The 72,089-nt window shown below is 48.6% G+C and overlaps 1 pseudogene; it reads right to left on the minus strand.

Annotated features, from left to right (window-relative positions):
• Positions 1-22,209: 22,209 nt before the first annotated feature.
• LOC123067463 (pheophorbide a oxygenase, chloroplastic-like) lies at positions 22,210-43,950 on the minus strand (annotated as a pseudogene).
• Between the last annotated feature and the right edge of the window lie 28,139 nt (positions 43,951-72,089).

Consider the following 72,089-nt stretch of genomic DNA (forward strand, 5'->3'; position numbering starts at 1 on the left):
TGTATGAAGACATTGAAGACAATGGTGGTGTGTCAAGATATTCACACTGAAGTCTATGACATGAGAAGACATTGCGTGAAGACTATGGAGCACCAAGACTAAGTTGTTTCGTTGTTTCCTTTTCTTCTTTGTTGAGTCATAGGAACCACCGTACTATTAAGTGGGGTCCAAGTGAACTAAGTCAGAGTGACTGAAGTGATGCTCAACCCAAATCCTATGTCTTCGAGCGAAGACAATGTGAGAAAATCTTATCCAGAGCTGGATGAGTCAGCTTTGCTTGTAGCCCAAGTAAAGTTGCCGTGTGTGTTTGAAATCTGACCGTTGGAACACGTGTCAGTTCCTTAGTGACCCAGGGTCATTTCGGACATATCAGGTCAGGTTGCCTTGTGGCTATAAATAGCCCACCCCCTACACCATAAATTGGTGGCTGCTCAGAGTTAGTTTACGACTTTTGTCATTTTAAGAGCAACCCACCTCGAAGCCTTTGAGAGAGAAATCCTTGCAAGGACAAAGCCCAAACACCCAGAGCCAAAGAGTGTTAGGCATCACTGAAGTCTTTCTGTCTGTGTGACCTAAAGACTTATTACACTTGAGGACTGTGTATCCTCCAGCCGGTTAGGCGTCGCGTCCTGAGCATCCAAGAGTCATTGTGGATTGCCGGGTGAACAAAGTCTGTGAAGGTTCGGAAGTCTACCTCGAAGACTTACCATAGTGATTGGGCGAGGACTAAGTGTCCTTAGCTCAAGGGGAATAAGGTGAAGACACGGTCTTCTGAGTTGAATCTCAGCTTCCCTAACCAGACGTACAGTTGTCACAGCAACTGGAACTGGTCCAACAAATCCTGTGTCTTCAACAAGTGACTGGTTCTATCTCTTCCCTCCTTTACTTTGAGTTTGTCTTCGTGAAGTCATTGCTTATCTGTCTTATCTGATTGACTTCATTGCTTGACTACTATTGTTGATTGGCTTCATACTATCTTCCATCCTGATCCTACTACCTAGCTGCTATTAGTCTTCGTACGTTAACACTATTGCATACTTGACTATGGCTTGCTTGTTGTAGTTTATCTTCAGCTGCATATCAATTAGGTCATTTCTATTATTCATCTTCGAAACTTCCACGTTTTGAAGACTTTGATAAAAATCGCCTATTCACCCCCCTCTAGTCGATAACTAGCACTTTCAAACTGCCGTAATGTGAAAGGACGGGACGACTAGGAGCGAACCGCCGTAGTATTAAAGGACGTGCGGGAAAGAGTAGGAGCGAACTGCCAGCGTGCGAACGGCAGGGTAGTGGCTTTCCATTCTCCCATGATACGGGCTTCCGAGAGCCCTTGGATCTGAGATCGAACGGTTGCATGGCGTGATTCTAGACCTATGGGTGAATATCCTATCCTGGAGGGTTATTCTTAAAATTTTCAGCAACTTAGCATGCGACCATTTGATCTCAGATCCAAGGGCTGCCAGCAGCCCATATCATGGTCACGCCTACCACGACCGTCGCGTAGCTCGCGCCCTTGGAGATTTAACACGGTGCGTTAGGCTATCTGATGTTGGCATGTCATACATAGTCATCACTTAGTCACTCATACTACAACAAGGTTGGCTATAAGGTTGGTTATAAGTGTATTTTTTTACTCCTCTCTATCTCTTTCTTCGTACGCCCTCCGTCCCATAATATAAGAACGTTTTTGACACTAGCTAGTGTAGTGTCAAAAACGTTCTTATATAATGGGACACAGGGAGTACTAGTATTTATTGCATTTGCCAAGGAGTGACCTCTTCCAATGAAATGGTGTTGCTAAGTTTGCTTCATTTAATTAGCTATAGACTCAAAATTGTCTTTTCACCTAGGTACACGCGCTTAGCACCGTTTCTTCCTTGGGTCACCAAACTAGTCTCTCTCTTCTTGATTAACTTGCCACATCAGACTTTATGCCTATGTGGCAAGCTTAAGCACCTGTAGGAGCAAGTAAGTACAATACCATCTTAGGCTGTGCACCGTGACCAAGGAGGAGGAGAAAACAGGAAACATTAACGTTTATTTGCTAATTAATAGTATTGCATGCAATGAACTAACCACTGCATGTCATGTTTGATAGTCTCAAGTCATTAAAAGCATGCACAGCCTTTATCTCTTATTGGTTGATATGTCAAGAAACAAGAAACGAGGTAGAAGTTAATGCACCGCGCCTAAGTGTCTTGGGATTATTTGATTTTCGTAAGATGACTTATACACCTAGATGGAGGGTGCGCTTTACATGTCATTTTTGCATATGTGGAGGAAAGAGAGGCAAAGAAAAAGTGGAGAAGTGGGCTCTCATGCAAGAGCTAGCCTCTACTACTACTACATGGTGGAGCATTGGGAGAGGCACCGGTATGGAGGTGGTCAGGAATCAGGAGACTCACGCCGGTCGTAGCGCCGTAGTTAAAATGATAATGGCAAGTCAAATCACAGGGCCCCACCTGTCCAACAGTAACTCGCTGTCAAATCACACAACCCTATGTTTGCAGCAGCCTACTCCCTCGTCTTCTCGCGTCTCTGTCGAACCGACTAGGCGGAACTGCCCCGCCTACCGCGCAGGAAAAGCCCCGCCCTCGACTTTTAAATACAACTACTCCCTCCGTCGGATGCGTTTGGTTGAAGGTACCATATGAATGGATTGGGACCATTCAATTTTTTTGGGATTGAACCATTCAATTCATGTGTTTGGCTGAATATAAGAGATGAGCTAATTATTTAAGACGGGACCACCAGTCATGCTCACATAGTCATGCATGCAAAGGGTGGCCATTTGATTCGACCGATTTGGTTGGGTGGAATGGTTCAGCATCTTCAAGGCGTATTCTCTTTTTTTTGACTCGAACCATTCATGTGCTTTATAACCAAACATGTCTATTTTCTGAATGATCCCAACCCATTCATGACCACCCTTGCAACCAAACGCACGTCATCTTATGAAAACCAAATAATCCCACAATACTAAGGCGCGGTGCATTAACTTCTACCCCGTTTCTTGTTTCTTCACATATCAACCAATAAGAATCCAATGATATACTTTTTGTGACATAGTAACTCATATTTAGTTAGTCAAATGGATGACCTAGAACTACGTGCAGGCCCTATAAACTGAGACGCCTACAAATAAAAAACCGAGACGGAGAGGGTAGTTCAGCACGTATCTTTTAGATCAATATAGTCGGGATTCACCAAGGAGCAAAACCAAGTGGTAGGCTGCTCCTGTCGTGTTGGCGTAGCAACTCAAGCATGGTCAGTCCGCACACGAAATGGCGACACACTTAACAGGACCCCTTTGGCAGACATGTGGCTGATCCACCGTCTTGTTCCACGTGCGATGCACCAAATTACAGTTCGGAGCAGCGGTTGGAATTGGAGGCACCCCGGTCGTAGCGCCGCAGTAGTAGAAAATGAGCGATGAGGGGTCAAATCACAAAGCCCCACCTTTCCCGCATTAAGCTGGACGGACGAAGCAACCATCATTTCACTCTAGCGCGCAAGAGCATAAAGAAAAGAGAAAACAATGATGCGTGCGGCAGCTACCTAGGGCACCCTAGGGTAGGGGTCTCCACTACAGATCCTTTTTTTGAAAGCGCCTCCACTACAAATCGGCTTCTCCCTCATCCTCTTGAAGAAAACCGATGATGAGTGTGGCGGTAGGGTTTGTAGGAGTACTACGGCGTGCGGGGCCACGTCATAGTAAACGGGTTCGAGTGATCAAGTCGACGCCTTAAATATGTGTGGGCCACTTTGTTTTACAAGAACGAGGCAGCATTTTGGGTTCGGGGACCAGTGGAGATATAGCACGTACAAAAAATTGTGGACATAGGTTCGACCGAAAGGCAATGATGCGTGGGCCCTGCATTTTGATATACCCGGGGCCGCGTGAAATTTGCTACTCTACTCAACACTAGTAAGGTACACATGTATTGAACGCATGAGATTTTGAAACCAAATTATGAATAAATACACACTATAGCATGTAATGCTTTGAGTCATATATGCATGATGTAGATGTTCGTTTAGTTCTTATAGTTCATCTCATTCAAAATCAATTAGTTTTATAAAAATGTTAGGATTCATGGGGTTGTGCATTGTAAATCATAAAGTAAAAAACAAATAATGGAAATTCATTTAGAAAAAATAATCAATTATGATACAGAAGATTCTAGAACAAAGGAGAAGTGCTTGTGTTTTGAGGTTTGTGCATTATGCTTAAGTTCAACCATGGAGTCTTCTAAATTGTACATGTGGCAGATCTGGTGGAATGTTGATGATATCCAATAGCCAGTAGTGCTCGGATTTTCCCATCTCTGCATTGTCGGGTTAGCTTCATCCAGCGACCATCTTTCAAAGTTATTGGCACACTATATAGTTCTTTTGCCATAGTTGCATGTTTTGGAAAAAAGCTACTAGTGGGTTGTACTATCTATTTAGGAATAGAAGATGCATACGTGGAAGTTGTAGGGAAAGAGATGACATGGATCATCTCAATTCCTATGAGTAGGGATTGTAAAAGAGATGTCATTTGGTTCACATCATAGGAACTTTTCTATTGAATATAGAGATGACATGTATCTCAATTCCTATGAGGATGGATTAGTAAAGAGATGTAATTTGGTTCATATCATAGGAACTTTTCTATTGAATATATGCTAATGTTTATTTTCCTTTGAAATTAAGGGAGTATAGGAATCCCTTCATATGAACCAAGTGGCTCTAAAGCTATAGAAATGATATCATGTTTATTTCCTTTGAAATGTAGAGTATATGAATCTATTCCTATGAACCAATTGGCTCTAAAGGAAAAAAATCCTATAAAAATCATATCATATAGAGTTCCTATGATATTTCTCGACACTAAAGGATGGTTGAAATTGCTGCGGGTGATACGATGGTCTTTCTTTGTAGACTCCTCACCCATCTTTATAGTTACCTATCAAAGATGAATGAAATGATATATACAGGGTATTCTACATGTGCAATTTGGTACACGAAAACTCGGTAAAAGTTTGCGAGGTTCTAATTTTCAATAAAGCTATATGCACTGCATTTCGGAACGGAGGGAGCATACGGCAGTTGCTAACACTCACGTGGAAGATTTGTGTGTAGGAGGAGTGGCTGTTCTGTTAAATGACATGGCAAAACTGACACTGTCGGATGCCGATCTAACGGTTCTTACGGCGTTCGTCAGGAAAAGGCTTGTGGCGAACGTTTGTCGGATAATGATTTACGGACACATGCATTGCATTGATACGTGCCCCCTCTCTCTCTCACGCACACGCACCCTCATGAGTCACGACTCTCTCGAGTCCTCTCGCAGACTCGCACGTCGCACCCATCCTCTATCTGCAGGTAGACGTCACGCACACATGTGCTCTTCACACCCTACCCTCAGAAATTCTAAAAAACAAAAGACGGTGCACACATTTTATTTTAGCTCACACGTCACACACTTATACTATTACTCTTGCGGCGAATGTTCTTTGGGCATAGTATATGTTGTACTCTCACAAAGAGAAGCGGTGCACGCACGCACTAGTTCTCTCACACCCACTCACGGGTACACGTAGGAGCGCATATTTTTGAAGCCGGTACAACAAAATCACTCCACTATATATAAAAGCAGGAGCCTTAGCGCTCGCTTTACTATGGTTCCTCTCGTTCACTCTCTCATGCTGTCCAGATCTAAGCAAGACATAGCTGGCCACACACTCTCTCTCAGCTCACGGCTGGTCACAAATTCGGCCGGACAACCTCGACCGGGGCAGGGGGTGTAGGTGCATTGTTCATGCTATCGTCGGCGGTGAGGGAGGAGACCAAAGGCTGCCCGCGCGTCCCGATCGGCGGCCGTGCCGTTCTCTCCGAGAGAGCGCCGGCTCGGGAGGGCCTCTGACCCCTTCTTCCTCCCTGCGGTATTGTGGCCAAGATGCGGCCTCCCGATGCCGTCTTTGCCACATGCCGACGACCCTCAGGTATATATTCCTTCGAAACCTGCCTTGCTCTACTGCCCCATCTCTTCCCCCTTCATGTGGATCCTTTTCTACTTCCGTCCGCTGTTACAAAGCCACCTAGACTTCTATTATTATTAGAAGTAAAGCTAGTTCATACAGTGAACTCAAAGCGTTGGTTCAAACAGGGAAGTAAGTGGGAAAGCTATAGCATGAATATAGGACTTGGTTCTAAGAGGAAACGGGGGAAAGTAGTAATATGTGTCATTGTTTAAATAACCGTATTTCATATTTGCGCAAACTGGGATGTCTGTCTCCATATCGTTTCGGGATGTCTGTCTCCGTATAGTTTCTATCCGTGCAATCAAAAGCACACATCTCAGTTTTAGTACAACTGTGCAAAATGAGATGGCTATCCCTCGTTGCCATCGTCTAACCTCCCGTCTTCAAGGTATCCCTACATTGGTAGTAACTAAGGTAGAATGACCAACGCAATCTAAAAGAAGCTGATTCATACGTTTTACTTCCTGATTGCAGTGCAGGGACGAGCGAAAACAACTGCATCCTAGTCCGGAATGCACTTTCTACCAGTTCATCCATGGACCGAGGACTAGCTGGCACGGCTGCATGGCGGTTTTTTGGACAGGTGCACGGACAAGAGGCATTGTGGTCTGCTTATTTCTGCAAATAGCGGTGCTTAAATTTAGTGGAATGCACAAGCATTTCAGCTGGTCAGTACACTGCATGGTTCAGTTCAGCATTCCAGCTGAGACCACAATTATAATTGGTTATTCTGGAATGAGAGAACCTAACCCTGGATGGTGGCAACAAGAAAAAACCAGAGTGAACTCCAGGAAATTTAAGCCTGTCGGGAGGCCCTTTGCTCAGAGAAGCCTTGCTTGTTTTTTCCTGATTTGTAAACCTTCTCACAACTTTGTCTTTTGCTGTGAACTAGTATATGTTTGTTATGTTCTATGAATCATTGAGATGTACAAAATTGCTTAACTATTGTTTTCAAGATTTTTATGAAGACGAGTTTAATTGTGAGTGTTCCACATGAGCGCTGGACTAGCGTGTGAACGTTTGGAATTTATTACATTGTGGCCTCAATTAACTGCATGAACTACTATAACAAGATACATAGTAGTTGCTTATATGTCAGACATAAGATTGTTGATTGTCAGCTGGTTGATAGCCTAGTGTTGAAGCGAGCTGAGCCAATGTGCCGTGTTTTGCACAACTGCTTACAAGTGGGGTAGCACCAGCAGTGTTTACAAGTACTTATGTATATGTCAGTGCACGGTTCTCGAACAAGTGCTCTATTTCATCAAAACACACACTGCTCGTATGATAAACCGTGACAACTTATGTCTTACCATGCCATATTCATGAAAAAACTAGTGAGGACGCATCTGTTTCGACAACAATTATGATGGTTCTCACATGATTCACGGGCACACAAAAGTAGCAGCAGTTCCCATAGATGGATTCAAACAGAGCACTAGCCCCAGAGGGGTCGATAACATGCAAGGTTCGGATAATTAGACACAATCCAAAGTACTATTAAACACTAGCTGGGGCAACTATTTCATGCCTCGATCTAATTTGGGCTGGACACAAGATGAACCTTGCCATGAACATCATCGAGGACGTCCCGCAGCAGCTCAATCCTGTGAACCTTCACGAAGACAACCTTGTGGCCTTGCCACTGATAAACTTGTTTGTGGAGGCATGCCATGTCATCTTCCTGCGTAAGCTTGACAAGAACAGTATGCCTCACAAACGAAGGAGTAGCTTTGAACTTCTTGTGCTTCAGTACACCCTGGACAACACGCTTGACAACAGTGAGGCTGGAATACAACTCTTCATTGGTATAACCGCAAATGGCTTCCAGGATCCAACAGCCTAAGAAATCTGTTTTCCCAATGCGTATATTCAGGTCGTCCGCCTCATAGCGAGTGACATGCACAACCACACAATCCTTGTCTGCATCAGGGCTCTAATTGAAACAGAAACAAATTCTGAATTACTTTTCAGTATAAGAACCACAAGTTATTTAAACCACTATGTATAGCATGGCATCGAAGCTAATAAAATTTTGCATTATTAATCACCACATACATCCTTTTCTAGAAAAATCACCACATACTTAGATGAAAAACCACAATCGAGATCAGCAAAGAAGGAAATCACCTTGGGCAGCTCAGCAGGGGGGACACATCCTCGAAGGGGGAAAACTGCTCCTGCAGTGCCACGGGGGCGGTAACCTCAAACGGGGCGTTGACCATCTCAGTAGTGGCCGTGAGCGTATCTGGGGTCGGCTCGGTGGTTGCCTCCATCTTCTTGGAGCTCTCTGTCTCGTGGGGATCAGCCTCCTGCGTCTGCTCCAATATCGGCAGATCTTTGCCTAGTTCTCCTTGGTCCATCATGAAACTAACGAATACTAGGAGACCACTGAAAGGAAAACACAATTGCAATGACAATGAAACAAAAAAGAGAGTGAGGATCGGTTACTGCTTTGCAAAAGTTCTTTTTTTTCTCTGAACGAAAATATACCAACATCACCGATCCGCTTACCTTCCCTTCGGTGGGAGAGAAGAACAGTGGCAGATGCGAGTGTTGCCTTTCTTGAAGACGGTGAGGGAGAAGGGGATTCAGCGAGGAGTGAAATGATGGTTGCTTCGTCCGTCAAACTTAGACTGTGGGGAGGTGGGGTTTTGTGATACGACGGCTCGTTACTGCCGCGCTACGACCGGGGTGACTCTCCACCTGCATACTGCCTGCTAATTTGGTGGATGGCATTTGGGCCCTCGCGCTGCATGGCCTGCATGTCGGTGAACAAAAGTATAACGGCATTCAGTAGAGGGAGACGTTTCAATGACCTAGGAGGAGCCAAAAGCGGTAGAGTGTCTCCACTGTACTAGTAGTAATTGTTTTTCTGGGTAGCTGTAGAGTGTCTCCACTGTACTAGTAGTAATTGTTTCTCTGGGCCCAAGACAAAATAGCCAATCCACACTAGTAAATAGTAAAATCAATTCAAAAGGCGCTACCCACACCCAGCACACCGCCCCCCTCCCCCACAAAAAAAACCTGGGTGCTCTTCTTCCTCCTCGCTCCCACCCACCTCACATCAGCTCATTCCTACAGAAAACCCCAGCTCCCCTTCTTCCTCACTCCTACAGAAAAACCCCCAGCTCCCCTTCTTCTTCGCTCGCACTACAACTAGGCTCGTCATTCGTTACTCTGCTCAAATCCGTGAGCGCGACGCGACGCCCTCGAGGAAAATGGAGTCGCTGACCCCAGCGCCAAGAAGACGAGGCTCCCGCCAGCGGCGACGCCTGTTGTAGATCTCGCACCCGTCAGCGCGGGGAGAAGCGGCGACCCCGTCCCCACCGGACCCCAGGAACCCGTAGAATCTCGGGTGGACCGCATCAGCGATCTCCCGGACGCCGTCCTTGGGGAGATCATGTTGCTTCTCCCCACCAAGGATTGCTGCCGCACCCAAGTCCTCTCAATTCGGTGGCGCCCTCTATGGCGCGCCGTGCCCCTTAATCTCGACTGTCGTCAGCTATCTCTCTTCAATGATTTTGAAATCCCCAGAGCTATCATCTCCTCCCACCAGGGCTCCATTCAAAGCCTCTGCATCCCGTCATGCTACCTGAGCAAGCATACCATGCCCTGCACGGTGGACGCCTGGCTGAAATCCCCTGAATTCACAGAACTACAGCTGCTTGAGTTCTACTATTCCCCTGGAAATCACATACCACATACAAAACGCCATGAACTTGTGCCCTCAGCACCGATGTCCATCTCGCGGTTTTCCTCCTCTCTCCACACCGCCACCTTTGCACTGTGCTACCTTCCAGACAATCTGGTACTAAACCTTGGACTCTCATTTCTCAAGAAACTTTCACTTGTGCGGGTTCGTATATCGGAGGCCTCATTGCACAACATCATCCACTCCAGTTGCCCTGCGCTGGAGTGCTTGGTGCTTGTTTTCACAGTTAGAATCGGTTGTCTCCAAATAAAGTCGCCTAACCTTGTAAGAATTGGAATTTCTTTTGACGGAAGGCAGCTCATCATCCAAGATGCCCCTTCACTTCAAAGGTTGATCCTTGATTCTAGTTATTCACCGTTGCAAATAACCATCCTCTCTGCGCCTAAACTAGAGACCTTGGGTGTAATACATGATCTCTGTGCTCATTTCAATATGGTGTTTGGCTCCATAGTTCTTCAGGTACTTTATATTATCATCTACACTTGTAACCATATGCTGCATTTTAAATTTCTGCGCATAATTTATATATCATCTTGGAGTACACATTTTGTACTAATATTATGTTCTATGCTCAATGAAGACTTTCTCCATGGATGGCCTATCAATGGTGCTGGATTCTGTCAAGATCATATATATCCAAATGAATAGTTTTGATCTGAACATGATTATTGGCTTGCTGCAATGCTTTCCATGTCTGGAGAAGTTGTATATAAAGGTGATAATTTCACGCACATTGGAAGCCCGCATACAGTGTACTAGAATTAACCGTTCAGCTGTTGCTCTTTCGACACTCTTCTTTTAGACCTTAACTGTTTTCAGTTTTCATGTCTATTTAGGCAACATGACGGGGTAAGAAAGTTATAACCAATCGGTGGATTCGTAAGCATCGAGATTTTCTCACTTCTCATGAGATTCGATTGAAGACAATAACGCTAGAACGATATGTAGCCAACCGTGCAAACACAAGATTTGTCACATTCTTCCTGCTGAATGCGAGGTTACTATTGTCCATCAGGCTTAAGTTATCAGCAGCATGGTTTTGACGGATGGGTATGTCGAAGAGCAAAAAAGGAGTTTCAGGTGGGCAAAAGAGCTTCTGAACGTGCCGGGCTTCTATTTACAACATATTGTGGTCATAATCCAGTAAATTTTACGATCCAGGATGTTCATTCTATGGACCTGACCGATCCATTTGACTGTGACTGCCGAAACAGTGCTGGAGTTAGATGTTGTTGCCCTTTTCAATCTGTTTTTTTGTAAACCTGAATGAACAATCAACCCTCGTGCTTTTGTACAGTTTGTAAGCTGGAGTTAGATGTTCCTGCCCTTTTCAACTCAGCTGTGACTGTCATATTTTCTTTGAAACAAGGCAAATGGCTTGCCATTCGTTTAATTTAGAGTGAAATATTGTAACAAATCACAACCAAGGGAAATAACATCACTCACGCCGGCTGCTTGAGCTCACTGTGCATTACAGAAGCCAAGTGACTAGCCCCCACCACCCCCAACAGTCAACCCTCGTACTCCCCTTCGCCTGTGACTGGACCGGCGCATCTTCAACGGCTCCTGTTCGTTCCGTCCGAGGCCTCGCCGTCGTCCTCTGCCTTGCGGCCTTGGTTCGCTCGCCGTGCGCGGTGCGCCACCCTCTTGCGTTGTCAACGTCGTCAACAACCGAGAGGAACAAGGAGATGACTGTACGTGGAGAGGATGACAGTAGGGACCCACCAGCGTCATGGCTGTACGCAAGCAAGTGCCTCTATAGTACAAGCCCAAAAATATGGTTCCTCCTAATGGTTGGACATCTGGGGCTCACGCCATCGTCAACGTAGTCAATAAACGAGAGAATTACACTACGAGCGGCTGACACCAGGGACAAAGCAAGTCGCGCAGTTTTTTTGAGGAACAAGCAGTTTTTTTGAGACAATGAGGAACAAGCAGTTGTTATTTATACTATTATTAGCGACGGATCAGGGTAACAACGGGGCTGTGCGGGGGCTGTGGCCCGTCTAGCTAGTTTTTTTATGTTTACCACATCATGAGCCCAGTTGTGTTTTTTCTTGCTGAAAATGGCTAGCCCAGTTCTATTTTTTAAAGAAATACCCAAACAAGGCCTACTTGCTATATCGGCCCTACTGGGCTGCAAATGTTTCAAGACAAGGAGAGTTTCATTCGGTTTGCCCAGAAATGGCCTGTACATTTTTAAAATACATCAAACCGGGAATTAGTTTCATTTTTTTTCATTACAAGATCTTAAATTCCATTGATTTTTATGCGTGGACAATTATTTTGATTTTATATTTATATAAATTATTTTTCAAAATAGTTTGAATGTGAATCGATATTTCTAGATTAAAAACAGTTGACCGCGCCGATATATGCAAAATTTCGTATACTTTTTAACCGTGGCCACAATATGGGGTGTAGTGCTAACAAAAAGAAGATGGGCTCCAAAAAAAATCTTAAGAATTAGCAAATGGGCTGTACATTATTAGAAATAATGGCAGATGGGCTGTATGCTGTTTTCCACAGATTTGAGGCTGACTTGTGCGCCTACTACAGGTTGACGCATATGCTTTCATAAAAAAAGGTTGACACACACGCAACGCCCTGTCAACTTAGTCAACACACGAGAGCAGTGACTGTTGGATATCCATCCAACGGCTGTCGTGCTTCTTCAATCTCTGTTCTTCAAGCTCCAGCCGCTCAAACAAGCGCCGGCGGGACTGCCTGCTCCCTCCTCCCGCGGTCGGCTATGCTACCGCGCAGGCCTCACGGCCCGACCGTACTCCCATCGCTAGCCTAGCCATCCCTCTACTCACCCACACATGTTGTTATTCTCCGGCGACGGCAGATGAACCAGTAAACCCTCGTACTCCTCCGCGTGGGAAACAACTGCCGAGTATTCCCTGGCTCCGTGTCGTTCCCTTCCTAGGCCTCACCGTCATCCACCGCCCTGGTGATCTCGGCGCGACTTGGTCAACATGGTCAATGAACGACATCCATCGGAAGTGGACTGTACGTGGAGAGGCTGACAGTTGGGTCCACGGCCACACGCAAGGAAATGCCTCCTTATTACGCGCAAAATAATGATTCCTCCACCTGACAGCTAGGACCCACAGGAAGGGCCTCTGTATTTTGCGAAAAAACATTCCCCCCGCTGACAGGTCGGACCCACCAGCTATATCTTCGCATGCAAGGAAGTGCCTCCTTATTACGCCCAAAAAAATGAATACCCCCTGCTAGCTGGGACCCACCATATTGTTGGGCTGACTTGTGGGCCTACTAAGTTGACAGGGACGGAGGGCTTGGTCAACTTAGTCAATACTCCAGTGACCGTATGATGTCCATCCAACGGCCATACGGCTTCTTCAACCTCTGGTCTTCTTGCTCCAGCCGCCCAAAGCAGCGCCGGTCGTGCCGCCTGCTCCTGCCTCCCGTGGCCGGCTGTGCTACCGCCTGCTCCTGCCTCCCGTGGCCCGGCTCCGCGTCGTCCCCTTCCTAGGCCTCGCCATCGTCCACCGCCGTGGTGCTCTCGGCGCGGCGTGGTCAATGTGGTCAACGACCGACTTCCATCGGAAGAGTACTGTACGTGGAGAGGCTGACAGCTGGGTCCACGGCAGCCACAAGGAAGTGCCTCCTTATTACGTGGAAAATAATTATTCCTCCACCTGACAGCGGGGACCCACCAGACGGGCCACCAGTATTTTGCGAAATAAATCGTTTCCCCCTGACTGCTGGGACCCACCGGACGGGCCACCGTATTTTGCGAAATAAACATTCCCCCGCTGTCAGCTCGGACCCACTGGAAGTGCCTCCTTATTACGCACAAAAAATGAATACTCCCCCGGCTAGCTGGGACCCACCTTGGTGGGAGGCTGTCTTGTGGGCCTACTAAGTTGACGGGGCCGAAGGGCTTTGTGAACTTAGTCAATATGAACAAATCTAGCTCCAGTGACCGTACGATGTCCATCAAACGGCTGTAGTGCTTCTTCATCCTCTGGTCTACTTGCTCTAGCCGCCCAAAGCAGCGCCGGTCGTGCCGCATGCTCCTGCCTCCCGTGGCCGTCTGTGCTGCCGCAGAGGCCTCACCGCCCCTACTATTCCCACCGCTGGCCAGGCCCTGCGGCGACGGCAGCCTCACACCGCAGCCGAACCAATGAACCCTCGTACTCCTCTCCGCGCGGGCTTCCACTGCCATGTCTTCCCCGGCTCCGCATCGTCCCCTTCCTAGGCCTCGTCATCGTCCACCGCCGTGGTGCTCTCCGCGTGGCATGGTTAACGTGGTCAAGGAACGACTTCCATCGGAAGAGTACTGTACGTGGAGAGGCTGATAGCTGGGTCCATGGCCACAACCCAGTTTTTTTGTGATTTGCCAATTAAGTCGCTTTGTCAGGCCTGTTGGGCTGCAAATCTTTCAAGACGAGGAGAGCTTTTCATTCGGCTGGCCGAGAAAATGGCCCATCAGTAGTGAGAAATGGGCTGTACATTTTTAAAACACATCAAACCGGCAATTAGTTTCAAATATTTTTTTTCATTTCAAGATTTTAAATTACATTAATTTTTACGCGTGGAGAATTTGTTGGATTTTATATTGATATACATTTATTTTTAAAATCAGTTTGAATGTGAGTCGAAATTTCGGGATTTAAAACAGTTCGGACCGCACCGAAATATGCAAAATTTCGTATAATTTTTTAACCGTGGCCACAATATGGGCTGTAATGCTAACAAAGAATATGGGCTCCAAAAAAAACCTTAAGAATTAGCAAATGGGCTATAAATTATTAGAAATAATGGCAGATGGGCTGTATGCTGTTTTCCACAGATTTGAGGCTTTCCTAAAAAAAGGTTGACACACAAGCAGTGACGGTTGGATGTCCATCCAACGGCCGCCGTGCTTCTTCAATCTCTGCTCTTCCTGCTCCAGCCGCTCAAACAAGCGACGGTGGGACTGCCTGCTCCCTCCTCCCCGCGGCCGGCTGTGCTGCCGCGCATGCCTCACCGCCCCATCGTACTCCCATCGCTGGCCTAGCCATCCGTCTACTCACCCACACCTGCTGTTATTCTCCGACGACGGCAGACGAACCAGTAAACCCTCGTTCAGTCGTACTCCCCTTCGCGTGGGAAACAACTGCTGAGTCTTCCCTGCCTCCGTGTCGTTCCCTTCCTAGGCCTCGCCGTCGTCCACCGCCCTGGTGCTCTCGGCGCGGCCTGGTCAACTTGGCCAACGACCGACATGCATCTGAAGTGGACTGTACATGGAGAGGCCGACAGCTGGGTCCACGGCCGCACGCAAGGAAATGCCTCCTTATTACGCGCAAAATAATGATTCGTCCAGGGACCCACCGAAAGGGCCTCAATATTTCGCGAAAAAAATGTTACCGCCGCTGACAGCTCGGACCCACCAGCTATATCTTTGCACGCAAGGAAGTGCCTCCTTATTACGCACAAAAAAAATGAATACTCCCCCTGTTAGCTGGGACCCAGTATAGTGGCAGGCTGACTTGTGGGCCTACTAAGTTGAGGGGACGGAGGGCTTTGTCAACTTAGTCAATATGCACGATTCTAGATCCAGTGACCGTACGATGTCCATCCAACGGCCGTAGTGCTTCTTCAACCTCTGGTCTTGTTGCTCATGAGATGTCACTCAAGGATAAAGAAGAGCTTCACAACAAGTCTAATGGTGCTTACAAAGCCTGATGTGATGCTCCTACATCATCAAATGAGAAACAAGCGTTCAAAGAATAATTGAGCTTAATGGTGAAGAACTTCAACAGATACTACAAATGTAGAAGCAAGGAAAGAAGTTCCACGTCAAGGTCCTATAATAACAAAAGATCTCCTAGTCGTGAGCGAAATTGCTACAATTGTGTAAGACCCGGACACTACTCCAATGAGTGTACGACTCCCTACAAAAGAAGAGAAGACTCACCTAAAAGGATAAGCAAAAGGGAAGAATCACCTCCAAGAGAGAGAAGGAGTAGAGATGATCGCTATGAATGAAGAACCTCTCGAAGAAGCAAGGTTTCAGAAAGGAAGGACAAGTCATCAAGGAGCTACACAAAACGAAGATATCAAGCTCATGTTGGTGAATGGGTATCCGGCTCCGACTCCAACCACAACTTCAAGAGAAGTTATCACTTCGACTCCGAATATACTCAAGATGAAGGTGTTGTCGGTCTAGCACTTGTGTCAACCAACTCCTATGAAATTTTTGATTCACCAAATGAAGGAATTGGGAGATGCTTCATGGCTAAAGGCCCCAAGGTAACACACCCCGAGTATGTTGATTTCAATAGTGATGTAGATGACTTGCTAGGTGATGATGATTTACTGGTTGATAACTCTAGTGATGAACACTATGATGAAACACTACAAGAAATATGTCAACTTGTGACCTTGACTATTGGTCACTAAAAGGTCATTTTTTTTTCATTTGCGACCTTTTTATGACCAAAAATAGAAGGTCAAAAGCTGGCGGTCGTATACTGTAATTAACGATCTTCTCTGTGAGAAGGTCGTAGACGTTTACGACCAAAACAGAAGGTTGTTGAACCCATGACCTTTTGTTTTGGTCACTAGCTGTCTGCCCAGGACACGTCGGATCCAACATGGCAATCTGACGTGGCAAAATTACGACCAATTGAAAAGGTCGTTACTTAGAATCAGCCCGGTCCATTTCGGTGCTTTAGTGGGACCGAGCCCATTAATCAGCCCATTTGTTGTTGTTTTTTTCTTTCAATTTGGGTAAGCTACACGGGCCAGGCCCTATAATTCAGCCTTTTATTTTTGGGTTGTGGCCCTTTTTTTCTTTTTTCAAATGGGTCCCAATTGTCAAGTTCTGATAAGTGGGTCCCAAATGTCCGATTCTGGTTTGTGGGTCCTTGTTGTCATGGTCATGTTCCTCAGATTTCAATATGCCAGTAATTAAATAGCCAATATTTAAATCAAAATAGACAGAAAACAAGTGTAATACTTCAAATAACAAGAAGCAACAATTTGTTACATCAACACACATACAAATGTGATCATAGTATAACAAGCTCTACACGTGTACAATATGTCACATGAGCCAAGTTCGTGCTTCAATTTGTTCCAATACGATCAGCATCAAGGGCTTCATTACTCCTTGAACTGGCTCCAATGAGCTTGAACTATGCTTCTTCCAACTTCTTCGTCTTGATGCTCGCGACGAAACATGAAACGCCAGCATCTGCACGTTATAGAACAAAATGGTTAGGTACAAAATAAAAGCAAATCTAACAGCATATGTCTAACGACATATACAAAATAATGAAGGCCAATCCGTGTGCATATATACTAGCGTGCATATATATAGCAGAACACGTAAACCCATCCATCAAAATCTTGTTTCTGAACATTGGCATCAAACCAACACAAACACTGAATTAACATGCACAAAAGGAAAGAGCTATTACAGGGCAGGTATATGGGTATCAAAACAAATAAGAAAGAAACTACAATCTATTCTAAGTACTTCAGGTTTGAGCCATTTTCGATACTACAATCAATACATAACAGCCACTGGAGAGCATGCTGATTCCTTGTCACTACAGAGCATCAAGTCACTGGAGAGTATGCTGATTCTATCACCACTACGCAGTGTTGGGCAATCGCTGATGCTGACAACCTGGATGTCATGCCTACTCTGATGCCGAGCAGTTCCACTTTGCTAATATTTCCTTCTACTGATGATAACTCTTTGTTGGCTCTGAATGATAGCAATGCAACTGCTAGTTACCGTGGAAAGATCCAGGTCCCTGAATCTGCAGTTAGCCTTCGGCGCAGTGCACGCTCCAATAAGTATGATGGTTTCCGAGTCCCTGCTATCACTGACACTAATAAGAAAGCTTCCAAGGTTAAACCGCGGCGCACTCCGGCGGCTCCTTCGTCAATTGTTATCATGGAAATTGAGGATGATGCGGTGCCTCCTCCCACTCGTATCCAGGTGATCCAGCAGGTGGGCGTGCTCAAATGCGCCATTCCAGTAGAAGAGCTGACTGACGATGCGCTCATGGCCTCTTCTGTTGCGGGGCCATCCTCGTCTGCTTAATTTACTTGTGTTTACCATTTCATGGGTATTTTGGTTAATTGGAACGTTTTATGTTGGAACATTCGTGGGTTGAATTCTGGCGACAAACATTTAGCTCTGTCCAATGCTATCGCTGCTAGTGGCTGTTCGGTTTTATGTCTGCAAGAAACTAAGAAACCAGTTATTGATCATGCATTCATCAAATCATGTTGCCCATGTCGTTTTGATCAGTTTGCTTTTGTTCCTTCGCGTTGGGCATCAGGTGGGATTGTCAACATTTGGAATAGTGATGTTTTTACTGGTACGGTAATTGCTTTGGAGGAATTTTCTCTGGTCATCAGATTTCACTCCACACAATCTTCACAATCATGGACTCTCGTGAATATTTATGGACCCTGCCAAGGTGACCCACGTATAACTTATACTAATGGGTTGTTTTCCTTAAATATTCCGACTACTGAAGATTGGCTTCTCGTGGGGGACTTCAACTATATCCACAGCCCAGATAACCGTAATAAACCGGGAGGGAATGTTAATGATATGATCACCTTTAATGATTTCATACGATCACAAAGTTTGGTTGAATTGCCAATCAAGGGCCGCACTTTTACATGGAGTAACATGCAGCAAGATCCCCTATTAGAACAGCTTGACTGGTTCTTTACTTCTTGTAATTGGACACATGCTTACCCCAATACCATTGTTAAACCTTTAGGTAAACCTGTGTCATTCCACATCCCATGTGTTATCACAATCGAAACAACAATCCCACGGAGTAAACTTTTCCGGTTCGAGTCATACTGGATTGAGCACCCTGGTTTTATGGAAACTGTCCAAGCTGCTTGGGATAATCCAGTCAGAGCGACCAACGGTGCAACCATCCTCTGCAGAGAATCCAAACACTTGCGTCACTACCTGAAACATTGGAGCAAAATTATCTCCCGCCTATCCATTGCTATCGACAACTCCAATTAGGCTTTGTCTGAACTTGATGCAATTGAAAACAAAAGGAGTCTGACAACTCCTGAGACTAATTTTCAGATTACCCTCAAAGCCCCACATTTTGAGACTTCTATCATACTAGAAACAATATGGGAAGAAAAGGTGCACCATTCGCTGGGTTCGTTTTGGCGATGAGAACTCCAAGTTTTTCCAGGCAATGGCGTTAGAACGATGCAGAAGGAATAATATCACCTCCCTCACCCTCCAAGATGGCACGATTGCTGAAGATCATGCGAGCAAGGAGTCTGTCATCTTTCATTCCTTCAAAGAGAGACTGGGTACCTCATCCAAGCATGAGATGAAATTTAATCTTGAAAGAATAATTAAGAAGATTGATGGACTTGATGTTCTAACTGTACCATTCACAAGACAGGAGATTGACCTCGTAATCAAAGAAATGCTGACCGACAGGGCACCTGGACTGGACGGATTTAATGGCTCATTCCTCAAGTCTTGTTGGCATATAATAAAGGAAGACTTCTATGCTTTATGTGACAAATTCTTTGATGGAGGACTCAATCTTGAGAGCATTAATGATGGTTATATTACTCTCATCCCCAAAGTTGCTGCACCTCAAGGAGTTAATGACTTCTGACCAATCACTCTTCTTAACTGTTGTCTTAAAGTCATCACAAAACTCCTCGCTAATCGGTTGCAAAAAGTTATTTTGAAGATCATACACCGCAACCAGTACGGTTTTCTGAAAAATAGGTCCATCCAGGACTGCCTTGCATGGGCATTCGAGTATATATATCAATGCCAAAACTCTAAGCAACCAATCGTCTTGCTTAAGTTGGACTTCGCCAAAGCGTTCAATACCATAGAACATGAGGGCATGATTGAAATTATGAAGAACATGGGGTTCAATGATAAGTGGTTGGGCTGGATCAAAGACATTTTCTCCTCGGGCAAATCCTTTGTTCTCCTTAATGGAGTGCCAGGTCGTCAATTCCATTGCAAATGTGGTGTTCGACAAGGGGACCCTCTGTCCCCCCTCATTTTTGTCCTTGCTACTGACCTTCTTCAAGCGGCTATCAGTGATTCTTATAGGAGAAATGATCTGAAACTACCTTTTCATCGACCCAACCAATCAGACTATCCGGTAATACAATATGCTGATGATACCATCATGTTACTACTGGCCTATGCTGATCAAGCTACTTTAGTCAAGCAAATTCTCACTGATTACGCAACTTCCATTGGGCTTAAAATCAACTTCCACAAGTCAGCCTCTGTACCTCTGAATTGTGATGCTGCCACTGCTCAACATATTGCTCAAATATTTGGTTGTGTGATAGGAAAACTACCTTTCACTTACCTTGGTCTACCCATGGGTACTTCGAAACCAACGGTGCAAGATCTAATGCCTCTAGTCTGTGGAGTTGAAAGACGTCTCTCCTCCACATTGTCGATGATATCTTATGGAGGCAAATTGTCGTTGCTGAATTCTGTCATCACGTCCTTAATAATCTTTGCGCTATGTACTCTGAAATTACCGCCAAAGATCATTGATCTTCTTGACATAATCAGAAGGAAAGCCCTTTGTACAAAGAAACGGATGATGGAGACAAGTGCAACTCTCTAGCCTCCTGGCAAATGGTATGCCGCCCTAAATATTGTGGAGGTCTCGGGGTTCTGGACATTAAAACCCAAAGTGATGCATTGCTCATGAAATACCTACATAAATTCTACAATCATTGGGATGTACCATGGGTTGACTTGATTTGGTCTACCTACTATGTGGACAAGATCCCTCATGCCTCAGACCTGTGCAGTTCATTCTGGTGGAAAGACATTCTCAAACTTACTCCAACTTATCGAGGCATCTCCAATGTGATTGCCCACTCGGGGGACATGATGCTGATGTGGAAAGACCTTTGGCTTGATGAGGTGCTGGCATAATCACACCCACGTGCATTTTCTTACACTAAACTTGAAGATATCTCAGTCAGAGACTTCCTTGGGAGCCAAAATCTCAATGAAACCTTCCACCTTCCCCTCTCCATGCAAGCCCATGATGAGCTGAGATATATCCAGGAAACCACAGCACATGTTGGTAACCAAGTTGATGAGGTTGAGAGGGATCAGTGGTGCTATGCCTGGAGGTCTGACGTCTACACGGCCAAAAGTTACTACAATTTCTTCTATCGGGATGTGTCAGCTCACAAATCTTACAAATGGCTCTGGAAATCTTCTGCCACAATGAAAATCAAAGTTTTGGGTGGTTACTTCTCTCTGACCGTCTTAACACAAGAAATATGCTAAAGAGAAGAAGCTACAATATTGGAGACAACTATGGATGCATCCTCTACGGTAGTAATGAGGAGGAAACTCTTGAGCATATGATCTTCCACTGCCCATTTAGCAAGGCATGTTGGGACACTTTGCATATCCACTGGGCTACACAGGGAGATAGATTGCTTTGGATCCAAGAAGCCAAATCTGTTTGGAACACCCCAATGTTCATGGGCCTGTATGCCTCTTGGAGCTTGTGGAAAGAGAGAAATAATAAACATTTTCAAGGTATTGCTCCTTCTATCAGCTCGTGGGCAAGAAGATTCAAGGATGACTTCTCTCTCCTTATTCATAGAGCCAAGGAGAGACACAGAGGGTTTGTTCCCTCTTTCCTAGAGAACTTTGTACATCCGTAGGATAGTCCTTTACCTTACTCACCCCACCTAGCACTCTGTTTTATATCATGGCCATGGATGTAAGGTTATGATTTTTTAAGGCCTTTTTGATACTTTAATTAGTATACACAGTAGGAGCCTCTCCTACTATTTCAGGTGTCAAAAAAAATACATAACAGCCAACATTTCAATCCATGGACACCACATGACAGAAAAGGTACTAAGGTACTTGCTACTTAAAACCGCAGCAAGGTACAGAGCACATGCAGGCCAACAACAAATTGGTACCAAATCCAAAAATCACAGTATGAAATGAAGTTAATGAGAAATTTTAGAATCAATTTAACAACTGATAGTAATGTTTGCATTGGACACATTGAGAACTAATATTATACATACACGCCCAAATTCCGATGGCCAATGCCTCAGTACAGTAAACACTAAGCATGGTACATAGTAAAGGTTTGTAACAACTAGAACTGAAAGCATTCACTCCATCAAGCATATCTACAATGACGCAACACACAAGAAAAGAGAGATACACAACGGGGTAGCAATGACATAAAGATAATCGCTTAACAAATAGCACGAACATGAATAAATCACATAACTAAGTACAACCAAGTATCTTCCCTCAAAAGTACCCCAGCTGAGAGTGAACATGTATTCGACATTTCTGCCATTTCGATACATGCACGACAAAGAGTGGCGCTCTGTTCTTACCACGGCACAAGCAAGAGATGACCCCAGATGATGCACTGCTTCTCTAGGTTGCACTCAAGGCTCAACCAACTCCGCGGTATGGACGATGCCCCCTCCTTTCTCCGTCCAGACGGCAGGGTGCAGACTCGGAAGCCCTACACATTGCAACTTGCGTCAATGCAGCAGCAATACAAGGAACTGATATCAAGTAGAGCACAAATTGAGAGGAAGTTGCGGTCCAGGAGCTGACCTTCCAAGGGAGCATCATGGTGTGTTGTGGTGCCTTCATCTGGTATCACAGATCGGGTTCTGGGCTGCTGCTTTGCTTCCCCATATAGCACACCAGGTTCTCCTAAGATAGCGAACTGAAAACACAAAACGTTGATTAGGGAGTTGGTACATAAGAAAATGAATTCATGCACGAATGGCATATACAACTAAAAAAGCAGGCATATTAGAATTTCATATTAGATGGCTGAAAGGTATGTGTTTCTTCATATAAAGTAACTATAATTAGCACCCAACAACTAGATAGCATATGGTGGAGAAACTAGTTTCAGCTTATCCAAAAATATCAGCATTGTGCACACCAGGATAAAATCAAAGAACCCAGAACAAGACACTTGGAGCAAGCAACTGATGTAGTAACAAGCTTTTATGGTGCTAAATGCAACAGGTTTGCATAACCTGATTCACAAGGCTAGGAATAGAAGGGGGAGTCGGTCGTATCTCACAACAAGGTTGGAAGGTTGTCCTTTAAGAGGTGAACGGTGGAGACCTCAACGACCTACAGCTTCTGTGGCATGGCGACGACATAGACGTGCCATCGTGGGTTGGTGCCCATGAGGAAGCCCATGATGAACGCCACAACGAGGGATCCACCAGCGGACGCCATAGGCCACAGTGTGGACTGTGGAGAGAGGGTCTAGGGCGGCTGCTGGTTTACACGCAACTGCGAGGAGGAGCATAATCAATGAGAAACATGGCAAAATTTATGAAGAATAGAAAGCTTCAGGCTAAAGACAACATTTACAAAGGCACTGAATATGAAATCTTATTCAATAGGACATAGCACAGATAGCTTAGTGGACGAGGATATAAAAAAATAGACTGATATATTTTAGGACAAACAACCACAACCTTAAATAAGCCTTCAAAAGACAGCACGTACACTTGGATTTACGTGTACACATGTATGTACAGATGCAGAACCAGTTAAAACAATGTACAAGAGTTGATGATCCTAAGATCCTACCTACCCAACACTCAAATGCAAAACTTTTAGTAGTAACCGCTAAATATACATGTTACGAGGGGTGATAAACAATTGCACAGCAAAAGCATCATCCTCCATGTTTCCATAAAAAATTCTTCCCCGAGATTAACTACTGACAACAGGAAATAGGGGAATTGACAATCCTATTATCCTACACACCCAACACTCAGATGCATAACTAACAGTCACACGACGTTCAGAGGGGGTGACGCTACTAGCCGCAAAGGGAACATAACTTGACCCCTGGGTAATCAATTACAATTCTAGTAATAAAACATTGCTAAATAACAAAGCAACATCAGATGCTGGTGCCTTGCAATGCTCTCTAAGCATATGTTCCTTGTTCCATCACTCAAAACAATAATACAAAGCAGGTCAAGCAAGCTGAAAATTTGATTATGTGCTATAGCAATGTTCCTAGCATGAATTCAGCATTTTATTGATGTGTATCCCTTGGATAACTTATCGTACAATGGATAGAAATGTCTCTTGGCAAGCAAGATCTTTGTACAATGGATAGAAATGACAGTAATCATCCTTTTCTATCAGAGGAAACCTTGTATAGCAAACAAGTAAACTCATTCTCAAATCTTTGCACAACATTTACCTTGTGGTGAGCAAATTCTATATGTGAAGGATCAGAGACGTTCTCCATCAATGTGTCATACCCATAGAAGAGGTCCCTCTAGATCGTCGCGGTGGAGAAGGCCGAGTCATCGAACTCCTTCGGCAGCCTGAAACCAAGCGAAATAAAACGATGATGTTTCCTATTTACTGAATTTTCTAGTGAAGAAGTCCCGCAGCATAGCTGCAGAGTTGACGCACATACATTGGAGGCTTCATGGCCTTGGCCTTGTCCCAGCCCTTCTCGTCAGGCCAGATGAAGAACAACCCCTGGGAGAGGAGCATGGGGAACTTGGTGGCGCAGGCCCTGGGTGAGTGGAGCGCCCAGGCCTCGGGGCCATCGGGCGCGGCCTGCGGGATCCTGGTGCAGGCGCCAGAGCCGTCAAAGGACCAGCCGTGGTAGGAGCACTGCAAGCCGCCCGTCTCGTCGATCCGCCCCTCCTTCGCGTGCGGACGCACGCAACACCCACTCGTCAGTACTATAGGAATTGGCTCTTGAAACAAACAGAGGCGAGGGAGAGGAGATGGGATGAGAGGTACCGAGAGCGGGGTGAGGCGGTGCGGGCAGTGGTCGTCGAGTGCGACCCACTCGCCGGAGTTGGGGTCGTTCCAGATGACGAGGGCGCAGTTGAGGAGCTGGAACGGGGTGGGCACGCGCAGGTCCAGGTCCTCCACGAGCGAGACCGGGTACCATCGTCCTGCTCTCCGCCTTGGTGTGAGGCGTCTACCCCTCCGCTGCCGGCGTCGGGGCTCTGAGGCGCTCCGCCTCCACGTCGTACCGCAACACCGCAAAGCACTTGAGCCGCTCCTCGAGGAAGAGCGCGTAAGTGCACACCTGATGTGTACTACACAACCTTCTTCTTGTAGACGTTGTTGGGCCTCCAGGTGCAGAGGTTTGTAGGACAGTAGCAAATTTCCTCAAGTGGATGACCTAAGGTTTATCAATCCGTGGGAGGCATAGGATAAAGATGGTCTCTCTCAAACAACCCTGCAACCAAATAACAAAGAGTCTCTTGTGTCCCCAACACACCCAATACAATGGTAAATTGTATAGGTGCACTAGTTCGGCAAAGAGATGGTGATACAAGTGCAATATGGATTGTAGATATAGGTTTTTGTAATCTGAAAATATAAAAACAGCAAGGTAACTAATGATAAAAGTGAGCGTAAATGGTATTGCAATGCTAGGAAACGAGGCCTAAGGTTCATACTTTCACTAGTGCAAGTTCTGTCAACAATAATAACATAATTGGATCATATAACTATCTCTCAACATGCAACAAAGAGTCACTCCAAAGCTACTAATAGCGGAGAACAAACGAAGAGATTATGGTAGGGTATGAACCACCTCAAAGTTATCCTTTTTGTTCTATCTATTCAAGAGTCCGTAGTAAAATAACATGAAGCTATTCTTTCCGTTCAGTCTATCATACATTTCATACTAGAATAACACCTTAAGACACAAATCAACCAAAACCCTAATTCACCTAGATACTCCATTGTCACCTCAAGTATCCGTGGACATTATTATACGATATGCATCACACAATCTCAGATTCATCTATTCAACCAACACAAAGTACTTCAAAGAGTGCCCCAAAGTTTCTACTAGAGAGTCAAGACAAAAACGTGTGCCAACCCCTATGCATAGGTTCATGGGCGGAGCCCGCAAGTTGATCACCAAAACATACATCAAGTGGATCACGTGATATCCCATTGTCACCACAGATAAGCATGGCAAGACATACATCAAGTGTTCTCAAATCCTTAAAGACTCAATCCGATAAGATAACTTCAAAGGGAAAACTCAATTCATCACAAGAGAGTAGAGGGGGAGAAACATCATAAGATACAACTATAACAACAAAGCTCGCGATACATCAAGATCGTGCCATACAGAGAACACGAGAGAGAGAGAGATCAAACACATAGCTACTGGTACATACCCTCAGCTTCGAGGGTGAACTACTCCCTCCTCGTCATGGAGAGCGCCGGGATGATGAAGATGGCCACCGGTGAGGGAGCCCCCCCTCCGGCAGGGTGCCGAAACGGGCTCTCGAGAGGTTTTTGGTGGCTACAGAGGCTTGCGACGGCGGAACTCCCGATCTATTGTTCGCTTCGATGGTTTTAGGGTATATGGGAATATATAGGCGAAAGAAGTCGGTCGGGGGAGCCACGAGGGGCCCACGAGAGTGGAGGGCGCGCCCCCTATCTCGTGGCCTCCTCGAAGCTTCCCTGGCTTGCACTCCAAGTTCCCTGGATTGCTTCTGTTCCAAAAATAAGTTTCCTGAAGGTTTCATTCCATTTGGACTCCGTTTGATATTCCTTTTCTTCGAAACACAGAAATAGGCGAGAAAACAACAATATGGGCTAGGCCTCCGGTTAATAGTTTAGTCCCAAAAATAATATAAAAGTGTATAATAAAGCCCATAAACATCCAAAACAGATAATAATATAGCTTGAATGCTTCATAAATTATAGATACGTTGGAGACATATCAACACCCACGCGGAGCAGTCCCAGGGTAGGTGGCCAGAGTCATCCTTGATGTTGGACATCTGCAGTGCATGGCCCCGGCGCCGCCCGTGGGTCAACAGCTCCTCCCTGAACGCGTCGCCATTGCCCGCCGGTGGCTCAGTCCGGAGATGAGGTTGGGGCAGAGTCGAAGTCGACCGCGGAGGGCGACCTACAGCGTGGGGGAGTGGAAGGTGAGGGTGGGGCTTGAGGTGGAGGCCGCGCGGAGGCGGGCGAGGAGGACGGGGTGCGCGCTGAGGTAGACGACGGCGTATCGAGATCTGAGGGAGGGAGAGCGTTGCTTGGAGACGGGGATCAATGGCAGCGGAGAGGAGATGGGGGGAGGAGGAGTGCGATGGGAGTTAGGGCTTGGGTAGGTGGCTGTGGGTGGGGTTTGGGTAGGTGGCTGCGGGTGGGGTTTTCTTTTTCATTTTCTTTTTTCTTTTTTGTAGATGGATGGATGGATGGATGTGGGATGAGGAGATGGATGGATGGATGGGCGCCATGTCATCGATCCGTGTGACAACGAATTCCACCAATGAGAATAGAGCACATACAATTGTGTTTTTGTTTTTGTTTTTCTTCTACTTTTTCACATGAAAATTTAAAAAAATGATCTCGTATTATGCACAAGGGTGCATATTGGAATGACAAACAATGTTGCCTAATGAAGTTTTCATTTTCTTGGACGAAAGTTTCATTTCCATTTTCCGAGTGCCCGAATGAGTTCCGGGCAAAAGTTTGGCGTGACCGTGGTGTTGCCATGTGTTCTGGGCGGCCTAGGCATGTCTAGTGGGTTGGGCACTCCCCAGGTAGGTGCTAGGAACAAAATCACAACATAAGATTCTCACAAGGAGACCGATCAATGCTCAAACATGAATAAGCAGCCAAGTGTTTGATTAGTGGTACAGGAAATTCACATGGCTAATTGGCGTGAGTTTTGGCTGAGGATGATCAGTTACTAAGAAGACCGTCTTCACAAATTTTTAGCTCAAAACGAGGAGCCTAGGTGGTACTTGCTTTGCAAAGTACCACACTGGACATAAATATGAATGTTGAAGCTAGGCTCAAAATAATGAATGGATTGAGCTGGCATTTGGTGGAGGATGGTTATTTGGGCATAGGAAAGCACTGTAGAAAACGGATACCATTTGGACATGCCAAAGTGGTACTTCCTTCACAAAGTGTTTTTTTTGAACAAAATAGGAAAATGAATATTTTTGAATTATTTTTGAACTAGTCAAGGAAAGTTTTTTTACATATTTGATGAAGATATGACCCAAAGAATTTATGATATTTTTTTGGGAATTTTGTGAATGACAGAAATATAGGTTGCTTCACAACCTAGGGCAAAAACTGCCACATGGACATGACACATAGGCAAAACTGATGAGGTGGTGCCTAGTCATAGCAACCCACCACAATTTACAAGGTTATGACCATCTATATTGGTCATGATCAGCTAGAAATAAGGCAGCGGACCAGTGCTATCTGCTTTATGACCATTTCGTGTAAGGAAATTACGACCTTTCTGACCAAAATGGTCGTTATAGTTTAGGGTTTGGAGCCCCCCGAATAGCTTTTGACCAATTGGTCTAAAATGGTCATAGATCTATGACCAATTCTTCCAGGGTCACTGACAGAAGGTCACTAGTTGACATATTTCTTGTAGTGAAAATGGTATTAATCATGCTAATCAAGATGAAACGAATGACAATGATAAGAACGAGATTGAGCGTCTAACTAAAGAACTAAATACTCTTAAGTTAGCTCATGAAACTACTTTAGAAGATCACCGAACTTTTAAAACTCATGAGAAGCTACACTTCGAGAAGCTCAATCTTGAGCAAGAACATGGGTTCTTAAAGGCCATCAATGATGCTCTTCGGAAGAAAAGTTCTTCTTACATTGCCAATCATTTACTCTTGTTTACTTACATGCCACAAGTAAAATCTAGCAACAAGAACAAGAAAGATTCTTTTTCTTGTAGTAACAATAATCATGCTAAATCCAATATTGTTGCTTCTAGTAGTTCTCTTGATTCCACTAATGATTCTCTTAGCCAAGTTACATTTGAGCAAGAAAATAGCTTATTGAAGGGAATTATAGAGAAAGGTGTTTACAAGAGCCTTGCTAGAAGTAAGAAATTTGAGGAAATTGTACGCAAGCAAGGAAGGCACCGGAAAAATCAAGGTGTTGGTTTTGAACGAAAGTTCAATGCCAATGGAGTTGAGTGGGAAGAAGATCAATACCCCAAGACGAAGTTTGTTCCTCAACAAGATAAGTATGATCCTACTTCCTTCAAGGGAACACAAGCTCAAGATGATCTTCCACCACAAGACCACAAGCTAAAAGGCAAGGACAAGCTTCAAGAGGAGATTGATGCATTTGAAGATGCTCCAAAGGCCTTGGTCAAGTGGGTTCCCAAGACTACATCAAGTTCTACTTCATCAAGTACATCTACAACCCCAAGGATTCCCATCAAGATGATGTGGATCCAGAAGAAGAAGAACTAGAAAGTTCTTGAGGGTGACTCCGCCAACATTCTTCACTCATATTCATTTTGGCAAGGACAAATGCAAACAACTTCCACATCTTGCACTAGTTCAAGGAGTCAAACAAACCCTCTTGTTCGTAAGTCAAGGGGCAAGGTAACCTAATGCTTTCGTGGACATCATAATGTGTGTGCTTCACTCTATGCTATGGATATCCTTGTTTGTTCCTTGTGGGACTAACCCATGTAGGTATTGAAAGTGCAACTCACTCCAATGATTGCTTCAAATGATCTACATCAACTATGAGCATCCACATCTTCAACATTTGCGTGAAGTCATCATCAACAAAACCCAAGGTTAGTTCATCCCTCTTAGAGGGGATATCACATCTAGGGGGAGCTTTACTCTAAGAATTGAGCTAAATCAACTCTAATGGTGTGAACACAACAATGTTTTATGTAAAAGTGGTAACCCCACTTGTGCTTAAACGATGAGTATGACCTATGATCAAATGTTCTGATTTGACTCCTAAGTCAATATACTTATATATAGATGACCTAGTCATCGCCAATTGCTTGATAGATGCTAGAGTGAATGTGCATGCTTTGCCACATATTTCATTTGCCATTTTATTGTGTGAGCATGTTGATTGCATATTTTTCTCATTCGAGGACATCCATTTGTTGGTTTGATTGTTTGGCTTTTCTTCTTTTGCCAAATGGATGGACAAGAATGCCTAAGAACTTCCTTTAGCTATCTATGCTTTTCTCGTCTCAAGCTCTATTCATGCTACATCACAAAGTTTGAAGAAGTCAAATTCGAACCCTCTGGGTGAGGAGCACTCGGAGTTACCGATTTGTCATAGACTTAAACTTCCAAAACCTCTCTGTGCATTTCGGTCTAACCGATTCATCCATTTCGGTCACACCGAGTTCACTGGGTTGATCTAGTTTTCAATCTCGGTGCAACTGATTAGAACTCTTCGGTCTCACCGAGTTGCAGCAACCGCTTGTGATTCTACATCTCGGTGCCACAGAGTTGTTCCACTCGGTCACACCGACAGTGCCAGGATATATATACCAACAAGTCAAATTTTGGAAATTCCTCCAAAACCTGTTCGCTTGCGCGTGTCCTGCTCTGCTACCTCAGGTCCCCGGATCGTCCTCTGGTCGCCAGCGACCTCCCGCCGCTAGTCTCCGCCACCGTCAACAGAAATCTTCACCCCCGTTGTCACCGTAGCGAGCTTAGCGCCAAGTTAGGGTATGAGTTCGACACTTTGTGCATTCTTTTAACTCTGATTCTTAGCACAAAGACAATGCCATGTTTCTTTCCAAGTATGAGATTCATCTATCCACAGAAAACATCCTTTAGAGTAGATTTGATTTGAGAATTGAGGGTTAGGTTTCCGCCGGACTCATCTCAGACTGACCGAATTGTAGAAATCGGTCTCACCGATTTGGCTTAGGCCATTGCACATGTGATTTTTGGTCTGACCAAAAATTGCAAATCGGTGTGACCGAGATCATGACTTTGTGAAACCCTAGCAAACTCGGAGCCACTGAACAGTGTCTTGGTCTGACCGATTCCACTATTTTAGACTCCAAAGTTGCTTCGGTGTCACCGAGTTTTACAAATCGGTAGCTCCGAAATGCTTCCTGTGAAAAACTAAAACCAAGTTTTTGACTCATTCTTTTTGCAAAAGCTCTGCACTTTGTGATGCTCATCTACTCTATCTCATCTACAACTATTTACAGGGCCAGCTCTCAATTTGAAGTGTAGTATGTCTGATCAGAGTGACAGCCAGAACAAGTCAGAGGAGCAGATGGACTTGAGTGAGGGTACTTGTCCCTCTAGGAGCTATGATGAGGGTAGCATGAGCACACCAAGCAACCTGCCTAAGGCACAAACTAGGCAGAGCAAGAAGAAAACTTCAAACTCTGAGGATGAGGACTTTGAGATTGAAGAAGCCAGCTCAAAGAAGAAGGTGCTCAAGAAAGGGTATGCTGCTGCTGCTTCTACCAAGCCAGGTCAGCACAAGAAAGCACCTACCAGGAGAGTGCCTGTGTCAAAGGCTAGGGCATCAACTCAAGAGACAATGGAATTCACTCTAGAAGCCAGAGAAGATGGAGATGGCAAGAAGAGAAAAGAAAGAGTCAGGAAAACAGTTGCAAGAGTGCTTGGAAATCCATCTATGAGGAGATATTCTGCAAGTGAGGAGGAATAAGAGGATGTTGCACCTCCTCCCAAGTCACAAAAGCTGATGGGGGATGCCATCAAGTCTGGTGCTGCTCCTTCAAAGCCCAAGACAGCCCCCAAAGCTCCAGCTCAAGCCTCCAAGACTACACCTAAGAGAAGCACCATGAACATATCTGCTGTAGAGAAGAACAAGGCCCTAGTGCCTGAGGTTGAATAAGAAGATGATGGAGCCCAAGTGCTCAGGAAACTCAAGCCAAAGATTCCAGACCATGATGAGAATCATGTAGTGGCTGAGAATATGAAAGAGAGAAAGGATGCAGGTATCAGACTATGGAGACAAGCTGATCCATATGCCATGAGGAGAAGGACTGCTGTGGACTATAGATTTCACACCAAAGAACATCAGGATTTCTATGAGACACTGTTGCTTGACAAGAAGCCCATTGTCTGTGATATGAAGTGGGTTGATTGGGAGTATATTGATGAGAATGAAGATCATTTCCCAGGAGTGCATGAAAGCTTCAAGCTCAATGGTGTTGACAAGTTTGTGGGTCAAAAGTTGACCAAATGGAATGATGAGCTCATTATGCAGTTTTACTCTATAGCTCATTTCTATCCTGATGGAAAGATTGTGTGGATGACTGAAGGTACAAGGTACCAATCTACTGTTGATGAGTGGGCCAAGCTCATAAAAGCCCCCAAAGAAGCTGAGAAAGACATTGATGTCTATGCTAAGAAGAAGAAGGATCACAACTCCATGGCAAATATGTACAAGGAGATACTTGACAAAACTTTGGAGACTCACAAGCTAGGCTCAGTGTATTTCTTGATGTCTGGATTGGGCACAATGAACACTATCTTGAGGCACACTTTGTTGCCCAAATCAGGAGATCACAGGATGATTAGAGGCCATTCCATTAATCTGCACCAGCTTTTTGATTTGTCCCAGAGATTCAAGGTCATGAGTTTGATTGTCGAGACAATCAAGAGAACAGCTGCTGACCAGAAGAGGTCATGCGGGTATGATCCACACATACAAATGTTGATAAACTCCAAAATGTCCAAAGGAGTATACTTGTTGGACAAAGAGCACCTTCCCTTGAAGCCTGATTTTGAGGACAAAACTGTTGTCATGACTGCTGAAGATTCAACATCTCTATAGGATCAAGAGAAGAGACAAAAGGCAAAAGCTGAGAAGGTAGCAAAGATACCAAGTGCCGAAGAAGCTTCACAAGTGTTCCTCAAGTGAAAGCAAGACCAGCTTGGATATCTTATTCAAGCAACCTTGAGAGTTGACAAAGGACTGGCCACCCTGACTCAGAACTAGGAGAGCTTGGAGAGGATCATTGAAACCAAATTCTATGATCTTGACTTTAAGGTGAATGAAATTCAGACAGCAGTTGAGCAGCTCCAGGAAGAAGTAAAAGAGAGGAAGGCAAAAGCAACTACAGAAGTCTTCCAGAGAGTGCCTAGGGCATAGAGGTCTGCAGTAGTGCCAGTGCCAGACACTAGAACTATAGCATCAACACCTGCAACCACAACTCTAGTTGCCCCTCCAGTGGCAACACCACCAGCTCCATCAACTTCTACTGATGCTTTCATCCTTGGAGTCCTCTCAACACCTCCTCATGAAGATCAAGCCTAGAGATCCGCATATCACTATGCATTTTCAAGCTTTTTGGTAATTTGTTGCCAAAGGGGAAGAAAGTGTATAGATCATAGGCTTCAGAGAGAGAGAGCTTTGCTTCTTTTGCTACTTATTTGCTTTGCTTGCTTGGTTGAGATACCCTATGCTTATGTGTGTGAGATACTTTGTAGGTCATGTGTTTGATCATATCATGCTAAATGCTTGTGCTTGGATGATGACATTATCTATTCTTTATGTATGATCATTCACTTTGCCTTGGTGATGAGTGCTTGTTCTTATTTTCTATCATTTTGAGCGCTCCACCAAGATGTATGTGACATGGAAGAGTAACCCATGATCCTAATTGGTTGTGCATTTGCATTCAAAAGCAAATTTTAAATAATGCACAAATTTAGGGGGAGTTCTTGCTTATCAAATACTTCTCAAAGCGACGATGTTTTTTTCATTCTTATTATCATTTGTCGAAGCTTTGATCTATATGTTGTCATCAATTACCAAAAAGGGGGAGATTGAAAGTGCAACTAATCCCTAGGTGGTTTTGGTAATTCTTAACACCATATAGCTCATTGAACTAATGCTCTTTCAAGATGATCATTTCAGAAAGTTCAATGATTGGCATGGCATGGACTAGAGATGTGGACCCCTCAAAATTCTAAAGACACATATTGGCAACAAGCTCAAGACTCTATGCTTTTATTTAAGTGATCCAAGATCACATCGAGTCCATAGGAAATCCAATACTATTAAAAGGGGATGAGGTGTTGCTTAATGGCCTACTTGCTCAAAATGCTTAGTGATATGCTCCAAAACCCTCAACCACTTTCTCATATCCACATATGTCCTAAACCTGAAAGTCAAACTCGGCCCCACCGATTTGATCTATTCGGCGGCACTGAGTTCATTTTACATAGCCACTGCCACAAACCCTAGTCACTTCGGTTTCCCCGATAGTGATGTCGGTCTCACCGAGATGGGATTGCAAATTCACTGTTTCCTTTTCATAACGTTTTGGTCCCACTGAAATGAGCGAATTGGTCCCACCGAGTTTGTAATGAAAATTCACTGTTTCCTTTTCATAACATTTCGGTCTCACCGACATGAGCGAATTGGTGCAACCGGGTTTGCCTGACCAACCCTCTATGTGCCTATTACTGAAATCAGTCCAACCGAGTTCATGTGATCGGTCACACCAAGATTGCGTTATGCCCTAACCCTAGCGTATCGGTCTCACCGAGTTGATTGCATCGATCCCACCGAAAAGCCTAACATTCATATTTTGACCTGAATCGGTCTGACCGAGTTTTACCATTCGATCTCACCGAGTTTGGGAATCTATGTGTAACGGTTAGATTTTGTGTGGAGGCTATATTTACCCCTCCACCCATTCTTCATTCGTGAGGAGAGCCATCAGAACGTGCCTACACTTCCACCATTCATTTTCTAAGAGAGAACCACCTACACATGTGTTGAGACCAAGACATTCCATTCCAACCACAAGAATCTTGATCTCTAGCCTTCCCCAAGTTGCTTTCCACTCAAATCATCTTTCCACCATAGCCAAATCTGTGAGAGAGAGTTGAGTGTTGGGGAGATAATCATTTGAAGCACAAGGGCAAGGAGTTCATCATCAACACACCATCTATTACCTTTTGGAGAGTGGTGTCTCCTAGATTGGTTAGGTGTCACTTGGGAGCCTCCGTTAAGATAGCGGAGTTGAACCAAGGAGTTTGTAATGCCAAGGAGATCGCCTACTTCGTGAAGATCTACCCAAGTGAGGCAAGTCCTTCATGGGTGATGGCCATGGTGGGATAGACAAGGTTGATTCTTTGTGGACCCTTCGTGGTGGAGCCCTCCGTGGACTCGTGCAGCCGCTACCCTTTGTGGGTTGAAGTCTCCATACATGTGGATGTACGATAGCACCACCTATCGGAACCACGCCAAAAATCTCCGTGTCAACATTGCGTTTGCTCCCTCCAAACTCCTCGCATTTACTTTCTTGCAAGTTGCATGCTTTACTTTCCACTACTCATATACTGTGCATGCTTGCTTGAATTGTATTGTGATTGCTTGACTAGTACTAAGTTGCTAAAATCTGCCAAGAATTAAAATTGGGAAAAGGTTAAGCTTTTATTTTGTCAAGTAGTCTAACCCCCCCTCTAGACATACTTTTGATCCTAAGCTGACCCTCTTCACTAGATCTAAACAAGATTGCGTTGGCCTCTGTCTCTCCCCCCCTCACAGCTGGTGAAGGAGCCGTTCGGATCCCGTCACACTAGGAAGGGGAGGAGGTGTAGCGTTCACTCTATCGCCTTCGGCAAGGGAGGCAATCCACTGCCGGCTGCACTATTCTCTTTCACCCAGCGCCTGTGTGGGAGGGCCACCGACCCCTTCTTCCTCGTTGCCGTGTGTAGTGTGGGAAGATCTGGCCTCCCACCGCACGCCTAGCCACATCCCGATGACCCTAAGGTATAACTTTCTTTGAAACCTCATTCCTCTGGCTGCATGCGGATCTTTTTCGATTCTGTAGTCGAATCTAGGTGTTGGTTCAAAGAGGAAAGAAGGGTGGGGTGGGGTGGAGCATGAATCTAGGACGTGGTTCAATGAGGAAAGGAGGGAGGGAAAGTGGTATAGACTGGCTATCCAGCCGCTTTGTTGGTCGAAAAGGGAAAAAAAGGGGGTAACCCAGTACCCACATCTGCAAGGAAGTGATCTCTTTGTTGAAAAAGGAAAGAAACCGGGGGGTCTGGGAGTTTGTGCAGGACTAGATTTGCTGCCATCACATAGGAAAAATGTTCAAAGAGAACAAATATGTGACCAACACAAATATGCTACTTGGCATCATACTCTGCATCACCCATTTATACCTATGGAGGCACATGGTGCTGGCATGTCCCATGTTCCATACAACTATTTTGTTGTTGTAAATCTAAGAATGCCACTGGAAAATTGAAGCAATGCCACTGTTAAAATTAAATTATGTTTTTAACGAATGTTATTTTAAGAGAATTTCTCTTTTAATATGAATCAATGCAACCGTTTTAGAAATGCTACTGTCCTATACTTTGTTTTCCATCAAGATAAGGTAGATGCTTCTTTTTGTGGCCGCATGTTTCATCCTCCTTTATTGGCCAGTAATTGATTCCATTTTTGCCTCTGTTAAAACAGGGATATCAATTCAACTTGTTGCTATTGGGACATTTTGCTTCGCTATGAGAAACACTTTTGTTTTAAGAGTGTTTTGCATAGTTCAACTTGAATGTCACACCGGAGACTTTGCTTAATTTTGGTGGAACTGCACAAAAGGAGATTGGATTTCCATATATGTGTTGAGATTTCTTTCATGGCCTCCTCGCGAGTTGTTTGAAATCTTGATCAAGAAAGGTCAGTACCGACTTTCATCCACATGATGTTGAAGTGTGCTTTGATATGTTGTGCTACTTGTATTGGTACTGTTTTGGATAAATGTTGAATTGAAGCTATTGAACTACTGTCTTTTACCATTAAGTGAGCAAAAATTGTTCCAACCCAGACATGATGCTTGTTTCTTTGTTACAACAAAACTCTGCATCACCCCCTTTATAAGTAGATGGAAGCACATGGTGTTGTTGCGCCCACTCTCCCCTAGAATTGTTTATGCTTTTTGTTAATCTAATGCCGTTGGTAAAATTAAACAACGCTACTCTCGGAATTAACTACCGAATCTTAGTTCAAAACTGCAACACTTGTTAGGGATCGACGGGAGTACCATTTCTGTTAGGGATCGACCGGAGTACATGTTTAAGAAATGTATTATTGAGATAATGTCTCTGTTATGATATGTCAGTTACAGTGTTTTACAAATGGTACTATCCTGCTTTGTAGTTCTTTCTACATGTTTAACCAAGGCATTGTTAAGATAATGTCTCTGTTAATATGAATGAATCACACTGATTGAGAATTGCTACTCTCTTGCTTTGTTTCCCATTAAGATAAGGTAGATCAATAGATGTTTTTCTTCTGGGAGTATACGTCATCAACCGTTATTTCTCAGTAATTGTTTCCCTTATACCTATTGTTGCATACAGGGATATCAAAACTTCTGCTCGGTTTTATTTTGACTTTGATTTTAGTTAAGCTGCACAAAAGGAGCCACTGTGTTTAAGGCAAACTGCTGCATTAGTGGGTCCAGTTGGTCTTACCACTTTGCAGAAAGAAGTAGCCATTGTTTGCGCTACATTACAGAAGGAATGATCGAGAAGCTTTAGAGTATTGTAGACGCTGGTGACATGACTAGTCTGCAGACCAAGGAAAACTCAAGTCAACAGCTGTCGGTGCAACAGACCCGGGGCATGTTGACCAGACTGTGCACAGGCACAAGATCAAGATTGGAGCACCAAATCAGGAGATCAAGAGACTCGAAGAACCAGCTAACATATCAGAAGGAACCAAGACTGAGGCAGAAGGACCATATGTTATCAAGAGAGACGCCTCCTTTGCCGGGCAGGCGAGCCCGGCAAGGGGCGAGCCCCCCCCCCTAGAAGAAGAGGACCCATGTGCCCCGGCAGGGCCTACTGGGGCTGACGGAGGCCAGAACACCCCACCGACTATTCGCCACATGGTGGCCGCTTCCTACCAAGTGAACCCACAAATGACACCCGTCCAGTGATGTGTCAAGCGAGCAGGCGTGGAGCTGGAAAATTAGCCCGGCAAGCCTTGCCGGGCGACCAACGACGTGACACTAAGCGGCGCATTAAATGCATGCTATCAGCCTACAGAGTTAGGTATGATAGCACTGTTTGCTATCATATCTGTCGGGGATATACCCCGCGGTATAAACCGCCGGATGTATGACCCGGCTAGAGTTTGGCGATTCACTGGCTACCCACTTGGACCTTGTGGTTTATGATTCATTGGTAATCCGACAGGAGGGCCAAAGGAGAAACAAGACCCGGTGGCCCAACGGGCAGTTTATGGAAGGCCGGATCACGCTATGGTGGGCCGGTTTATGAGGAAAGCACAAGGAATATTTTTTTACAAAGGAAGCAAGACTAGAACTCCACTCGTAATAGAGTAATCCTAATCCAACTAGGACTAGTCATGTAAACCGCCCCTTCAACATATATAAGGAGGGGCAGGGCTCCCCAAAGAGGGACAGACAAGCAAGAAACAATCTCTAGGGCTAGACACAACTAGAGGAGAGCCGGTTTACGACGACTCCCTCGTGATGATAATGAGATCTAGCCTCAAACAACATGTAGGGTTTTTACCGGATGATGTTTCCCGGGGCCCGAAGCTGTCTAAACCCGTGTCTTGTGTTGCGTCTCTCGATTCCGCTCAACCCCTCTCAAGCTACCACATAGATGCGTTGGCCACGCGACCAAGTCCTCACACTAAGGACATCTGACGTGTTAATACCACGACAGTTGGTGCCCACCGTGGGGCTGCGCACGGTGGTGTTGAGTTCTTGAAGGGAGATCTCTCAGGCATCGAGAAGTTTGCGATTTTTCGGATGAAGAAGAGATAGTGCCAAAAGATCCACATCAACTCCGATCTCAAGATCGTACTCGAGAGTTTTTTTATTTTTCATCGAAGTCGCGTGCTGAACGTCTAATTCTTGATCCGGCCTCTGTTGTCTTCAATCCAATTTGGTGACTAGCAATAAAGTTTGGTGTATTTTTCGGAGGTAGGAGATCCGAGCCGGATACCGAAATCGGGTCGGATCTGACAGGAAACCACACGTACAGCCGAAGAGCTCGTGTACAAGCAGTATCGCCCAAGATATTGGCGTACCTACCCAGACTGCAAAGAAAACAGTGACAGCGGCAGAAACATCACATCAATCGTCAATCAGGAATCAGCGGAAGCGGTGGATTTTTTATATACAGTTTGGCTGTTACTTTTTCTTTCCGATCTGGCGTCGCCACTATTAATCGGAAGCAATAGATGCTAGAATAAGACGCATCCAAGGAGTACTACTTCTCTTGAGCAATTCAAATCCTAAAGGGAATCAACGTGCATATTACGAGTCCCTAGGCCTACCACTCCACCTCTACTACACCGTAAGCCGCCCTGGGCCTTGCTAACGCCGCTGCTGTACTTTAAACCACTGCTGTGCTGAGTCACCTTCTGCTTCCGTAGACTCCGCACCGAGCGATATGCCACCATCATCGACCCGCGGGTACCATCGCAGTCCGGGAACAGTACGCCACTACAGGCACAGAAGAGAATGGCTAAATTACTGTTGCATGTATTGGAAGTTATTCATGGAACGGCTCGTCTGTCGTCCAAACGAATCACCATCGCCCCTGCGGTCGGATTTACATCAATGCGCCAGCCAACTCGCCCTTCTGCATCACCTTACAATGCCACGGATGACTCACCCGTCCGCCTTCTCCGTTGGTTCATGCATCCGCTCCGGCTTACAACGCGGAGAATAACTTGCTCGTCCGCACCGGCGTACAAACACCATGACCAATTTATCTGTCTGCTCCCGCGGCCGATTCACCTGTGAGTGATTTCAGTTTCACCTAGTGATCATCAGCTTCATGGCGGGTTACTTCCGGCCTAAACACATCAGGTGATATCTATCTAAAAAATATTTTACTAGCACATATTCCTTTTTTTAAAGATCGGTTTATCTTTGCCTTGGTATGCAATATTGTTTATGCAGGTCAATTGTTCATTACAAATGAGGCGTTATATTACGGGAACGAAGCACGCGCTAGCAATGTTCTGCACCGGCGTTTCGTCCGTGTCATACCACCCGGTGAATGAACATGGGCAAGACGCCGTCCCTGTGGCCCGGTTTACATCAGCTTGCCGGGACCGCGCCCGCGATTAACTCGCCCGTCCAAGCCGGTTTACGACACCGATGCCGATTTTCCCCATCCGCAACGGTTTACAATGTCGCGGCCATCCGAGTCACCTCTGATGTTGCGGTCGTCTTTGTCGTCCATCTCTCGCGGCCCGGTCTACATCAACACACCGGGCCGCACCTGTTTGCATGAGCTGTTTATTGTGTATGAGCAAGTCACTGCTTGGGTAGCCGGTTTTCTTCCAACAAAATGGAGGCAAATTATCATCAAACCGCCGTCTGCGCTGGAGGGCTTAGTGGACATGTGCACAAGTCGCCGCCACTACAGTTTGGTTAGCTTCAAACAGCCAGTTGGAAGGAACCATTGGCCGAGTTGCTGACACGGCTCATACGGGATCATTTATAACCCGCCACAGTCACCTCAACCTTCTGTGGATTCATATCGTGCTATCAAACATCAATGATATACACCTTCTGCTATGGTCAAACACGGAGAATCTCAAACCAACTCCTCGAGTCGTCTTAAGGACTCGGGGGCTATGATGACATGACTCAGCAAATCTTGCCAGTTTAAGCGAATGTAAGAACGCCAGGACGATGGTGGGAAAGATAACACAGTCCCGGAGGCTATTGCTATATTGATGAAAATTTAAAGGCCATCAGAGAATTTCCGGCTCAAAAAGTATATGACAAAATCCCAACTCAGTGAAGAAGTTCTGGGTTATCAGAAAGGATTCCGGTTCAAAATCTGGTTCAAAGGAAGTCAGTCTCATTGAAGCTCTCAAATATCCGGTTTACAATCCGGTTCAAGAGAAATATGTTCTCCCACAAAGCTCTAAAGCTCTCAAATCCGGTTTAAAAATGTTCGGTTCAAAAAGGAATTAACTTCTCGCAAGTTCGAGTTTAAAGGCCGTCAGAAAATTTCCAGTTGAAAATGAAGATTCCGGTTTAAAATCCGGTTCAAGGGAAAGATGTCTCCCATAAAGCTTTGAAGCTCTCAATATCCGGTTAAAAATCCCGGTTCAAGAAGAATTTATCTCTTGTAAAAATTTAAAGGTTGCCGAAGAGGACCTGTTACCGTGATGCGCAGTTCAAACATGGGTATCCTGCATTATTGGCTTATCATATTATTTATCATGTGGGGGCTTCTGCTTACAAAGCGACGTCCTGTTTTGTCCATTAAACTGGCTATCATGCCACAATACAGCTTGGGAGCTCACACCCAAGGGGACAAAGAGAGTATTGTTGCTAAAAGCACAACTCAAACATAGGCACCCATTGAGCACAGCTCACAAAGTTACTTGGGGGCTCTTTTGTGCAAAAGCCACAAAGAGCTTGAAGGGACCCTTGTAATTGGGTATCAACCCACGGCTTGGAAGCCTGGTGTATTCACCTAAAACCCTGGGTTAACCTGCCTTCATCTAGTAAACCACTCCTATCCAGGTAATCCTGGCATGACCCGCCGAACGTTTGACAAGTTACTCTTATACAGACCCTGAACTTGTCAAAGTTAAAACGACGATTGGTTAGTTGGAGGCCCATCTTAAAAGGCTTTGTAAAATGGTTTAACTCAGCGGCCTGACAGCCCATGAAAAGCCTCGAATTTGGGCCTAGCAGCCCTTGAAAAGCCTCGACTACACGGTTTTATTTGCCTTTGTCAAGATTTTTTCTTTTGATAAATTTTATGTTGAACCGGCGTCTCTCGACCCGGCATGACTATCAGTCATCAAATTAACCCAGTGTTCTTTAACCCGGCTCGACTTTCAACTACAAGTTGTCAGTGCATAATCACTTATAATCCGGTGTTTGTTAACCCGGCCTGGCTTTGGACTATAAGTCGGCAATATATATTTGGATTGCGCCATTGGAATCATGCGCTTATAAATCATTGGGTACATTATTCAAGTCTTTAATAGCCAACATGGCTGGATTTTTATTATGGTTATCAATAACCAGTATTATGATTAAAGGTTTTCAAAGTCGCTTTAGCGCAATGGCTATCATATTATCAATGAATATGATTTATTCTACAATGGAGGGAATAGTCCCGAGTCGCTGCAGGCTTACGACCCGGTACTTGGGGGTTACTTTATTCAAAGTTGAGATTATATCAAATATGCAAGTCTCATGTCGCTGCAAGCATGCACCATGACACTTGGGGGCTAATGCAAAGTCATTTTTTTCTCATCTTATTGAAGACCCGACTCATCACATTATAATGAGCCGGCCCTTGGGGGTTACCAATTGCTCCTATCAATGATTCAAGGTACACAAGTTTTAATCTATTATATTCAAGGGTCCACTACTCAGTTGGTAAAGCACAAAGCTCTTAACCTTGTGGACGTGGATTTAAGCCCCATGGTGGAGTTACATCATATGACATTATTATTCAATGAAGCATGATCATATTTATAAAGTCCCTACTCATTATTGCATAATGACCCGACCCTTGGGGGCTACACTGGTTGAAGTTTTTATGAGTATAAGACAATTACATGTCCCAAGTTGCTGCAAGCATGACAACCCGGCACTTGGGGGCTACATAATATGGAGTATTCAGTTTTTACTAAGTGACTGGGATGAACAACATGGATTTCTTCTTAAGTGGCAGTATTTATATTGAAGCAAGTCTTAAGTCATCACTTTGTTTTGCTCAAGACTTGGGGGGCTACAGGTAATATGGATATAAGGGAGAAAAATCTTCAAATTCTCAGTTTTGAATAAACCAAGTTGACCCGGTGTCTGCAACAATCATAACCCGACGTCATCAGTAATCATGAACCGGCGTTGGCAACAATCATGAACCGGCGTTGGCAACAATCATGACCCGGAATTATCAGTTTTTATAACCCAGCAATGGTGGTAATCATAAACCAGCAAGTTTTACATCTTCAAGTCGGCTGGCTATCAGTTGAATATTTCAGAGACTAATATTTTTGTCAAGTCAGAGCATTGAAGGCCAATTCAAATGGATTCTTTATTTACAAATATCTTCTGCAAGCAAATCGATTATGAAGCTGGTCTATTGACTCGGATTTTTTAGAAGGAAGAAATAACAAGGATTTAAGGATGATCAAGTGCCAGTTTACAAGAATATTTAAACCGAAGCACAACCCGACAAATTTTTTCTTGTGTTTATGTTGCAGATCAGTTTGACATGGATGAACCCAAATTAAACTGGGGGCTAATGTCGGGGATATACCCCGCGGTATAAACCGCCGGATGTATGACCCAGCTAGAGTTTGGCGATTCACTGGTAACCCACTTGGACCTGGCGGTTTACGATTCATTGGTAATCCGGCAGGCGGGCCAGAGGAGCAACAAGACCCGGTGGCCCAACGGGCGGTTTATGGAAGGCCGGATCATGCTATGGTGGGCCGGTTTATGAGGAAAGCACAATGAATATTTTTTACAAAGGAAGCAGGACTAGAACTCCACTTGTAATAGAGTAATCCTAATCCAACTAGGACTAGTCATGTAAACCGCCCCTTCAACATATATAAGGATGGGTAGGGCTCCCCAAAGAGGGACAGACAAGCAAGAAACAATCTCTAGGGCTAGACACAACTAGAGGAGAGCCGGTTTACGGTGACTCCCTCGTGATGATAATGAGATCTAGCCTCAAACAGCATGTAGGGTTTTTACCAGATGATGTTTCCCGGGGCCCGAAGCTGTCTAAACCCGTGTCTTGTGTTGCGTCTCTCGATTCTGCTCAACCCCTATCAAGCTACCACATAGATGCGTTGGCCTCACGACTAAGTCCTCACACTAAGGATATCTGACGTGTTAATTCCACGACAATATCAGTGTCTAATGACTTATTTGCCATTGTGCTAACCCCTTGATCTATAAAAGGAGGCCCATGCCAATGATTCAAGGGGTTAGAATTTTAGATCATTCACACCACCGTACGCACGTAGTCGTCGCTGCCCTGAAGCAACCCCTGTCGGGCAAGTGTACTATGCACCACCACCACCTTTTCCCATAAATCCACCAAAGCAGGATTAGGGTTTTACGCCTCGCGGTGGCCCGAACCTGGGTAAAACTGCCTGTGTGATCCCTGGCGCGCTGCCTTGCATTGGTCTGCTCTTTATGCAACATGACTCCCTCCTGTCGAACCAGCAAGGGGCCGTCCTTGTCCCATAGGTGGTCGTGGTTTCCCGCGACATCTTTGGTGTGCCAGGTAGGGATATCGCTTGCACGAACCTGAAGATGTAAGTAGCGCGTCATCTTCATCGCCATCTGCATCGTCGACGGCGCCATCGACCATGACGGCCAAGAAGAAATCAGCTCCTTTAGCTCATCCATCCACCTCGAAGGCTCCGCTACCCGCGGCCTCCAACGCTGCAGGGGGCGCGGAGACGCATGAGGGAGCGAACGCTGCAGGGGTTGTGGCCGGAGCAGGCAGCACCGCCACCATCCCCCTCGCGGCCGACACAGGAGTAGAAGATGCTAGAGGAGAGCGACATCAGCAACACCCTGACGGCCGCACTCCCCCCATTGATGGGTGCAGCCACAGTGATGGTGCTCGGTCCGGGGCGAGTCACCGCCCTACTGCCGTCCTTGCCGCGGACACTACTACTGTGCGTGCGCTCTCCCCAGGGCGGGCTGACCGAATTGGTGCGCCCGATGGAGCTGATGGCCCTCAGGTGCCTCTGCCTCACAACCCTGCTGCCCAGGTGGTTGCACCGCAGCAGCAGGGGTGCAGCGCAACTGCCACTGGCTCTGCCAGGAGCCGAGCGACAACGCGATCGACTTCATCATCATCTATGACAAGCACAGCCTCAGAGGCCATGGCGCAGGCTCAGGTACTGCTAAGGTTTCCACCAACAACCGAGCAGATGGACGAATGGCGTGCTACCATCCAAAGTCTGTTCCGTTTCACCGAAGCCGAAGGCTCATGACAGGCTGCCCCGCCAAGGCCTCCCCAAGCAACAACTATGACCCATGCCGCTGCCCATACGGGGGGAGCCATCCCCACGGTGCAATCTCCGCCACGGCGGCCGGCACGGGCGCGACCAAATCAAGACCCTGATGATGCCTCAATGGCCTCTTCTGATCCTCAGGCACGTCCAAGCCAATGGCGAATCCTGGAAGATGGGCGGAGAGGAGACGTGTGCATCATCGAAGAAAGCCGTGGCAACCTCCTTCGAGCCGACGGGCGCGGCGGCCCCGACGTCGACAAGCCCACTCTTGGTGCTGATGGGCTCCTCTCCTTCAAGGTTGGCTGCCCTGCCTTCACACATAAGCTGCGACTAGTCTGTTGGTTGTCCATTCGCACGTTCAAGCCGGAGATACCTAAGAAGTATGACAGAACACTAAGCCTGGTAGAGTTCTTGAGCATTTACACCATCACTGTTCAGGCTGCCGGGGGAAGAGATGAGAAGGTCTTCGCCAACTACTTCCCGTTGGCACTCATATCCAACGTGAGGTCTTGGTTGATGCACCTGCCGGAGAGCTGCATCTCGTCGGGGCAGACCTATGCCATGAGTTCATCGGCGCTTTCACTAGTGGCCACCAGGAGCCGAGCCGCCCCAGCGATCTGCAGCTTCTCCAGCAGAAGGAAGGAGAAACCCTCCGTAAGTATATACAAAGGTTCAGTAAAGTTCATAGCAATGTACCAAATATCCATCCGGCAGCCGTGGTAGCTGCCTTCTAGTCCAATGTTCACAACAGCTGAATCTGTGCCAAGATGAACATGCGGCTGCCCAGGACTGTGAAGGAGTTGTAAACCCTAGTGGATAAGTGCGCCCGGATGGAGGAAGGAAGGCAATTGCCTGGAGAAGAAGATTGCATTGGTGTTGATTCAGAGGATGATGATCAATCCACCAGTCAGAAGAAGGCTAAGAAGAATAGTAAGAAGTGAAGGGATAAAGCAATATTGACTGTTGAAAGGTCAGGCACCCCTAGTACCGGCAAGATCGCCAAGACTAAGGCCCCCGACCAAGGAGGTTGCCACGTGCGCCGATTTCCGGGAAGCCGCAGCTGCCGAGAAGGCCGGGAAAGGCAATGTGCTATACTGCAAGATCCACCGGACCAAGGGCCACGACCTTCAGGAGTGATATCAGGTCGAGCAGTTAGTCAAGAGACAGAGAGCAGAATATGAGAAGCAAGATAAGGAAAGTGGTCATAATGTCGCTGGCGGTAAGGGCCTAGGCGATGGAGCAAATCGCCCCGGTATGCCCTTCTGGAACAAAGGAAAACCCGCCCGAGGCTAGGACAAGGAAGTCTGTGGTGATGAGAGTGACAAGGGGGATCAAGAGGAAACCAGTGAGATGGAGTTTCAGAAGGCCATGAGCGCCCTGTGCGTTGATGGAGGTGCATATTTGCAGACCTCCCATTGACAACTCAAGGGCTGGGCTCGGGAAGTCAATGTCGTGGAGCCAGCGCTGGAGGCCCGGAAGCCGCTCAAATGGTCTCGTACACCCATCATATTCGCCAAAGAGGACCATCCTAGCCGCACCACTGCAGTGGGATGCCTGCCTTTGTTGGTTTCTCCAACAATTCGCAACCTCAAGGTCACAAAGATGTTGGTGGACGGTGGGGTCAGACTTAATCTGATTTCCTCGGCAGTTATCAATAGGCTTCAGATAGCAGAAGAAGAGCCAGAGGTTACAGGCATGTTTCAAGTAGTCAACCCCGGTAGGAGCCATCCTAAAGGGAAGATTACGTTGCCAGTAACATTTGGGGGAGAACTTAACTATCGGACTGAGAAGATTGTGTTTGACGTAGTTGACCTTCCCCTGTCGTACAATGGGATCCTTGGACGCCTGGCCTTGGCTAAATTCATGGCGGCATCCCACTATGCCTACAATACCCTGAAGATGCCTGGGCCGCTGGGAGTCCTCACCATCCCATTAGATGAGAAAGATGCCATCATTTGTGTGGACAATATGTACAGGGACGCGGTCGCAGCAGAGGTTGCAACGACAACAGTTCCCACCAAGGAGAGCAAAAGGAAGAAACATGATTGTAGGACCGCTGGCAAGGAGTCCGGGAAGCGTGCCCCCTCCGAGTGCATGGCACCCGTTGACGACGTGCCAGAGTGTTGCAACAGCAAGAGACTCAAGTTGCTGCTCCGCAAGTGAAAAAGGTCCCGACAGGGCTGGCTGGCATTGATGGTACTTTCACCATCAACACCACCCTCGATGACAAATAGGAAAGCGCGCTCGTTGCCTTCCTGCAGGCGAATATAGACGTTTTTGCTTGGCAGCCATCTGATATCCCTGGTGCTCCCAGGGAGGTAATCAAGCACCACCTTGCTGTCTGCCAACACACCAGACCTATTAAGCAGAAAGTCCGGAAGCAGGCCTTGGAGAGGCAGCAGTTCATTGCAGAAGAGATCAAGAAACTTGAAGCAGCTGGTTTGGTCAGAGGGGTGCTACATCCCACTTGGCTAGCAAACCCAGTAGTAGTCCGGAAGGCGAAGGGGAAATGGAGGATGAGCATTGACTTCACAAACCTCAATAAGGCTTGCCCAAAGGATCCATTCCCCTTGCCGCGAATTGATTAGATAGTGGATTCCCCCTCAGGTTGTGATTTGCTCTGATTCCTGGATGCCTATTCTGGGTACCACCAGATCTTCATGTCAAACGAGGACGAGGAGAAGACATCATTCATCACTCCATGCGGTACATATTGCTTTGTCCGCATGCCATTCAGAGTAAAGAGTGTCGGGTCCACCTTTGCAAGGGCAGTCCAGATTGGTTTTGAACCTCAGCTACATAGAAACATTGAAGCTTATATGGATGACATTGTGGTCAAAACCAAGGATAGAGCAACTCTCATTTAGGATTTGGAGGAGACATTTGCAAATCTGCGCAAGATCAACTTGAAGCTAAACCCAGAGAAATGTGTGTTTGGCGTTCCCTCCGGCAAGCTGCTTGGATACTTTGTGTCCCACACGGGGATCAAAGCCAATCCCGACAAGATCAAGGCTATCGAGTAGATCCAAGCGCAAGAACAATCAAGGATGTGAGGCGCCTAACAGGATGCGTTGCCGTGCTAAGCAAATTCATCTCCAAGTCGCCAAGCATGCCCTGCTGTTCTTCAAGATTTTGAAGAAGGCAGGTCCCATGGAGTGGACCCCTAAAGTGGATGCAGCCTTGCAAGAGCTAAAGACGTACTGTCCTCTGCGCCTACCCTAGTTGCACCCAAGCCTCAGGAGCCGTTGTTGTTATATTTGGTGGCAACAAATCAAGTGGTCAGTGTAGCCTTGGTAGTGCAGCGAGAAGTGGATGAGAAAGAGAGTGAGCAGTGGCCAGCAGGGCCAGAAAAGGATCAATGCAGCACCGAGCACGGCAACGATGACAACCCCAAGGACGCGACAAGGAAGAAAGTGGTGCAACGCCCAGTGTACTTCATCCACTCCCTTTTACAGGGGGCTAGGTCAAGGTACTCTAGTGTGCAAAAGTTGATCTTTGGCCTCATCATGGCCCAAGGAAACTGCGCCACTACTTTCAAGCCCATGAGATCACGGTTGTTACTTGTTTCCCGTTGCAACAGATACTCCGAAACCCAGAGGCTACCGACAGAATAGTGGAGTGGGCTTTGGAGCTATCCAGCTTTGGCTTGAGGTTTGAGAGCACATTAACTGTCCAGAGCAGTGCATTGGTAGAGTTTATTGCTGAATGCACGCCAGCCCCTGATGAGGAAGTGACAGGGACAGTTGTCCCCTTCAAGGAATCACCCCAAGAAAGGATTATGTATTTTTGATGGTGCTTTTTCCTTGGAAGGCGCAGGGGCTGGTGTGCTTCTTGTTGCCCCCACCGGGGAGCACTTGAAGTACATGTCCAAATGCATTTTGCACAGGAAGAAGCCATCGACAATACAATAGAGTATGAAGGGCTCCTTGCCAGTCTTAGGATTGTAGCCGAATTGGGAATGAAGGAGCTGATCATTCAAGGAGATTCACAGTTGGTGGTGAGGCAAGTTAACAAGGATTATCAAAGTCAATTAATGGAGGCATATGTCGAGGAAGTGAGAAGATTGGAGGAGCACTTTGACGGATTGCAAACAGAGCACGTACCCCGTGCGGAAAACAATATAGCTGATCATCTGTCAAAAGTGTGATGTGCAGAATCTTCTTGTGGAACCAGGGACTTTTGTTCTCCGTCTTACTCAGCCCTCTGTATCCCCAGCAACAATGGCCCGGAAGAGGAGAAAGTTGGACACCGGAAAGCCTCTCCTGGTAGAGCCGTCCGCTCCCGGCAGAGACCCTGCCGGAAACAACTCCTCACAGCCTCCGGACCACCCCCTCCTGCCGGCTCCATGGACCCCGTGCACAAGGCCAGTGCTCCCGCAGGAGAGGAGGTGCCGCTAGTACTTGTTGCCGAGCCACATGCTCCAACTTGGGCAAGGCATAGTGTCCGCTTCCTCCAAACTAGAGAGCTTCCCGGCGATCAAGACGAAGCTGAAAGAGTAGCTCGGAGGGCCAGTATGTATCAATTTTTCAATGAAAATCTATACAGAAGGAGGCCCAATGGTGTGAAATTGAAGTGTGTCTGCCAGGAAGAAGGAAAGGAACTTCTAGTTGAGATACACAAAGGAATGTGCAGCTCCCACATTGGATCAAGGGCATTAGTTGGGAAAGCATTCCAGCAAGGATTCTATTGGCCCACAGCCCTCCAAGATGTGGTCGAGCTAGTCACTAAGTGTGGAGCCTGCTAGTTCCATTACAAGAAAACCCACCTGCCCGCCCGAGCGCTTCAGACAATCCCTCTATCATGGCCATTTTCGGTCTGGGGGCTCGATATCCTCGGCCCCTTCCCCCGAGCAATCGGGGGCTTTGAATTCTTGTTCGTTGCCATCGACAAGTTTACAAAGTGGGCGGATGTGACTGCCGTGAGAAAGGTGACTGCTCAGTCAGCTATCAAGTTCTTGAAAGATCTGGTGTGTCGTTTTGGAGTTCCGGCAAGGATCATCACCAACAACGGCACCCAGTTCACGAGCCACGCCTTCGTGCAATATGTTCATGCCCTCGGATGCAAGATCTCATTCACCTTTGTGGCACACCCCCGGAGCAATGGACAAACTGAGAGGGCGAACGGTGAAGTGCTACGCGGACTCAAGACGAGATCCTTTGATACGCTGCAGAAGCACGACGGGCGGTGGATCGAGGAGCTACCGGTAGTTCTCTGGTCCCTCAGAATGACATCAAACGGAGCTACTGGGCAGAATCCCTTCTCCCTGGTCTATGGGGCAGAAGCAGTTATCCCCACGGAACTCATCTACGGGTCACCTCGAGTACTTTCTTGTGACGAGATCATGCAAGATTAGCACCGATGTGACGATGCTATGCTACTCGAGGAGAACCGTCTCCGGACTGCTACGCGTGCTGCACGCTATCAGCAAGCCCTGCATTGCTATCATAGCCGCAGGGTTCATGCCCAGAGTTTTGAGGAAGGTGACTTTGTCCTTAGGCGTGTTCTGTCCGCCAAGGGTACACACAAGCTGTCAGTGAAGTGGGAAGGCCCTTACCGGATAGTACAAGTCACCAGAAATGGCATAGTCTGTCTGGAGACCGGAGATGGCACTTTGTTGCAAAACTCATGGAATATTGAGCATCTCCGCAAGTTCTACCCATAACGCACGAGCCTGGTAGCAACCCATTTGTACAGGCCTTGCCTCAATTGCATGTAACCCCTTGTACAAAGTCGGGGCGATGACCCCATGCAAGAGAAAATAAAGAAGCGTTGTAGAGGGGCCCCAACCTAGATTGCACACATGCATGAGCATTTTAGATTACTGCATAAGCATTTCATGAGCATCTGCATATGCATATAGATAGGATTGCATCCTGCATTGATTATCATCTACATGAAGTTACATGTTCTCACTATGGACTTGGCTTGGACAAAGGAGTGAGAAGATTTCATGGCACTGTGATCCCGGCAAGCCAAACAGATAAGTTCTACCTCTTGCCCATTCGTATTCTGTAAGCTATAACTTGTGCATTAGAAAACCTCGCCGCTCCTTTTAGACTTAGGTGCTCCCATTCCTGGCCTAAACACTGCTTCAGTTAGGGTGGTTGTAGTTGCCTTTGGTAAAGGGAAGTTGGAGGGGAGCTGGTCCTTCTGTCTGTAACCCGACAGATAAGGTTCTCCGATAGATAAAAAGAGGACCGGAAGGATAGCCTGTCGAGGCAAACTCATTTATTTACACTAAAGAGGCATCTCACCTCTGCATGGACATAAACATGCACGATTTCTCGGCAAGGTTCATCTTTTTCATTAACATGCTGATAGAAGTACAAGCATTACGGAACAAAACATGGACATGAGAGATTACATTATTTGAATTAAAATTTGGCAAATGCCTCTAGATTTAATATTAAAAAAAGATAAGTGCCCCGTGATCTCCTCTTTCTATTTTCCCTCCCCCAGGCACTGCGGTGGAAGGAGGAAAAGACGAGAAAAGCACCCGACAGGAGCCTGTCCCGATCCCGCCCCGACCCGTTCAGTAGTGGCCAAAGGAGACCGGGGATGGCAAAGGTGTGGAGGAGAAGCGTAGGAACGGGGCAGAACACACCCGGCTGCCCCCACCAGCAAGAAGACCTGACTCGAGCCCTGGCGAAGCCATCCTCGGGGGCTCTGTCGGGAGATCACCGAAGGAAAGGAGGAGGCACCAAGAATATCCCCCTCCCCAGCTATAGCCCAAAGAGGCCGGTGATGATGGTGCCGGGGAGGTAAGGGAAGGACGGAAGATGAGGCAGCGGGTCACCGGTCGGAGGCGAAGGCATCCACACCATCGTACTCTGACATGCCCCCCCACCACTCGCCACCTTCGCCTTCCCTCGTTTTCTCTCCATCACCACCGATCCCAGGAAGCGCCAAGACCCCCGTGCGGCACCCCCTTCGAAGATACGGTGAGCTACCAAGGCAGCCAAGGGGTCACTACAAAAAAAAATACACATCCTTGACATTTTGGGCCGAACGAATTTTTTTTTCATAGTTATGACACTTCTATGACGGTAATTGTGACAAAACCCGGTATCATCATAGATGTGGTGCGCTCCTACTTCTATGACAAAAAATCATGATAGAAAATGGGCTTTTCGTCCTGGGCGGCCCGGAGACGCAGCTGTATGACATTCTTTGGGCTGTCCATGACGGAAAAAACCGTGGTAGAAGCGAGGGCGAGGAAAATATCGGGGTGTTCCCGGTTACAGTGGGTGGTCGGGGCCGAGCGATACACGGAGGTTTGCACGTTTCTCTCATACACGCACGCGCATGGGTGCGAGGCGTTGGGCTCTAAGTGAACCCGAGCGAGGCGTTTGCCTACTGTACCCGAGCGATTGCACTGCAGGCTACGCGTTATTGAACCGAGTGATCGATGGCTATTAACTGAACTCGATCGAGCGATTCCTTCGCTACTGCTGCTAACTGAAGCCGATCGATGCTGCCTCTGGATGAATAGTGGCGTTGCTGGGGGGTTTGGATGAATAGTTCACGGTGGGGGTGGATGAATAGGACCCCGTGGTGTTGCCTCTGGATGAACAGGACCCCGATTGATCAAGCCGGTTGGGGCTGGATGAATAGAACCCCGTGGAGGGATGGATGAACAGGACAACCCCATGGAGGGTTGGATGAATAGTAGATGGTGGAGGGCTGGATGAACAGTAGCATGTGGAGGGGTGGTTGAACAGGAGCCCGTGGAGAGGGCTGGTTGAACAGTAGTCGGTGGAGTAGCGCACGGTGGAGGCTGGATGAACAGGTGCCCGTGGATGAACAATCACAGGTGGAGGCTGGAGGAGGTCGACGATGGATGAACAGCAGCCCGTGGAGGCTGGAGGAGGTCAACGGTGGAGATGAACATTATCCCGTGGAGTCCCGTTTGGCGGTACGCCACACCCCTCCCGATGAACAGGACCCCCGTTTCGACCGTAGCTGTCGGGGATTGGGTGCGACATATGCCAATGGATGGCTTATCATGGTGGGAGCGAGTAGAACGTCGCCGGTGCCTAGAAGCAGGATAAGGCGTAGACACGAACGCCGGCGTACTTTACCTAGGTTCGGGGCTCTCCTAGGAGATAATACCCCTAGTCCTGCTCTGCGGGGTCTCCGCATGATCACTAAGGCACAAGTGGTACAATGGTGCTCTTTGAGCTGTCTGCTAGAGGCAGAAGGAGGCAAGGCTAGCTCTCTTCCTGCTCTAGGGGAGTGGCTAGTTCTAATGGAGTGGGAACCCTTTGCATGGGTCACCTGGGGGTTTATATAGGCCTACCCCCCAGGGGTACAATGGTAATTCGTCCGGGTGCTAGGCCCGGCTGTCAGTGTCTCCAGCCTCTGGCTTCTCCGCCGACCGTTGGGGCCCGCTGCCTGGTGGGCCCCGCCGACATGTTGGTGGCTGCTTACTGTAGCCGTGTCGTTGGTGACAGGGCCTTGGTCATCTTAGCGTGGCTACAGTCCCGCCGCCTGGTGGGAGGCCACTATAGCCACGCCTGGTCTTATCAGCTTAATGGCGTGCTCGCCTTGGGACAAGGGACGGCCGCCTGCTAGAGGCCAGCCCCTCTCGAATCCGTCTGGTCGAGCTTCCGCCGTCTTCCTTGGGGTCACTGCCCGATAGCGCGCACCTCCGGTAGGCCGTACCGATAGGCCGCGTGGGGTACAGGGCTCCGCCTGCCCGAAGTGACGTCAGGGTAGATACGGCACAGTGCTCCATCATGCGGTGATCTCCGTCTGTACGGAGCACTGTACCCACGCCCGTCTCGAGCGTCGGAGGCGACGTGCTTCACTGTAGCCATGCTTTGACTTGTACTCTCGATGGGGGCTCGGCCGCACCATAGTCGTGAGGTGGCCGCCTGCCCGTTGCCGCCCTCTCTGGAGGGCGGCCGCCAGGAGCTGATCACTCGGAGCGCCGTAGACTTGGGTCGGCCGCCCTTTGGCAGCCGGCCGCTGAGCCAGCCGGCCCCAGAAGGCGGAGCTTCAGCTCGGGGTCCAGCTAGCCGGAGCTGGCCCAAAGTCTTGATAAATACAGGGACTCGGGTGAGCCTACCCGTGGCCCATTACTCCGACAGTAGTCCCCGAAGCCGGTGAGGCACCGCGGTCGAGGGGCTGCGAAGCCTCAGCGGCTTCCTCCCTCACCGGGCTCCGGGAAGGTGCCGGTCCGCCGTGCGGCCAGCCGACTGCTGAGGCCGACTTCTTCCAGGCGGAGCTTGCACTGTTGGTTTTTGAACTTCCAGGCGGGAGATAGGTGGCGTGCCTGCTAAGCTTCCTAGGCCACCGCCCGCCACGGGTGCGCCACGCGGCGCACTACAGCCTGGTCAGCCTGCCATCCCACATTTTGGACGAGACGTGACACTGGTCCGGGCCCGCCACTACCGTGCCTCGGCAACCGGGAGGATCCACTGCGCCGAAGGAGACGGTTGCCATTCCCCATGACCATTTACGGCGTGGTGAATGCGTGCGGGAAACGGGGGCCGTGGGGACGTGGGCGTAGTTAATCCCATGACCCACGTCCCGCCCCCTCGGCTTCATAGCCTGGGTCTATAAGTAGGGAAGGGGGAGAGGTGCGGCAAAGCTCTCTCTCCCCTTCCCACTCTTCTTCTTCATCCTCCGCTGCTGCTGCTGCCGTAGCGCCGCCGCCATTGCCCATCACCGACGCGTTTCTCCTGTCCGCGCTGCCAGCTGGAAGCCATGGGCGACTGGGATGGATCGACCGTGATCGAGGATCACATTTCCTTCCTCCGCGACATGCGCCGGATGCCCAGCGCGGCCTTTGTCAAGGTGCGGGTGCCACCGGAGACGGAGATCTCGCCGGTGCCGCAGGAAGGTGAGCGGGTCGTCTTCCGCTCGCACTTCCTTCGTGGCTTCGGCCTTCCGGCGAGCGGCTTCTTCCGCTCTTTCCTCAACTTCTATCATCTTCAACCTCACCACCTCACGCCCAACGCCGTGACTCTACTCTCCGCCTTCGTCATGGCGTGCGAGGGCTACCTCGGGATCCTTCCCACAATCGAGCTGTGGGGAGCGTTCTTCTATGGGAAGCTCGGCACCTCCGCCAAGGAGACGGCGGCTGAGTGCGGGGACTTTGTTGCCGTGCGCCGACTGGCGAAGCGGAACGCCTTCCCTGTCATCAAGCTGGTGCAGTCAATGAAGATGTGGCAGCAGTCCTACTTCTACATCGAGAACGTGGACCCGACTGCCGACTTCCTCAACCTGCCGGCCTACGAGGCCGCCCCCCCCAACGTGGCTCGGCCCACCTGGGGGTATAAACCGAAGCCAGTGTCGGTGGATGCGGCGGCCGCCCTCGGCCGACTCCGAGTGCTCCAGGAGTCGGAGGGCCTCGTGGCCTCCGACCTCCTCGCCGCCTTCGTCGAGCGCCGGGTCCTCCCGCTCCAGAGCCGCCCTCATCCGATCTTCCGGATGGGCGGGCACCGCAATCTGTCCCGGTTGTGCACGAAAGGCATGCCACCCGCTGAAGTTGCGCGGATGGTAAACGAGATCTCCGACCTCAAAATGTCGGAGAAGGAGTGGCGGTACGGGAAGCAGCCGTACTCTCGCCACAATCCGCCGCCTGCTGTAAGTTTCTTCATTTTGTCCTTTGAACTGTTTCCTTCAGCTTCGTTTCTCTTCATGACGCAGCCCTTTCTTGGTTGCAGATTTACATGTCCGAGGCAACGGCCACCCTCCTGGGGCCGGGTGATGCCCTCCAGGCGGACAGGGCGGAGAGCGATTTGGATGACACCGACTTGGGGGCGGCCACCCTGACCGACGACGCGACAGGCGGCGGTGGCAGAGCGGACGGCGGTGGTGGAGCAGGCGGCTCCGAGGAAGACGGCGGCGTGGAGATTTGGCCCGACGACGACGAAGATGAAGACGAACTGCACCCTGCCCGGAGCTCTGCCACCACCGGCGCCGGCCCCTCTTCTGGACCGCCTGCCGGGGGTGGAAAGCGCAAGCGGAAACAGGGCGCAACCCTGTTCGGCAACACCCCGAAGAAGCCCAAGAATCCGGCCGTGGCAGCCAGGAGGAAAGAAGCCGCGGCCAAGGTGGCCCAATATCAGAGGCAGCCGAAGGCGTCTGTTATGGTGTCGGCGTAAGTATCCTTCCCTCGCTCCTTGTTTTTTTTGTCAATTTAGCGCGAGAGCTTTCCAACTTGTCTTCTTGTTTCAGGGCCCCGCTATCCCTTGAGAAGTCGAGCGCCGCCTCGGTCCTCAGGTCGGCAGCGACCTCCTTGACCAGCCGGTGGATCGACCCGGCCGCCGACCTCTAGGAGGCAACAGAGCGGAATGCGCGGGAGGCGCGCGAGGAAGAGGCCGACCGCCTGGCCAGGGAGCAGGAGGCCCTGTCCGCCGCGTGTGTTGGGAGGGCGCTGGCGCAGGCGGAAGCCCAGGCCGCGGAGAAGGAGCGGCTCGCGGAGGCCATACGCCGCAAAGAGCCGCTGCTTGTGGCGCCCCTGAACACTACGCCGCCTCCTCCTGAATTCGAGGCGATGGCCAGAGGTGCCGGCGGCGACTACCCGATCCGGGAGCGGGAGGGCGGCGACGTAGCCATGCCGGACGTCTTCGTGCCGCCGCCCCCGCCGCCTCCGCCAGCCAGCGAGCCGCGGGACGAGCAGCCGGTGGCGCCGGTCGAAAATATGATGGTGACGGGCCTAATTCCTACGGCCCGCCTACCCACGCGCCACTGTCTGGAGAAGGCGGCCTCATCACTGTGGTCGTAGGCGATCGGTGCCGCAAGCTCATCGGCCCCCGATACCGAGGCGACCAATGCCATACCCGTGGGTTGGATACACGGGGGCGGGATTGGTGCCCTGAACCAGGCGTCTCTTGACGTTCAGGCCAAGCTCCGGGCAGAAGAGGAGGCCCTCAAGCGCTGCAACGAGGCCTACTTGGAGTCGTGCACTGCCATCCGCGTAAGTTGTCCTTGGCTTTCTTCTTGGGATGATCTTCTTTGCTTCTCTCGTGGGGGCGCGCAAGCGCACCCACTGGGTGTAGTCCCCAAGTTTCGGGCCGGCTGCTGAGCAGGCGGGTCGGAACTTTATCTTGCACTGTTGACTGCTGACTTCATCTGATGTCTCTTCTGCAGGACTATCACAATCTCCGCGCGACCGCCTACAACTCCAAGGTTCGGGTGCTGGAGGCGCAGATGGCCCATCTGGCCGAGAGTCGGCATAAATTTCTATCTTCTTTCTTCACGGGGGCGCGCTGGTGCACCCGCGAGTTGTAGTCCCCGAGGTTCGGGCCGACTGTCGAGTAGTCGGGCCGAATCTCCTCAGTTGTCTTTTTCCCTTGTTGTCTACTTCTTTTCCGGGGGGGCGCGCTGGCGCGCCCGCGGGCTGTAGTCCCCGAGGTTCGGGTAGCTGGGCGAAGCCAACACCACCCTGCATGGCAAGGAGGCGGAGTGCAGCAAGCTGGCGGAGGAGCAGGACCGTCTGGTCACCCAACTTGCCGAGCAGGCGGAAGCCCTCGAGGCGGCCCATCTAAAGGTGAAGTCGACGGAGACCAGCCTCCTCGCCGAGATTGAGATCGAGCGCTCTGCCTGGGCCGACAAGGAGGCCCAGATGACGGTATGCTTCAGCAGTATTGAAGACTTGGTCGATGGTAAGCCTCATTCTCTTGGTTTCTTGTTTTGAACTGTCGGCCCTTGCTTATAGCCTTGGCCTTTTTCTTCTTCCGCCCGGACAGACTTCTTCCCGGACCATTCTGTGGCCGTGATCCTAATGATCGAGGCCCAGCACGAGGAGCAAAGGGCGGAGGGTGCGCAGATTGCCGCTGATGCTCCCCAGACTCTTGGCGAATAGGTCCTCAGCATTCGGGCCCGATTTCAGCCTGCTCACCCCGTGCTACGCCGCCTCCAGTGCATCGGAGCCCACGCGGTCTCTGTCGTCTGGCCTGGCTTGCCGGCTTCGCGTACCCCAAGTCGGAGTGCCGACTGGCTGGAGGTGGCGGCCGGCCGCCTGGAAGCTTGGAAAGGCTCAGCAGCCCGGGCAAGGGCACGCCGGGCCTTGGAATTCGTCAAGGCATGGTACCCTGGGCTAGATCTAGCCCAGTTGGCCACGTTCCGGCTGGAGGCGCAGGAGGAGCTGGCGGCGGTGGAAACTGAGCTCGTCAACAGGACGGCGGCGATCGCCGACTTCACCGACACTAGTGTCTTTGTCCCGGAGGTGGTCGAGGAAGGCGGCGAAGCTCCGCAAGAGTGGCTCGGGTTAAACCCGGAGGACAGTGAAGGTTCAGCTGAAGTCATCGACTCCAGCGACAAAGAGGAAGACGGGGAGGAGGAAGAAGAGGAAGAGGAGGAAGAAGAGGAGGAGGAGGAGGAAGACGAGGAGAGAGATGTTGTAACGCCCCGGATTCGATGCGCCAGGTGTCTGCCAGTTATTCACCATCATTGCCATGTCATTTTCTTGCGTGTTGCATTCTATCATGTCATCATGTGCATTGCATTGCATACGTGTTCGTCTCATGCATCCGAGCATTTTCCCCGTTGTCCGTTTTGCAATCCGGCGCTCCTATGCCCTCCGGCGTCCCCCTCTTCTCTCTTTTCGTGAGTGGGTGTTAAACTTTCTCGGAATGACCCGAGCCTTGCCAAGCGGCCTTGGTATAGCACCGGTAGACCGCCTGTCAAGTTTCGTGCCATTTGGAGGTCGTTTGGTACTCCAACGGTTAACCGGGTAACCGTAAAAGCCTCCTTCTCTTTGCAGCCCAACACCCTTTCCAAATTGGCCCAAAACCCATCTAACTCCCCTACATGCTCTCGGTCGTTCGATCACGATCGCATGGCCGAAAACCGCTCCTCATTTGGACTCTCCTAACTCCCTCTACCAATAAATATGTGCCTCCCGTCCAAAAATCGCAGTCTAAACCCTAGCCTCTTCCTCCTCCTGCTACCGGACGTGTCCACCCCGGCCGGACACGTCCGCTCCGCTTCCCCCGGCCAACCGCGTGGTGCCACGTGGCACTCCCCCGCCGTCCCCGCCCCGGGCCGCCTCGGGCCCGAGCGCCGCCGCCGCGGCCCGTGCCTCGCCGCCGCCTGGCCACGCCGCCGCCCGGCCGTGCCGCCGCCCGATTGCTCCGCCGCCAACCGAGGCGCCCGCCGCTACCGCCTTGTTCCCTCGCCACCGCCTCGGGTCCCAGGCCCCGACCCCAGCCGACGCCGATCCCGCGCGCTGCGGCCCGCGCCGCCTCCGGCCGCCAGGGAGCGCCGCCCTCGCCCCTCCCGCAGACGGCCTCGGGCCCATCCGCCGTTGCGCGCCTTGCGCCGGAGCTCCGGCTCCCGCGCCGCGGTGTCCCAGCCACCGTGGCCCCCGCAGCGCTCGGCGCCCCGCCGGCCTCCTCCGACCTCCCCTCGCCGGAGTCCGCGCCGACCTCGCCGGCGTCATCCTCCGTCGCCGGATCTGGAGGTGGACCAGATCCACCAGGCCTACGAACCAAACGCCGTCCCCATCCAGGATCCCTCCGTCCCGAAACGCCTCCGTCCCGGGTTGACTTTTTCCCGGAGGTAAAATTCCACTAAGTCCCAGTTCTGAGTAATTTTTGTGCCATGTTCGTCATGCTGCATCCGTAGCTTCGTTTCATGCGTGTAATATGTCAAATTGTTCGCCTCGACTAGTACATCATTTCATTCCATTGCATCATATTCATTTGAGGTAATCTTGATGCCTGAATCATCGTTGTAAGAGTGCTTCATAATGTTTTCTGCTGTCTGTTAACAGAACGAGCTCTTTTGTCATTTTTGCCATGATTGATGTGTGCATCCTATGAGGTTGATATCTACATGTGTTTTGAACTATGCCATGTCTTCTTTACAGAGGTGTATACCACGTATTTTTGTGATCAATATGGTGACTAGCACAAGCATGCAAAGTAGGCATCGTGATGTTGCTGTTTTAGTCCCTGTTCTGCTATAATTTTGATGCCATGTAAACTTGATGCTACAGAGAGACCCATGCATATTTTGAGATACTTCAGTAAGGATGTTTTGAACAATAGGTTATTGTCTATCCATTAATTCCCTTGGTTGCAATTATGGAGTAGTCTAGCATATCATTTTCATGCTCTACTTTTGCTTCAAAATGTTTCCTGGCAGATTGTTTACATGTTATTCAATTTTGCCAAGGTTGCTATAGTTGATCCTTGCATGCTATGGACTTATTCTTGACTTTATTTGTGTCACAAACATGCCTTCTTGATGATGCTATGCTTATCTTGTCATGCAATGACTTGTGGTGAGTGAATCAAGCTTGTTAAGTAGGGTACTCGCTGTTGCTGTTTTGCTAGGCTGAATCTGTTATTTCGTGATGTTATATAAACATGTTGCTACTAATCATTCTATGCATAATCTGGAGATAATCACTAAACATGTTTTGATCTACATGTCATGATCTATCCATACATGCCCCTGGTTGCATTTATAGCCTGCTGTAACTTGTTCATATCTTGCTCCAAAGTTGCTTGAAAATGTTGCTATCAGCCTGTTAACATTAAGTTCAGTTGTTATCATGATTGTTGCTAGTGTTCCATGCACCCTATGACCTTGCTATTGCCATGCTTAGCTTCACAAATATGCCTTCTTACTATTGGTTGCCTTGCCATGCCATGTTTTGCTCTGTAGTGAGTTGCACAAGCTCATCTACATGCCTTCATAATTATGTTCCTGCCATGTATGAATCTGTAATAATAACTTGCTATGTTTACGTGTGTGCCATCATATTTTCTGATCCTTTTTGGCTTATGGTCAGTAAGGGACTTTTGATCTATGCTTTGAGTAGAATCATGCCATGCCTTTGTTTGCCATTATAAGTTCCTGTAACATGTTTTTTGATAGCTCTAAACATTGCATCATGATGTTATTTTCTGCAAAGTCTGAAATTGTTATAACTTGCAATCTTACCATGTGTGTTTGAGCATGTTCTAGTGATTTCTAGAGATAGCTCAGTGTTCATGTTTTGTAATGCTTTACCTGTACATCATGCCCATGCCTTTTTTATTATGTTGGGGTGCTGTAGCATGTTGTTTTGATGCTTGCAATATGCCTAGTTGCTGTTTTGGACAGCTTGTCCTTTAAACTTGTATAGTGTGTGAGTGTTGAACCGTTGCTCCGTTTTGAGTGTGCTCTATATGAAACTTGCTTAGAATTGCATGTACTTTCATATTATCATGTTGCATACTTGTTTTGAGGTGTTTGCTTGATGTTTGCGTGCATTTTGCATCAATGCCATGTTTAACTTGTTTTGCTCATATCTTCTAGGCCGTAGCTCTGAACTAAATGAACTTTATATGTAACTTGACTAGAATCTCGTGTAGATCACCTTTGTGCATCTTAACTTGCTGTTTAACAACTTGGACATAAGGTTTATTCAGATCTGGACCAATTTCGAAATATGCATATGAGGACTTACCAGAATTGTTGTATGTTGTTCCCGGCCTCATTTAAACTTCCTTTGATGTGTTGCTCTTGTTTGCATCATCCCTTGCCATGAGTAGCTTCATGTAGCCTTGTCATGCATCATGCTTGTTGTGCATCATGTCTTGTTCATGTGTGGTGTGTTTACTATGTTGTGCTTCTTCTCGATAGTTTCTGTTTCGTTGCGATTGTGAGGATTCGTTCGTCTACGCTTGGTTCGGCTTCATCCGTTCATCTTCTTCATGGACTCGTTCTTCTTCCTTGCGGGATTTCAGGCAAGATGACCGCTACCGTAGATCTCACTAGTATCATTGCTATGCTAGTTGCTTTGTTCTATCGCTTTGCTGCGGTACCTATCACCTGTTTATCAAGCCATCCCAAATTGCCATGAACCTCTAACCTTTGACACCTTTCCTATGCAAACCATTGTTTGGCTATGTTACCGCTTTTCTCAACCCTCTTATAGCGTTGCTAGTTGCAGGTGAAGTTGAAGATTTCTCCATGGTGAACAGGATTTTGGTTGGGATATCACAATATCTCTTATATTATTATTAATGCATCTATATATTTGGTAAAGGGTGGAAGACTCGGCCTTTTACCTGGTGTTTTGTTCCACTCTTGCCGCCCTAGTTTCCGTCATACCGGTGTTATGCTCCCGGATTTTGCATTCCTTACGCGGTCGGGTGATTTATGGGACCCCCTTGACAGTTCGCTTTGAATAAAACTCCTCCAGCAAGGCCCAACCTTGGTTTTACCATTTGCCTCACCACCACCTATCCCTTTCCCTTGGGTCGGCCAACCCGAGGGTCATCTTTAGTTTAGCCCCCCCGGGCCAGTGCTTGTCTAAGTGTTGGTCCGAACCGGGCAGACTACGGGGCCACCTCGGGGCAACTCGAGGTCTGGTTTTACTCGTAGGCTGACCCATCCGGTGTGCCCTGAGAACGAGATATGTGCAGCTCCTATCGGGATTTGTCAGCGCATCGGGAGGCTTTGCTGGTCTTGTTTTACGATTGTCGAAATGTCTTGTAAACCGGGATTCCGAGTCTGATCGGGTCTTCCTGGGAGAAGGTCTATTCCTTCGTTGATCGCGAGAGCTTGTCATGGGCTAAGTTGGGACACCCCTGCAGGGTATAATCTTTCGAAAGCCGTGCCTGCGGTTATAGGCAGATGGGAATTTGTTAATGTCCGGTTGTAGATAACTTGACACCAGATCCGAATTAAAACGCATCAACCGCCTGTGTAGCCGTGATGGTCTCTTCTCGGCGGAGTCCGGGAAGTGAACACGGTTTTTGGGTTATGTTTGACGTAAGTAGGAGTTCAGGATCACTTCTTGATCATTGCTAGTTGACAACCGTTCTGCTTGTTCTCTTCTCGCTCTTATTTGCGTATGTTAGCCACCATATATGCTTACTCGCTGCTGCAGCCTCACCACTTTACCCCTTCCTTTCCCTTTAAGCTTGCTAGTCTTGATACCCATGGTAATTGGATTGCTGAGTCCTCGTGGCTCACAGATTACTACAACAACAGTTGCAGGTACAGGTTTATGCGATGGTCATGACGCGAGAGCGATGCTTGCTTGCGTTGAGTTCTTCTTCTGCTTCTTTGATCAGGGGATAGGTTCCAGGTCGGCAGCCTGGGCTAGCAGGGTGGATGTCGTTTGAGTTTCTGTTTATGTTTCATCCGTAGTCGGATGTTGATCTTATGTTTTGTGATGTTGTATTCGTGTGGCATTGTATGCCTCTTGTATGTATCCCCATCTATTATGTAATGTTGATGTAATGATATCCACCTTGCAAAAGTGTTTCAATATGCGGGTCTATCCTTGGTGGGACCTTCGAGTTCCTTTTGGATAGGGTCGCATATTGGGTGTGACAGACGTCGACCTGCTGGAGGTCGGGGCGGATGGTCAGCCCCAACCTGACCGGGCTTCAAGTAACGAGCCACGCACCAAGGTGCCGCCCGCTACTGGAGGCGTCCAAGTGGGGGCCGCCCTGCCGCCCGTTTGTTCGACGGACGCCATTGACTCCGCCCTCCAGCACTCCAACGCCCCCGCCTGCTGCTGGTGATTCCTCTGTTCGGATGGAGCCGCCTGCTGCGCTAGGTGGTGCAGCTGACTCCAGCGTCCAGCCAGAGTCCTTGGCCACGCCATCCGGCACCGTCCAGCCGGATCCTTCTGCTGCGTCAGGCGGCACCGCCCAGCCGGAGTCTTCTGTTGCGCCAACCGGCACTGCCCAGCCGGAGTCTTCTGCTGCTCCTTAGGGTTTTATCTGCTTTTTGCTTGCTGCTCTGAACATTTTGTTAAATTTGCGCAACTCCACCCGCGGGGTGTATATCAAAACTCTGTTTGAATGCTGGCCAGAGGCCTTTTATCCATGTAAATATTTATCGTTGCTTATGCTTGCTGTGCCGACCTCCAGCCTTTTTTTCCTTTTTCTCCTTGGTTTTCTCCTTTGCCGCCAACCCTTGGCTATGCTCTCACCAGTCGGGCGGCCGCTCTGCGGACCGTGGCTGATTTGAGCACTCTAGCCGTTTGTGAGGGGGGCTAGGACTTAGCCATTCGGAGTTTTTGGTAGTAAAGGCGGAGGCCGGCCGTACGGCTGCCAAGCAGCCAAACGGTTAGGTGCGATGCCGCCTTTTGCTATATGCGTTTCCTTCCTTAGTCATTCTTTCGTGTGGGATACTGCCTTGCAACCTTTGCCCACCATGCAGTCGCTCTGCGAGCTGCGGCTTCTGACAAAGGAAGTTTTTGGTGCCTAGCACACTACTTGTCTGGCTGTGGGAGGCGGCATATTGTAGAAGACGGCGAGGCTCTGGGCCGACTGGTCGAACCCGGTGCCAGGCGGAAAAAATAAAACTACACATTCTCATAGGCATGATACTTATCATATAGATAAAAGAGGGCAGTCCCCGAGCTCTTCTCGGGGGACCCAGAGTCTTTATACATAGTACAAAAGGTAGCGTGATACATACTGCTTTCAACTGTAAAACCTTCGGAGGAGGTTTGCGTTCCATGGCCTCTCCGTCTCTTTGCCTGAATCATCTCTCTTGCATGCTCTGGGCTTCTGGGCATCGATCAGATAGTAGGCATCGTTGCCCAACACCTTACTGATGATGAAAGGGCCTTCCCAAGGTGCCGAGAGCTTGTGCTGTCTGGGTGTTCGCTGGATCAGCCGGGGCACAAGGTCTCCCTCGAGGAAGGATCTTGGCTTCACCTTGCGGTTGTAGTATCGGCGTAGACTCTGCTAGTAGATGGCCGACCGGCTGAGTGCCAACAGCCGGCCTTCCTCCAGCAAGTCGACGCCGTCTTCTCGCGCCTCCTTGGTGTCCGCCTCGGTGTACATGGTGACTCTTGGGGAGTCGAACTCAATATCTGTCGGGATGACGGCTTCGGCACCATAACGAGGAAGAAGGGCGTGAAGCCCGTTGATTTGTTCGGAGTTGTGTGGAGGCTCCAGAGGACGGCCGGCAGCTCGTCGAGCTAGCAGCCGGTCGAATGCTCCAAAGGCTCGACCAGTCGGGGCTTGAGGCCGGACAAAATGAGGCCGTTTGCATGCTCCACTTGTCGATTTGACTGTGGGTGGGCAACAGACGCTAAGTGCAGGCGGATGCCCTGTGTTGCACAGAAACGAGCCAAGGCTCCTTTGGCGAAGTTGGTGCCGCTGTTGGTGATGATGCTGTGTGGGATGCAGTACCGCGTGGTGATGTCGGCGATGAAGGTCACTGCAGTTGGCCCATTCAGCTTCTTGATTGGTTTTGCCTCTATCCACTTGGTGAACTTGTCCACAGCAACAAGAAGTGAGTCATGCCACCGCGGGCCGTCTTGAATGGCCCTACCATATCCAGACCCCAATCAGCAAAGGGCCAGACTATGGGAATGGTCTTGAGTGCAGAAGCCGGTAGGTGTCGCTTGGAGCGGAACCTCTGACACCCTTGACACTTCTGAACTAGCTCTTTGGCCTCTTCCAGGGCAGTGGGCTAGAAGAACCCATGGCGGTAGGCTTTGACCACAAGTCATCTTGAAGCCACATGGTGGTCGCACTCGCCCTGGTGGATATCCCTGAGTATTGCTTGGCCTTGGTCCGACTCCACGCAACGCTGATAAACCCCTGTGACGCTTCGTCGCACCAGCTCTCTGTTGACTATGGTGTAAGCTGCAGCTCGCCTCTGTACTTGTTGGGCTGAGATTTCGTCGGTTGGTAGCTCTTTATTTGCCAAGAACTTGAGGATTGGCTGAGCCCATGAGGGTGCCGCAATTTCTTCGACTGCGAGTACTGCAACTTGTATGAGGACGGCAGGGCCGGGAGGCGGCGAGTTGGCAGCTGCTTCCGTCTTCTATGTTGAAGAAGTCCCCGGGCCGACTGCTGAAGTCCCCGGGCCGGGCTCTGAAGTCCCCGGGCCGGGCTTTGAGGTCCCCGGGCCGGGTGTGGTTGTAGCAGTCCCCGGGCCGCCAGCCGAAATCCTCGTGCCGGCCTCCGGGATCATCAAGTCAGATCCGACTGCTTTGGGGGGGGGCACAAAGATGGAGTCTGAATCAGCAGACGGCATGACAGACAGCTTCAGAAGGCGGCGTAGGGCGACGCCAGCCGGTATTTCTTGTCGGGTGGAGCCAATCCGTGCCAAGGCATCTGCTTGCTCGTTCTCATTTCTTGGCACGTGAAGGAACTCACACCCATCAAAGTATCCGCTGAGTTGCTGCACGAGGAAACGGTAGCTTGCCATGTTTGCATCCTTGGCGTCCCAGTCGCCTAACGAATGCTGGACCACCAAGTCGGAGTCACCATAGCACAGGATCCGGCGAATGCCGAGTTCCTTGGCAAGCCGGAGCCCGTGTATGAGTGCCTCATATTCTGCTACGTTGTTGGAGGCGGCAAAGTGGACTTGCAACACGTATTTGAGCTTGTCACCCTTGGGAGAGGTGAGGACGACGCCGGCTCCCAGACCAGTGCGCATTTTTGAACCATCAAAATGCAGCCGCCAATGAGTGGAGTCTGGTGTAGGCGACAAATATTGGGTCTCGGCCCAATCGACGAGGAAGTCGGCCAACACTTGTGATTTGATGGTGGTGCGAGGCTAGTAGTAGATGGTGTAAGGGGCCAGATAAATAGCACACTTGTCCACTCGGCCAGAGGCATCTCGGCTCCCAATGATCTCAGCAAGTGGAGCTGTGCAGACGACGGTTATTGGGTGCTCTTGAAAATAGGGCTTCAGCTTCTTGGCGGCAAAATGCACGCCATAACACATCTTCTGGTAATGGGGGTAGTTTTTCTTGGAGGCGGACAATACTTCACTTAAGTAATACACCAGTATCTGGACCGGCAATGCTCTGTCCTCCTCCTTGCGCTCTACTACCATGACGACGCTGACAACCCGACTGGTGGCTGCAATGTAGAGGAGCATGGGCTCCTTCTCAGTCGGAGCCACCAGGATAGGTGGGGTTGCCAACATCTTCTTGAGTTGGAGAAACGCTTCGTCCTCCTTGTCGTTCCAATCGAAAAAAGTGGTCTTCTTCATGAGTTGATACAGGGGAAGAGCCTTCTCGCCCAGCCGACTGATGAAACGGCTGACTGAGGCTAGGCAGCCGGTGAATTTATGCACGTCCAGCAGTCGGGTGGGTACTTTCATCATCTCAATTGCCTTGATCTTCATGGGGTTGCATTCTATACCACGCTCTTAGACCAGAAAGCCGAGAAGCTGGCCAGCCGGAACTCCAAAGACACATTTCTCCGGGTTGAGCTTGATCTGGAATCGGCTTAAGTTCTCAAAAGTCCCCTTGAGATCTTCTAGCAGAGTGCCACGCTTCTCCATCTTCACCACCACATCATCCACATATACATGGGAATTTCTGCAGAGTTGCTTGAGGAGAAACTTCTGCATGCAACACTGAAACGTGGCACCGGCATTTCTCAAGCCGAACGTCATGGTTAGGTAGCAGAAGGCTCCAAACGGCGTGATGAAGGCGGTCTTCAGCCTGTCGGCCGGGTTCAGCTTTATCTGGTGATACCTGGAGTATGCATCCAGAAAACTCAACAGCTCGCATCCGGCTGTTGGAGTCTATCACTTGATCAATCCTTGGCAGAGCAAAGGGATCTTTGGGGCAGGCTTTGTTGAGGCTGGTGTAGTCAATGCACATGGGCCACTGCTTGTTTTTCTTCAATACTAGGACTGGGTTGGCCAGCAATTCTGGAAAGAACACTTCCATGATGAATCCGGCTGCTAGAAGCCGGGCTATCTCCTCTCCGACAACTCTTCTCTTCTCTTTCGACAGGCGGCGTAAGGGCTGCCTGACCGGCTTGACGTCAGGTCAGACATGTAGCTTGTGCTCGGCCAAATCCGTGGAACACCCGTCATGTCTTTGGGAGACCATGCGAAGATGTCCCGATTCTCACGGAGGAAATTGACGAGCTCGCTTTCCTATTTGCTGTCGAGACCGGTGCCTACAACAACGTGCCTCTCCGGGTGCTCCGGGTCCAAGGGTATTCTCTTTGTTTCCTTGGACGGCTTGAACGACCCCTCAACCTCCGACTCCTGGGGATGGGTGACATTTCCGGCTTCTTGCCTGCCAACACCACCACCCGGTCAAGGAGCCGCTTCTCGGCCGCAATCACGAGGGACTCGGCCAGCCGGCTGCTATCTGTGGTGCAAGTGACTGACTTCTTGTAGTCTCCGACTACTGTCAGGATCCGCTTGGTACTCGGCATCTTCATCTTGAGGTAGGCGTAGTGGGGGACTGCCATGAATTTGGCAAGAGCAGGCCGGCCAAGCAGTGCATGGTAGGGGATCTTGAGGTCCAGCACTTCAAACCAAACTGGCTCTCGGCGGAAATGATTCTTGTCCCTGAAGAGGACATCAATCTGGGTCTTGCCGATTGGCGAGCAGGAAAGGCCAGGAACTATGCCATGGAATATAGTCCGACTGGGGATGAGTTGCTTCTGCTTGATTCCCAACTTCTCCATTGTGTCATGGTACAGGATATTGATGTTGTTGCCGCCATCTATCAGGATTCTGGAGAAACGGGCGGCCCGCCTCTCCGTTGCAAGGGTTGCTTCTAGGACCAGGGCATACGAACTAGGGGAAGGCATCACTTCCGGGTGGTCGGCCCTGCTCCCACTGATAGGCTTCTCGGACCAATGCATGAACTCTGGAGTATTGGAGGCTACTTCTTGCACTTCTTCTTGTTGTTGTCGTCTGCTGCGTCTGTTGTCGGCCATGCTGGTGAACACAACATAGGCTCCGTGTTCCTCTGGGTACTCGTCTTGTACGGCTCCGACTGGTCGGGCCGCCGTCTACTGGGGATGAGGAGGCGGCGGTCCGGCAGGTGGAGGAGGCAGGAGTCCATCTCCCTTGGCGATTCTGGTGAGCCAGTGACACTTTCGAGTGGTGTGGTTGGATGGCTTCGCACCACTATGGAACTTGCAGGGTGCATCTAAGGTTTGATTGTAAGAGAAGGCGGGCAACCAATTGGACTTGCCGCCCTTCTGCCGCTTGGGGGCCGGCTGCCCTTCTGGCTGCTGATCCTCGACCGTTGCCACCTGCCGGCTGGTGGAAGCCGGCTGGGTGGCCTTCCTCTTGTCATCACCTGGTTGCTGTCGCCGACTGGTGTCACCAGCCTGAGTCCGAGGGGCCTGAGGTGCCACCTTGCCGGACGCGTCAACCCGAATTTCTGCCTTCATGGAGGAGTCGGTCGTGGCGTGCTTGTCGGCGATGACTAGCAGCTCATCGAGGGTCTCGGGCTCGTCGCAGAGGAGTCAATGCTTGAGGAGGGTGCCCTCTCGGCACCCGACGATGAAGTACTCGATCGCCTGCACCTCGTGCACGCCTTCGCAGGAATTGCGCAACTCGGTCCAACGCGTGAGGTAGTCGCGAGTTGACTCCGTGGGCCCTTGGACGCACAAGGAGAGCTGTCGGGGCTTGGGAGCCCGCTTGTAGGTGCTAGTGAAGTTGCGGATGAAGACCTCAGTGAAATCAACCCAGCTGTTGATGCTGCGGGGCTTCAGGCTGTTGAGCCACGTCCGAGGAGTGCCTTGAAGCATGAGCGGGACGTATTTCACGGCAACACGCCTGTTGCCGTTTGCTATACTAATAGTCGTGGAGTAGTCGACCAGCCAGTCCTCCGGCTTCACGGAACCGGTTTACTTGGGCGTCTCTCACGGGAGGGTGAACCCTCTGGGGAAGGGCTCATCTCGAATTCAGGGGCCGAAATAGGGCGGGCCCAGCGCATCTTCTTCTTCAAGCTCCAAGGATCGGTTGAGGCGATCGATCCGATGGCGAGCATCATTCTCTCCGACTCCCTCTCGACGGCCAAGGCGGTCGCCGATTGTCGGATGCATGACATGAGGCGGAGTGGGGTACCTCGCTCCACGAGGCGGGGGACGCGGTAGGTCGCCTTGCCGCTCTACTGCGCGAGGGCGGCCTTCCTCGTCCCGCTCGATGGAGAGGCGCGTCCGACTCCGGCTGGCAGCCGGCTCGTTGCCCTTTCCTCCGTGGGCGCCACTAGTCGGCGTCCGGGAGGTTGCCCCATGTGAAGGAAATATGCCCTAGAGGCAATAATAAAGTTATTATTTATTTCCTTATTTCATGATAAATGTTTATTATTCATGCTAGAATTGTATTAACCGGAAACATAATACATGTGTGAATACATAGACAAACATAGTGTCACTAGTATGCCTCTACTTGACTAGATTGTTGATCAAAGATGGTTGTGTTTCCTAACCATTGGCATGAGTTGTCATTTGATTAACGGGATCACATCATTAGGAGAATGATGTGATTGACTTGACCCACTCTGTTAGCTTAGCACTTGATCATTTAGTATATTGCTATTGCTTTCTTCATGACTTATACATGTTCCTATGACTATGAGATTATGCAACTCCGTTTACCGGAGGAACACTTTGTGTGCTACCAAACGTCAAAACGTAATTGGGGTGATTATAAAGGAGCTCTACAGGTGTCTCCAAAGGTACATGTTGGGTTGGCGTATTTCGAGATTAGGATTTGTCACTCTGATTGTCGGAGAGGTATCTCTGGGCCCTCTCGGTAATGCACATCACTTAAGCCTTGCAAGCATTGCAACTACTGAGTTAGTTGTGAGATGATGTATTACGTAACGAGTAAAGAGACTTGCCGGTAATGAGATTGAACTAGGTATTGAATACCGACAATCGAATCTCGGGCAAGTAACATACCAATGACAAAGGGAACAACGTATGTTGTTATGCGGTTTGACCGATAAAGATCTTTGTAGAATATGTAGGAGCCAATATGGGCATCCAGGTTCCGCTATTGGTTATTGACCGAGAATAGTTCTAGGTCATGTCTACATAGTTCTCGAACCCGTAGGGTCCGCACGCTTAACGTTACGATGACAGTTTTATTATGAGTTTATAAGTTTTAATGTACCGAAGTTTGTTCGTAGTCCCGGATGTGATCACGGACATGACGAGGAGTCTCGAAATGGTCGAGACATAAAGATTGATATATTGGACGACTATATTCGGACACCGGAAGTGTTCCGGGTGTTTTTGGATAAAACCGGAGTGCCGGAGGGGTTACCGGAACCCCCCGGGGAAGTATTGGGCCTTAGTGGGCCTAAGGGGAGAGAGAGAGGGTAGCAGCCCAGGAGGTGGCGCCCCCCCATGAGGAGTCCGAATTGGACTAGGGGAGGGGGCGCGGCCCCCCCTTTCCCTCTCCCTCTCCCTCTCTTTCCTTCCCCCTTCCTCCTTCCTAGTGGGACTAGGAAAGGGGAGTCCTACTCCCACTAGGAGGATGACTCCTCCCTCCTTGGCGCGCCCCCTAGGGCCGGCCGGCCGCCCCCCTTGCTCCTTTATATATGGGGGCAGGGGGGCACCCTAGAACACACAAGTTGATCTTCAAGATCATTCCTTAGCCGTGTGCGGTGCCCCCCTCCACCATATTCCACCTCGGTCATATCGTCGCGGAGTTTAGGCGAAGCCCTGCGCCGGTAGAACATCATCATCGTCACCATGCCATCGTGCTGACGGAACTCATCCCCGACACTTTGCTGGATCGGAGTCCGGGGATCGTCATCGAGCTGAACGTGTGCTGAACTCGGAGGTGCCGTACGTTCGGTACTTGGATCGGTCGGATCATGAAGATGTACGACTACATCAACCGCGTTATCATAACGCTTCCGCTGATGGTCTACGAGGGTACATGGACAATACTCTCCCCTCTCGTTGCTATGCATCACCATGATCTTGTGTGTGCATAGGAAATTTTTGAAATTACTACGTTCCCCAACAGTGGCATCCGAGCCTAGGTTTTATGCGTAGATGTCATATGCACGAGTAGAACACAAGTGAGTTGTGGGTGATACAAGTCATACTGCTTACCAGATGTCATACTTTGGTTCAGCGGTATTGTGAGATGAAGCGGCCCGGACCGACATTACGCGTACGCTTATGCGAGACTGGTTTCACCGTTACGAGCACTCGTTGCTTAAAGGTGACTGGCGGGTGTCTGTCTCTCTCACTTTAGTTGAACCGAGTGTGGCTACGCTCGGTCCTTGCGAAGGTTAAAACAACACTAACTTGACGAACTATCATTGTGGTTTTGATGCGTAGGTAAGAACGGTTCTTGCTCAGCCCGTAGCAGCCACGTAAAATTTGCAACAACAAAGTAGAGGACGTCTAACTTGTTTTTGCAGGGCATGTTGTGATGTGATATGGTCAAGACATGATGCTATATTTTATTGTATGAGATGATCATGTTTTGTAACCGAAGTTATCGGCAACTGGCAGGAGCCATATGGTTGTCGCTTTATTGTATGAAATGCAAACGCCCTGTAATTGCTTTACTTTATCTCTAAGCGGTAGCGATAGTCGTAGAAGCAATAGATGGCGTAACGACAATGATGCTACGATGGAGATCAAGGTGTCGCACCGGTGACGATGGTGATCACGACGGTGCTTCGGAGATGGAGATCACAAGCACAAGATAATGATGGCCATATCATATCACTTATATTGATTGCATGTGATGTTTATCCTTTATGCATCTTATCTTGCTTTGATTGACGTTAGCATTTTAAGATGATCTCTCA

Source organism: Triticum aestivum, chromosome 3B (assembly GCF_018294505.1).
Source record: "Triticum aestivum cultivar Chinese Spring chromosome 3B, IWGSC CS RefSeq v2.1, whole genome shotgun sequence".
Taxonomy (NCBI): Eukaryota; Viridiplantae; Streptophyta; class Magnoliopsida; order Poales; family Poaceae; genus Triticum; species Triticum aestivum.